This window comes from Tursiops truncatus, chromosome 3 (assembly GCF_011762595.2).
Source record: "Tursiops truncatus isolate mTurTru1 chromosome 3, mTurTru1.mat.Y, whole genome shotgun sequence".
NCBI classification, from domain to species: domain Eukaryota; kingdom Metazoa; phylum Chordata; class Mammalia; order Artiodactyla; family Delphinidae; genus Tursiops; species Tursiops truncatus.
The window spans coordinates 156,663,136-156,735,224 of record NC_047036.1 but is presented as its reverse complement, the minus strand read 5'-3'; the positions used below and the strand labels follow the sequence as shown (position 1 = coordinate 156,735,224).

Here is a 72,089-nt window from a genome sequence, read left to right as displayed (position 1 = left end):
TCTTTATTGGAGTATAATTGCTTTACAATGGTGTGTTAGTTTCTGCTTTATAACACCTGTAGGTTTTTAAACATAGAGGAAATCCATAACCCATTGAATGAGAATCTTCAGAGACAGGACATGGGCATCGGATCTGGATTTTTGGGCTCCCATCATCCGTTTATTTTATTTTATTTATTTTTTTGCCTATGTACAATATTTGTCACATCCTCTTGAATCTTTAAATGTTTTTGTTTGAAAATTTTGAATATTCCATAATCTTCACCTACTTTTCATAAGGTGTTTATCTGTTAATGTTTATTCGATCTTGTTCTTCTCCTGGTTGTCTTCTTGTTTCTCTTTTTTTTTTTGGCGTGGGGGGGGCTCGCCTCATGGCTTGCAGGATCTTAGTTCCCTGACAGGGAATGGGACCCCAGGGCCCCAGCAGTGAAAGCACCAAGTTCTAACCACTGGACCACCAGGGAAGTCCCAAGACTTCTGTTTTAAATGACTTTTTTCCCACTCTAATTCATTCTTGCGATCAGTTTCATGTTTGAACATTAAACCAACCTTGCATTACTAGAATAAAGCTACTTTGATTGTGATATATGATTGTTTTACATACCATGGATACAGTTTGTGCTTCTGTTTACACATTTTGCATGCATGTTCAAAAGAGAAACTGGCCTGTGATTCTATTCTTGTAATATTCTTTTTAGTTTTGATCTGAAGCTTATGTTGGCCTTATAAATATTTGAGCAATATATACTTTTCTGTCTCCTGGAAGATTTTTATGTAAGATTACCAATATTTCTTCCCTAAATATTTGGAAGAATTTACTTGGAAAGCCATTTATCCCTGGAAATCATTTTCTGTAAAGGTACTTAATTATACAAACAACTTTTGCAGTAGATATAGGTTTTTGAGATATGTTTTCTTTCTTGGGTTAGTCTTGTTAGCTTGCATTTTTAAAGAATTTGTCATTTTCGATGAATTTTCAAATTTATAAATATAAAATTATCATAATTTAAACAGCTTTATTGGGATGGAATTTACATACCATAATTTCAACACTTTAATGTATACAATTCAGTGGTTCTGAGTGTAACCACTAAAAGACTTGGGTAAGCATCACAACAATCCAATTTTAGATTTCTGTCCCCCACAAAAAACCCATTACACATTAACAAGCTTTTTTCAATCTCCTCAACCCTCTCAGCCCTAGGCAACCACTCATCTACTTCCTGTCTCTACAGATTTGCTATTCTGGGCATTTCATATAAATGGGACCATACAATATGTGATTTTTGTGAGTGGCTGCTTTTACTTTACATAATGCTTTCATGGTTCATCCATGTTGTAACATGGATCAATAGATCGTTCCTTTCTATAGCTGAATGCTATTCTATTGTATGGATATTCCACATTTTGTTTATTCATTTATCCAGTTGTCATTTGAATTATTTCCACCTTTTGTTTTTAGAAATATGCTTCTATGAACATTCACGTACAAGCTTTTGTGCAGACATAAGTTTTTATTTCTCTTAGGTATATATTAGTAGTGGAACTGCTGGGTCATAGGGTAACTCTATGTTTAACACTTGCAGGAACTCTCAAGCTGTTTTGTAAATGGCCGCACCATTTTACATTCCCACCAGCAATGTATGTGCGTTTCAATCTCTTCTCTTACAGCCTAGCATGTCATCTATGCTGGAAACGTTTCACATGTAGTTGAGCAGGATGAGTATTTTACTCTTTGGTTGAGTGTTCTGTAAACATTTATTAGGTCTTGTTAATTCATAGTCTTGTCCAAGTCTTCTATATCGTTGTTGATCTTCTGCCTAACTGTTCTATCCATTATTGACTGTGGAGTACTGAAGCCTCTACCCAATGTTGTGCAATTATCTATTTTTTCCTTCAATCTTCATGGATTTTGGTATTTTCTTCTTCGTGTATTTTGGTTTTACCTTATTCAGGGCAAATAGGGTAAAGATTTTTGTATCTTCCCTTTCTTTATCATAAAATGTCCCTTTTCATATCTAGTAACTTTTTTGTTTGTTTTAAAGTCTATTTTTTCTGGTATTAGTATAGCCACTTCAGCAATGCTTACGGTTGCTATTTGCATGATGTATATTTTTTCATCCTTTTACTTTGTACACATTAGACTTTTGAATCCAAGGAGTGTCTCCTATAGAAAACATTTTTTAATACCCAGTTCGACAATATATGCCTTTTGATTATACTGTTTAATTCATTAACATTTAGTTTTATTATTGATATGGTAGGATTTATTTATGTCTATCATTCTACCTTTGGTTTTCTACATGTCTCATGTTTTTGCTTTTTTGTTATTGTTCCTCCATTTTCCTTTTATAGTAAGTAGATATTTTCTACTGTAACATGTAATTCCTTTAATGATTTTTAACCACATTGTTTGAGTAATGGCTGCACTAGGGCTTATGTAATACATCTCAGAATCTCTTCAGATTTTTACTAGGTTCATTCCAGATAGAAACAGAAACTGTACGTTTATAGAGCTGTATGCCTTCCCCTCTTTTTTGTTTTTATTACATTTATATATGTTACATACTTAACAACATATTATTATAATAATTACTTCTCACAAGCTTATTTTTTCAAAGAGCTTAGAGAAGAAAGTTGAGCAAATAAATATTTTTGAGTTTGTCGGGTTAATCTATTTACCATTTCTGGTTCTCTTCCTTTCTTCCTGCGGATTCAGCTTATGATCTACTGTCATTTTTATTCTAACACAGCTTTGTTCTCACTGCCTTTGTTGTGCCATATCATCAAATATATGATTTTTTTATGTTATATAGAGAACAATCCAAATATAGTCATATTGTTTAGACACTTACTTTTTAAATTAGTTAAGAGAAGAAAGGAGAAGAAATTTGAAATTACAGTATCTTTTATAATTCTCTCCACAACTGCTCTAGTCAGCATTCTTTGTTTTGTTTGTATGGCTTGAGTTACTGTCTGCTATCATTTGAAGAACTTCCACTAGTATTGCTTGTGAAGCCCGTCTGCTAACAATGAACTCACTCAGTTTCTGTTTCTGTTTCTGAGTTATGGTGAAGTATTGATGATAAGTTGTGGAGTGGTGGGAAAAACTAAAATGTGATGTGCCGTATGATGTATGTTTCACTGAAGTGTCTTGGTCAAATTCTAATGATTTATGATAGAAATCACATAAAGCAAGCATCACAATTCTCCAGGAATGTTCTGTAGAATGCTAATGTTAATGATGAATATGTGATCCCAAATCTTTCACTTGTATTGCCCTTATCTCATTAATTCTTCTCCCAACAATGCCATAACTAGAGTTGAGTTCTAAAGTGTACCTTCCTCTTTTCCAATAGAAATGGTCCCACAATTTCAAAAAGTTCTCAAAGGTGAAAAAGTGCACACGGCGTTTATCACGTTTGCAAATGCCAATGAAAATGCTAAGGTAACACTGTCCAAAATGCAATATTCTTCTGTGAGGGCACCCAACTTTAAACAAATACACATATTCTAAATACAGCTTAGATCTGTGACATGTTTTGGCCAATGAAGTGTGAGCAGACATGATGGCCTTCAATGAGCAGCAGAGGCCTTAAATGGGCTTGTGCACTTGGGCTCACCTCTTATGTTTCAGTGAACTTTGTGAGAAGACAGGGCCTGGGAGCTGCGGCCTCACAGTTGGGCTCCAGAGGAAGATGTGTGTTACACATCTTCTGGTCTGTTGAATGACTTTGCCTGGTACACACCAAAGCGGTTAGGAAATGGATATATCCCAGCTTCATTTCGTTTCCATTCAAACAGGGCTCAGGAAAAAAAAATTTTTTCCAATAGGTGTATCATATATAGTGGAAAGAGCACCGGTGTCAAGGCAGCTTAGGGTTTGAATTCCAGGGCTTATGCTCTCTGTGGCCTGGACAGGTTTCTTTTGCACAATCCCCACACTTGTAAAATGACATTAAAAACCACTCTTTCTGTGGGTTCTTAGAATTAATGAAGCAGGTTATGTGTGTAAAGTATCCTGGCACTTGAATGAGTTGTCAGAACCAAGGGCTGCTGGAGACGATGCTTCTGCCCTAGGTAATCGTCCCTTCTACTGGGCAGCAAGTAAACACAAGCACAGGAGTCAGTGCTCTGGAAGAAGTGAGTTCTGCTGCTACAGAGCACAGAATCTCTTTTTTCTTTGATTTAATTTTATTCTATATTGGAGGATAGTTGATTTACAATATTGTGTTACTTTCAGGTGTACAGTAAAGTGATTCAGTTATACATATATCCATTCCTTTTCAGATTCTTTTCCCGTACAGTTTGTTACAGGATATGGAGTAGAGGTCCCTGTGCTATGCAGTAGGTCCTTGTTGATTATTTTATATATAGTCGTGTGTATATGTTAATGCTAAACTCCTAATGTATCCCTCCCCACCATCTTTCCCCTTTTCAGAGCACAGAAACTTGGAAGGGAAAGTTCAGGGTAGGATTCTTGGAGGAAGTGCCATCCTTTCTAAGGATGTGTAGAAGCTCCTGGGGTGGCAGGAGAGAGCAGTGTGTGTTGAAGTTTGAGAAATGTAAGAAAATATGGCAAAACTAATGTACAGGACTGGAACTCAGGGTTTGGGAAAGAAATGAGAGTCGATACTGAAAACTTAGTGGGGCCCAACAGAAAGGCGCCTTGTTTGTCCTGTCAGAAGTTTGGATGTTTATCCTGAAGGCTGCGGGAAACACCAAAGAACAGTGAAATGGAATTCTGGTTTAGAGGCTCACTTGGACCTCCATGTGGAAGGCAGTTGATTGGGTGCAGGGTGAATTGTAATCTAAGGGTCCCACTTAAGTTATAAAAGGTGGGACTGGGTTTTGCAGATCTGAGAGAGAATGGGTGAGGCTGGTGACCAGTTAGAAAAGGGAGGGCAGCAAGCGTGGGTGACAGTTTACAGCTGCATCTTTTTGAGAGATACAGAGCACAGTAGAAAGGGATTGGGGGTGGCGAGAGGATCTTCCTTCATCTTCAGTGCTTTAGAGGGGCCTGGTAGACAGGTCTGGGCCCAAGGTACAGATGTGGGCTTTTGGGAGGACAGGTGTTTGAAGGCATGGTAGAGACTTAGGTTATCCACAAGAATATCCAAAGAATCATAGGTCTGAGAGTTTTTTTAAGTGGGTATATTTGAGGATGTTTATAAGCTGAGAGAAAGTAGCCAACAGAGGAAGGGTGTAAAGATCTAGGAGAGGAAGTGATTGTTCATTTGTTTTTGAAAAGCTGAACACTTGTCGTGTGCCTGGCCCGTTTCTAGGATCTGGGGTTCACACCATCTGTTATCTCTTCTGCAAGGACAGTTCAATTCATGCCCTGGTGAACAGAACTCACATTATTCTTTGCATCCCATTCAGGTGTAAGAACTGTTTTGTACCTCTGAAGGGAAGCAAGCTCTATCCTTTGGTCACCTGCTGATGATAATAGCATTGGCTGAGACCTGACCGTTTACAACGAAGGCACTTCTGTAGGTAATAAGTTCCAGGAGGGCCCGAACTGAGTATGTCTGTTTCAGCATTTAGCATGGTTTAGCATCTGAGAGGCCGGTACATTATTGGCATATAGTAGACTTAAAAATGAATATTTGTGGATTGTCTGAATGAGTGGATGTGTGTGATTCACCTCCTATTTGCAGGTCCTATGCCCTGCAATGGATTTTCAGTGTCAGGTTGTGAAAGTATTTATGACGGGGATTGGCATTGTTCCCTATCTAATGGATAAAGATTACACATGAAAGGACTTTACACTGACATCCTAAAAGCCTCATAGGAATTACTTAACAAAAAAATAAAATTGGATTCTGTATAATTTTTAATTTGTAAGCTGGCCAGAACACTGGTATTTCAGCCAGTCCTCTGGTAGTTCCGATGACGTCCCCATGATCACCCAGGCATAATCAGAATGGCTTTAGGATTTGAGAGCCAAAATGTTCCTCAGCATTTACGGCTTTGCTCGTCCATTTAAGAAAATGGACTATTGAAAAAATAGCTTCAGACACAATATGGCATTTTATGATTTAGCATGAAATCTGAGAAATATAGAGGTTATCTGAAGCCTGCAATGGTAAAGTTTCCTCTGCTATTGAAGTTATTGTCTTTAAACAAAGGTTCTACATTACTAATGCTATATACATATATTTTATGATATTCAGGTTAATTTCCAATTCTAAGGAAGTAATTGGTTGGTTGGTATGAGAGATTATGTGGCTTCCAAAGGTGAAAAGTATTATTTTGTTGTAATTTCCAGCTACCTAAGGATGGGAGAGGCCCTGGACACTGCAGTCAGTATATTATGTGGAGCAGGTTATACTGTGGTTTATTTTTGAAGTTTTACATGTTTATTTTCTTTTTTGCGGTACGCGGGCCTCTCACTTTTGCGGCCTCTCCCTTTGAGGAACACAGGCTCCGGACGCACAGCTCAGCGGCCATGGCTCACGGGCCTAGCCACTCCGCGGCATGTGGGATCTTCCCGGACTGGGGCACGAACCCGTGTCCCCTGCATCGGCAGGCAGACTCTCAACCACTGCGCCACAAGGGAAGCCCACATGTTTATTTTCTATGCAAGTTTGTGTGCTCCTTTTTGAGTTTTGGTAGATAAGTGTTTTGTAACTTTGGAATACTTGGAGTTTATACATATATATATATATATATATATGAAACTTATATATATATATATATATATATATTAATGTAGTAGTTAAAGCCGTGGAGAGTGTATTAGTCTACCTAGGTTCAAATTCTGGCTTTACCCTATGACTTCCCTGTGGATTCCTCTGCTCACCTATTCAAAAGGAGGATAATAAGACTGCTGTGGTGAGTTACGTACTAAGTGCTATTTAAGCATTTGCTATAATGATTATGTATACTTGAAGGCAAGGAACTTGCCCCGTGATTGTCTCTGTATTCCTAGTGCTTAAGAATTCCTAGTGCTTTCCTAGTGCATTGTCTTAGGATAGAGATAGCTCAGTATAGTTCTTCTCACTATAAAGTACTGTTACGTTGAAAGTCTTTGCTTGTGTACTAATAATCTATGACATATCTGCTGAGGAAAGGAAAGGAATAGTTTTAAAACTGCAATGGATAACAAAAGATTGTATGATGTAATGCCTTTATTATGTAATTATAAAACTAACAAATGATCGTGGTAGAAAATTTGAAAACTCCTAGACAAAAGAGAGGTTAACAAAATTTGGAGTAACTTTCAGAGTGTAGAGTTGTCCATGAATATTAGTGCTTTCATATTTTCCAGGACTTTAAGTAGACTCTGCTTCTTAAGAGTCTATTCATGATATTTTACTTTAATGATGTTTTCATCATGGGTACACACACACACAGAAATCTGTCAAAAAAAAAAGGCATGTAAATCACTGATGTTTCAGATAGCCACATGAAATAAAGTGAGAAAGGTCAACAAGCTGAAAGAATGTGGAGTAGCATCTCCTTAATTGCTTACATAACTCTGATAATTACCTCTTTGTGGATAAAGTAATTAATGGGGAATCTAATTCAAGAAAAATGTATGAACTTCAAGCCTTCTCAAAGCCAAGTATTTCTTTCCACAAAAGGTTACTTTCCACGGCCGTGCTTCCTTATTACCAGACAGGGAAAGAGTATTGTATGGCAAAGGATCTTCCTGAAGGAGGGTGCTTCCCACACTGATTGTCATAAATGACTTCGGAATTACTGTTGCTGTATTACCAAAATCTTAAACTAGGGTATTTTTAACAAATGCGGTCCTTAGTTAATTTTTAGAGCTACAAACTGTCAGATGGCTCTGAAATAACAATTATCTGGCTATTCTTCAGGGTGATCACAATATGGTAATGACCTTGAGGTATCACTAAAAAGCAGGAAGGTGTGAGTCTTCCTTTGGTGCCAGAGTGAAATGCAAGTTGGAGTTGGAGTTGGAAAAGAGGCCCACAACCAAGTGATAGAGAAGGAAATGTGAGGTCATTGGTGAAAAACCAGGTTGAAGTTAAGGGGAAGAGGCATGAGGAAATGGTCAACTGTTACAGTATTACAAAGATCATCAAGAAGCATATCCATGAATGTAGTTTGTATTGCAATCTGCTGAAAAAGAGACAAATATCCTGGCCTGGCCTTCATGGAGATTATATTTTATTGATTCTGATAATAGATTATTGTTGAAAAGGGCCTCCTATAAATTATAACCATGCAAAGGCAGCAAGATAATTTATTTTTCTTTATGTATGTGTTTCTCATTTCTACTCACTTCTCTCTTAGGGGAGGAGAAAATCACACACACAAAAAATGTCAAGTCTCAGCTATTCCTTTTCAAAATAATTTTTTTCCAAATTCCAGTGGAGGCAATAGGTTAACTGTTAAGATTTGTAAGGCTCAAAAAGCTAGATTTTTACAAAGTGTAGCCAAATTTCATTCCATAAATAATAGCTTTGGAAAGAATATGTGGTGATGCAAAGTTGGAAAAAGCTGGCTTTTCTTCCGTGAATGGCTTCACTGTCTTGGGAGAAGAGGCAGAGAAGAAATCAAAGTAATTAAACATGGGGTGAGTTTTCCTGATAGGGGACTCTAGTGCTTTAAAATAGACTAGATAATCCTAGGGATAATCTGAGGGTAGAACAGACCAATGCCTCATTTCCAGTCTGGTACCCTGGAAGAAAACAGTGTATTTCCTTTGAGGTCTTGAGAGGTTTTTCTTCTGTTTTGTTTTGGTTTTGGTTCATTTTGTAATCAACCTTATTAAGGTATCATTTACATACAATAAAATGCAGACATTTTTAGTCAAGGGTTCAGTGACTTTTAATTAATGTATACATTTGTTTAACTACCACCCCCATAAAGATAGATAACAATCCTAAAACCCTAGAAAGTTTCCTCCTAGGCTTTTGCAAAAGTATCCCCATCTCCCACCCCAAGGCAACCACGGATCTGCTTTTTATTTTTAGAGATGACTTTTGCCCAGTTTAGAATTTCATGTAAGTTGAATAATACAGTAGGTGCCCTTCTGATCTGGCTTCACTTGCTCAGCATATGGTTTTTGAGATTCATTCATGTTGGGATGTTTTAAACCAGGACTTTAGCCTGGGTGGCTGATGTTGTCTGAGGGCACCTATAGGTACATCTGAGTCTCTGGCATTGTCACTGTCTGTTCTTGGCTCCGTATTTTCAACTTTACTAAAAAGCACAAGGTTGAAGTAAGGAAGATCATTGTCAGTATAATGGAGGTGAAGTGGGTTCTGTTATATAATATTCTCAGCATAAATTGACCTGCTTGGAATCATTGTGTTGATAATCGACAAGGATTCTCTTCCTCCAAAAGCCTTGATACTATAAGACTTCTAAAGGACACTGTGCTAGGACCCTTCTTTTAGTTTTCATTTTTTGGGAAACATTTCTGGAAAATTCAAATGCTCGCAACCTGAAAGAAGCAATTATTCACCTGAAGGCTAACTCTGCTAAAGTTGAGTTGTCCGACCTTTACATGCTGATAGAACCCAAATAGCCTTGCAAAACAATGCTCTCTTATTGGATATAAGCATATAGATTGTTTAAGGTGGACGTGTATATGCATTAAAGTGAAGAAACAAAGAATCTTTGAGTTTCCCTTGCTGGTTTTTTTTTATTTTTCATTTAAGTTTCTATAGCGTATGCTAATAGTTCAGGGAAACCTCAGTTTAGTTTTAGCTCCACTCTACATAAATGTTGAAGTATTCCATACCCACCTTTTTTCTACCTTCCTTCTTGTCTTCCATCTTTCTTTTCTAACTTCTTATAATCCATTATACTTAATCCTGCATTTGCTGAGGTGGCAATTAGTGTAGGAAAATACTGTGAAATTTTGCTGTTCAGAATGCATGTTGACCAAATTCTATATTGAGAAAAGGTCTGAATTTACCCAGAGTAACCCTTTCTCAGCGTCTTTGAATAAACGCCATAGAAAGTGGGCTATATATAATATCCTGACAGGTATGTAGAACTCATAGCAATTGCCCTAAAGAGCTTACCTAGCGTAGATGCATATGAATGCATTTAATGATTGTTTTATTGGCAGCAGCGCCAACATACACAGTCTGTTTTGTTTTATATCATTCTCATTACCTGCTGTTTACCACTGTATACATTGCTAATGGCGTGGTTTCTATGGCTTGTGAATTTCACGGCCAAATAATATGTAATTTATTGCACACTTCAGTGTAGACGATGGAGACTCCATAACTTTTCGTGTGCTCTTTGCCCCTTTGGAATGTATTACACTGAGATCAGGCAATGTTATAAATTTATTTGAAATGTGCATGATAGCTAAACATCAGTTAGGACTGATGGGCAATATTTCTTCTTCCAGCAACATAACAGTTTTTAAAGACTAAGCCACTGAACGTGGAGTCACTGAACATGGGACTCAGTTCACTGGGATCCTTCTTAGAAAAATAAAGGACAACTTGGATTGGATATGTGTGGCTTATTCAAGTAGTAACTAATCAGCTACATCTTGGTGAACTTAATTTGTCACAATCGTTTGGTATTTTATTAACTCTCTTCCCCTTCTTCCCCCGACTCTCACGAGAACGGATCATGAGTATCTTGAAACATATTAAGTCATCTTCCATCCCTGTTAATCTAACTACAAAAGCACACTTTCCTTATCCAATGTAACTTACTGTCTTTTAGAGTGGCTGGGGTTTTAATTCTCTACAAAATTTAAACCAGCAAAGAGAAACATTTTCAAGAGCCACCACATTTTAGCGCTTTAGAAAGAAAACTTTAGAATTAAGGGCAACTATATCATTTTATAGCTAAAGCACCTGAGGCCTAAAGTAGGAAGGTAACCATCAAGGTCAGGGAAGGGGTTGAAGATCAGGTTTCAAGCTGAGGAAGAGTCTACAGGGACTCAATCTGAGCAGGTCGGAAACTGAAAGGAAACCACAAATGTTCTGGGAAGGCTGGCATCTGGCCTCAAGTGTGGGATTCAGACAGGGAGTGGGCCTGGGGGAACTGCGCTTCTGCAGTAGGCAGAGAAGTCCACCTCCCCTCCGGAAAGTGCCACTGACATCAGGGAGTTGAGGGGAAAGAGCAATGAATTCCAGTCCACCTGAGAAAGCAGGCCAGACTGATTAACTCTGAATTTAGGCTTATTTCAGATACTTCTTGAGAAAGAACTTGCACAAGAGCAAGTCCCACGCAGCCTCTTTTAAATCCATGCCCAGTATTTTCTGGTAGAGCTGCTTAAACCCTCCAAGTGACTCCAGTATTTTAGTTTCACTCTGTATTTAATTCCGACAGTTCTATGATTGATTATTTAATGGGAAAATAAATAGGGTCACAAAAGAGTGTGAATGTATTTTACAGGATGAGGATGGGTGGAGTGGAGCAGTCTGGAACAGGACACCAATAAAAAGGGATCTTGGTAAAGAAGAACGTGTATTTGAAATGAAGAGGAATTCACAAGGAAATTAGTGCCTGACACCACGCCCTTCTCTCTGCATGTTTAGAAGCTAGTTTCTAATTTTATTTTCATAGGAGATGTCCCTGTGATGAATTGTCTTTTACCTCCACACTATTTATCACATGGACATATTGTGAAGTTTGTGTGAGAGAAAGCAAGTATTAGAAATTGTTTTGCAAGGAGCTATAATCACTTCCTGGAACAATATAGGGTAGAAGGAAAAGGAAAGGAAGGTGGAAACAAAGGAGAAAGACAGCTAATGATGCTGGAGTCTCTCGCTGGGATTTGTGGTATCTCGTTTTGAAACTAAGTACAGAAAGTCAGAACTTGACTGATTGTTTCTTGATCACGGTTTGTTTTCATTTTTGTTTTTCTCTTGCTCTCTCATCAGTTATTCCAGCCAGTGCCATGTCATTTTCAGTTTCAGTAAGCATGCCTGCCTTGTTTCCATTTGCATTATTCATGCAAACGTTGATTGAACTGATGACCCCGAGTTATCACGGGAAACATTAGATACACCAGTGGATACATTTCTTAATTTTAGAAAAAAATTACCGAGTGAAGGTTAAAATAACTCCTCTTCAATTTGTCAGTTAAAAAAACTTCTCCTAACATACAATACCTCATTGCCTAACAATGCCAGATAAATGAAGAATTCCTATGTATTCATGAATGCAGGCTAGTCTGTATATCTTTTGGCAGGTATGACCGTTACCGAGGGTAATGGCCTTGTTTGCTGGCCATGTCCTGTCTCCTAGAAAGTTGTACTTTCTGTTGTCTTTCAGTTGGTCCATTGGATATCAGAGGTGAATTTATAAAACTATACTTCCCTTTACACTTACTTTGTTTTGTTTTGTTTTGTTTTACTTGAAGTATAGTTGATTGACAATGTTGTGTTTCAGGTGTACCGCCAAGAGATTCAGATATATATATTTCTTTTTCAGATCTATTTCCTTTATAGGTTATTACAAGGTATTGAATATAGTTGCCTGTGCTATACAGCAGGACCTCGTAGTTTATCTACTTTATACATAGTATACACTTACTTTGTGTGATCCACGCTGGTCAGACCACATAATTATTTTCACATCTGATATAATTTTTTCAGGTCCAACCTCAAATCTTTGATGAGAAGATATTTTAAAATAAGTTTAGCATGTGTGTGCTCTAAATCCAACAGTAGTTATTAGAGATATGATTTTGCACTAGGTATTCCTCTCTTTTTTGTTCTTGGCCAACCCATTGAAAATTAGTTTTTATTTTCTGGTTGGTTTGCTAGATGTTTATGACTATAATAAACGTGTTAAATTTTCTCTTATATCTTAAAGCACAATCTGAATTAGCAATGGATATTGTGCTATACATAGGGGCTGTGATATAAATATAGTTTCTAACTTCAAAAACATATAGCCTAGAAGGGAACACAGACACATATGCAGCAATTATGACAACTGCATTTGTTTACTAAGTGAAATAGTACTGAGATGGATAAAGTGCTAGCAAGCCTTGAACAGGCAAATCAGCTTCAAAAATAGATGCGCAGTTCTTTAAAAATATTTTTAACATTTTTCTGGCTACATGTAGAATATAACTTAGCATAAAAACGGTATGGGTTTGAGGATATGGGGAGGAGGAGGGTTAAGCTGTGACAAAGTGAGAGAGTGGCATGGACATATATACACTACCAAACATAAAATAGCTAGCTAGTGGGAAGCAGCCGCTTAGCACAGGGAGATCAGCTTGGTGCTTTGTGACCACCTGGATGGGTGGGATAGGGAGGGTGGGAGGGAGACAAAAGAGGGAGGGGTTATGGGGATGTATGTATATGTATAGCTGATTCACTTTGTTATATAGCAGAAACTAACACACCATTGTAAAGCAATTATACTCCAATAAGGACATTTAAAATAAATAAATAAGTAAAAGAAGACTGACTCATGCAATTAAAAAAAAAAAAATTCTCTTGTCCTGCATTCAAGAGAAGGGATGAAGTAAAAGGATGAGGAAGAACAAGAAGAGGAAATGTGAGTGTGGAGAGGGTAGGAGGAAGAGCAGAAGGCAAATAAGTGTATGTGCTTCCCTTGCCATCCCTGACTTTTTTTTTTTTTTTTTTTTTGCGCTTCAGGAAACCCAAAAGCCAGAGAAGAGCACGGAGGTGGTCACCACTGCATGTGAACAAAAAGGTGGAGAGAAGAGAATGGTGGTAATCTGCGCAGGCAACTGGAGGGTGACCTGAGTGCATCTCACCAGGGAAGAATCCCGGTTCCGTAGAACCCCTGAAGATGCCAGGCTCTTATGTTTAGATGGGGGGCCGAAGGCATCTGTGGGGTCACCACATACATCACTCCTGGAGGTGTTGTTCACATTGTGTTCTTTGTAAAGAGTGTCCCTGGTGAGATTCAACATCTCCCTCTGCAGGACCCAGCCTTGCCCTCCCAACCCGCCGAGGTCAGCAGGCAACATCCCCAGTAAATCACCAGGTGTGGTGAGATATCTGAAGTGGCCCTGGTACCCCCCAGTTCAGGCGTCCTGGGGAAAGGGTGAGGAGGACAGAGGCACCGGGGCTTCTTCTCACGCAAGCAGACAGCTCACCTGGCCCAGCGCTGCTGCATCCCTGTGGGCACGCGGTAGCCCTGGCATCCGGTAGGGGACACTGCAGGATCCACACCTGGCTGGGATTTGCCCACCCCCTGGGGACCCCTCAGCCTCGTGGAGCCCCACTGAAGGGCCTGGGTCACCTCATGGCACCATTTCTCAACCTGAGGTTCTATAGATTTTCCATAGATGTGTAAAAATTGAATACAACACACACACAAAATGAAGGCAATTCAAAGCAATGCTAATTTAGGATGAGTTAAAGGGCCAGGATTCCAAGTTAATTATGACCTTAAAATTAGATAACAAATACATCTGGTTTTATTACACGCTGAAAAGCAGTGTCTTCTACAAACTTTTCATGTTGGGATACAGCAAAGCTATAGAATTTATGATTCTATGACCACAGCATCAGGATATTTTTAAATTAAAAAGCACAGGCAAGTTTGGCTGGGGTGTTAAAGAAAGAAAAATGATTCTTAGGGGAAAAGGGAACATTGCGGTTCTCTGCCCACTTCCACTGTGCTGGTCTCATGATGGGCCGTGTTGCGTGTGGGCTGGAGGGACAGGGTCACTACTCCCACCTGTGTCATCAGACCTCCCACTCACAGCGCCCAGGTGGGAGGGACCCACACTTTTCACCCTGGAGCCCCAGAGCCTCCCCTTTCCTCTGCATCACTTTCACTGTTCAGGGGACCAGTCACTTGAACGCCGCCCGGCCAAATGCCCAGGTTAAATCGCCCCTGTAGGACAGGTCTCTCTGCTACCAGAACACACTTGGCAAAGAGCAGCAAAGAGGCCCCAGTGCCCTGGGGATGTGAGCCCTGGGGATGTCAGGGCCCAAAGTCACTTGCAGGGTCTGAGTAGCCCCCCTGGGTCCCACACACCGACCCCAGGGAGCCCACCTCCCACTGACTCCAGTCCCTGCCTTTGTGTGGCAGGTTCTGGTCTGACACCTGTGAGGACTGTGACCTGGAGGCCTCAGCCTGAGACTCAGAGTGGATGGAGCTTGTGCAGTTTCTGGCAGCTTAAATGAGACACGAGGCCAAGGAAGGAGGGCCGCCTCTCTGCTCCCCTCCGCTCCTGAGTCAGCTAGTGAGTGCCGGTTACTTCCTGTCGGAGCTGTACAGATTTAGCATAAATTTTAGATACATGCCTTACTTTTAACAGTGAAAGGCTGTTACATCAAGCAAAATTGATCTCCTCCTCGGTTTTTTCTTTTTAAACATTTCTATGTAAGATAACACACAAGTATAGAAAAGCACCCTCCGCAAAGGGAGGGCTCAGTGAATTACAGTGGGCGCTCCACTCTGGGGAGCAGTAGTTTTTCCCTCTGTGAAAGCCCAGATGCTTCTGAGAAGCTCCTCTCAGCTTCCTTACTCTGGCCCGACCTCCACAGCGGAAATCCCAAAGGGACTGGATTCTCCCAGCCCTCCAGCACCCTCCACTACTTTCTGATTGTGCTGCCACACTCATTTTGAGTTATTTGTGTGTAAATCACTGCACTTGGAATATACGTGGAGTAACTGATTTCATTCTTATAACCGAATAAGTTAGCACTTATTCTTCTCCCCTTCTACAGGGGGCAGCCAGGGTGCTGGGGACGTCCTGTATATTGAACTGGGTGTTGGTAACAGATGTGTTTATATTTACAAGAAACCATAAAGCTCTACGCTTAAGATCTGTGCCCTGTACAATACACCAAGGAAACTTCAATTAGAAAGAGATGCCAAAAAAATTTCCCCACAAAACAAACTTCAGGGCCCGGTGGCTTCCTCTGATTTCTACCAAACATTTAAGACAGAAACGATGCCCGTCTCCTACACACTCTTCCAGAGAACAGATACAGAGGGAACACACCCACACTGCTTTCATCGGACCAGGAGAATACTGATGTCATACCAGTAGCAGATATTACAGGACAGGAGAAATTACAGGCTAAAGACTTCTGAATGTCGATGTCAAAATCCAAAAGCAAATATTAGCAGTCTAAATCTAGAGTTTTTCAGAAAGGAAGGAAACTGGGATTTCGTGGCGGTATTTCCAGTGGTTGATGTGAACAGGATCACTGGGTGTTTGGGCGCTGCCTGGAAACGTGGAGAGAAGGGACAATGCCATGGGGTTAGTGGAATGAACATTTGGTGACAGAGATTAGGAGGGCCTGGGTCATCCTCAGAGACAGTCCTGGGATGGGGTCTCTAGGCTGTGGCTATGGAGGGGTCCCTCTAGAAGGGCATGGGCCTCTCTCCTGTGCCACTGCAGGGTCTAGGGATGGATGAGGAGTTTGTAGGGGCTGGATTTTGATGAGGAAGGATGAGCAGGGAAGGTGCGCCCTCAGAGCCAGTGCAGCCACGGCCCCTCCCCAGCCAGGCCGTAGCCCAGGCTACTCCGACAGTTGCTCACATCAATAGTCAGGCGACAGTGGGGCACGCCAGCTTCACCCACTAAACCACCAAGCACAGCCCAGCAGGCCACTGTCCTCATTAATCAGCACTACCTGTGCATCCAGGGCTGGTTGTTGAAGACCAAGCTAATTTGTTAGAGACGTGCCATGTGGGCAACTGGCTTGGAGAGACCAGGGCTCTGAGCCACGTGGAGACAAGCCGACCACTGGTCAGACCACCAGGAGGCTCACCCAGTGTGTGAAGACGCTGAGGGAGGAGGGACGTAGATGGGACCCCCTGATCCTTCAAGGGACCTTCTTTCAGGGATATTTAAGAGCTGTGGGGTCAGGGATCAACATGTAAGGGAGGCAGCGGGTCAGGCATGGGCCCTCCTGTTGGCTCAGACCCCTCCTGTCCTTGGAGCAACCATGGGGCAGGCAGGAGGATTGGGGTCATGGAGGGAGGAGAGCCCTGGGCTCAGGGGTCCAGAGCACCATCTAGAGGATTCAGGGGTTCAGGGATTTCTGTCCCAGGGAACCAACTACATTCCTGTCCCACATCCATCTGTCATCAGCTTTGCGACTCCGGGAAAGTCACTTAAAATCTCAACATTTTCGTGCCATGTACCATAAAATATGGTTCACAGCACCTGCCATGAGTTCCCCACGGGGCTGATGTGGGGATCACAGGAGGTGATGACAGATATTCTTCACAAGCTCTAAAGCATCACACCCATAACCTTCCCCACTCCCCTGCCCTGTGGCATCCAGGTCCCCTCTCTGGAGGCAGCACTACCACATTTCTTGCTTATTCTTCCAGACATTTAATATTTGCACACTTAGGTAGCATTTATGAAGTAACCATCATTTTTCATCAGGGTCTACCTGATTTGCTGTATTAAGCTTCATCATGTAATACTAATAAGTGGGCCCTATTGACATTTCCATTATCACAGAACAAGGAACTGAGGACACAGGGTCTGCATAACTTTCCCAGGTTCATGTGGCTTCTGGTATGATTTGAATCCAGACCATCAGGCACCAGCCCCCACTCTGTCGGTCACTGTGCTGTGCTCCCTTTCTGTATTATCTCACTAAATAAAGTCATGTCCCCGTGCAGTCAGGCTGCTGGCTATTTTAAGGGCACACCACATTGCAACACCCTCTTCTCAGCCCAGCTTCGATTCACTTGACTCCCCTAGACTCCCCTAGGAGGCTGGTGAACAAAGAGAACAGACGTGTGACCTGGGAATGAATTGACACCTCTGCATGGTCTTCTCCCAGCAACTTATCATTAGTTCTCTCAGTTTTTGTTGTGTTTTCCTGGATCATGACTCGGGTACCAAGAAGAAAAGGAAGATTATAAAGGAGTCAAACACAGGATGCACAAGAATATCATCTGCGATCAAGATAATCTGCTGGCCATCTGCAGCGGTGGTTCAGGCACATCAGAATCAGCATCTGGCCAAACAACAGGGTAGGGACACAAATAGCACCCCCACTAACCACTCCATTGAAGGTACTGTGGAAATAATACCAGCAAGTAGATTCAGGAGCAATGGCTGTAGTTTGTACAGCAGAGCCTGGATCTGGTTGAGGGAGGATTGGGCAGGGAAGGTGCCCACTCAGAGCCGGTGCAGCCACTGCCCGCTCTTAGGCAGGCCTTAGTCCAAGCTGCTCAGATGATTGGTCAGTTTCTAGTCAGTGAGACCCTGGGGGCCTGTAAACCTCATCTGTTAAGCCACCAAAACACCAGCCCAGTAGACCCTGTTCCCAGCTAATGAATATTAACTGCTCATCATCCAGGTTTGATCAGTTGAAGATGATGCTAATTCTCTGTGCAACTGTCATGTGGGCAGTTGGTTTGGACTGTCCTGGGTTTTGAGTCAGTTAGGGAGTCAAGTAGACTACTGGTCATTCAGGGTGGTCACCTGACCACCAGGAAGTCTCACTGCAAATCAGCTGCTAGAATCAAGTGCTGAGGGGGAAGGGAGGGGAGATGCACACATATTTGGATACCCCGGTCCATCAGGGGGTCTGCATTTGGGGGAAAGACATTGTATTTGGGATCAGGGATTGAAACGTAGAGCCAGGAGGTAGGTCCAGATTTGAGCCATTCTCTTGGGCCAGGCACCTCCTCCGAGTACCAGCTGTCTCCCTGCAGCATCCTTGGGGCAGGAGGATGTGGGAAAGGGAGCGAGGAGAGCTCTTGGTTTGTGTATCCAGGGCATGATCTCATGTCCATGTGTTCAGGAATCTCTATCCCTCCCCTGCCTCAGACCCATCACTCATCAGTGTTGTGACTCTGGGCAAGTTACTCAATCTGTCTAAATTTCAGTGCCCTGAACCATAAAATATGGGTCACAGCCCCTACTCTGCCCACCCCACAGTGCATCACAAGAAATAATATTCTTTCCATGAGCTCTAAAACTTCTTACTCATGTCATCAATGTGAAAAAGTAGGCTCTATCCTCCTGTTTGTAGCCTCCTAGGTGCCCTTTCAGGAGACGACCTACTTATTCTTCCAGGCATTTAATACTTGAACATTTATGTAGGTAGCACTTATGAAGTACCCATCATTTTTCTTCAGGCTTTGTATTTACTAATTTTAGCCTCAGAACATAATACGAATAAGCAGGTCCTACTAATATTTCCATATCCCTGCCAGGGAACTGAGAAACAGAAGGACTAAGTAACTAACCTTCCTAGGTATACGTGGCGTTCAAATAGTCTTATCTATCTATCTATCTATCTATCTATATCTATATGTCACATTTTCTTTACCCATTCACCTGTTGGACACTTAGTTGTTTCCTAGTCTTGCTTTGCCTATTTTATTTTATTTTTTTACACACACTGCATGACATGCGGGCCTTAATTCCCTGACCAGGGATCAAACCCATGCCCCCTGCAGTAGAAGTGTGGAGTCTTAACCAATGGACCACCAGGGAAGTCCCCTGCTTTGCCTATTTTAGAATCAGATTATTTGTTTTTGTTTGTTTGTTTGTTTGTTGCTATGGAGTTGTTTGAATTCCTTATAGATTTTGGATATTAACCTCTTATCATACATGTGGTTTGCAAATATTTTTTCCCATTCCTAGGTTGCCTTTTCATTTTGTTGATTGTTTCTTTTGCTCTCCAGGAGCTTTTTAGTTTGATGTAGTCCCATTGGTTGCTTTTTGTTTTTGTTGCTTGTGGTTTTGTTGTCATACCCAAAAAATCATCACCAAGACCAATGTTAAGGAGCTTTCTCTTTATGTTCTCTTCTAGGAGTTTTACAGTTTCAGGTCTTACATTTAAGTCTTTAATCCATTTCAAGTTAATTTTTACAAATGGTGTAAGATAGGGGTCCACTTTCTTTGTTTTGCATGTGGGTATCCAGTTTTCCAACACCATTTACTGAAGAGACTATCTTTTCCCTGTTGAGTATTCTTGGATCCCTGTCAATTAGTTGCCTGTATGTGTGTGGATTTATTTCTCGGCTCTTGATTCTGTTGCATTGGTGTATGTGTCTGTTTTCATGCCAGTACCATACTATTTTGATTACTCTAGCTTTGTAGTATAATTTGAAATCAGGAAAAGTGTTGCCTCCAGCTTTGTTCTTCTTTCTCAGGATTGCTGTGGCTTTTGAAGTCTATTGCAGTTCCATACGAATTTTAGGATTGTTCTTCCTATTTATGTAAAAAATGTCATTGGAATTTTGATAGGGATTGCACAGGATATGTAGATTGTTTTAGGTTGTATGGACATATACTCTCTGAGTGAGATGTGCATGTAAATGATTTGCCTAAGACTTATTAAAGCAAAACAAAAAAAGTCAAAGAAACTGCTACATTAGAAAATACTAAACGTGTAGAGTATGGGCGGCTGGTGTGTGCTCAGGATGACCCAGCCCCCTCCAGGCCAGAGAGATGGGTGGGAAGCAGCAATTACAACAGACAAGGATGACCCTCCCTGTTTACCCCTCCCTCTGGGCCCATTTTATTCCGGGCTGGGCTGCATCGTTTAAACTCAAAACACACTTTTAATATAGGGCCCTTGTAGCCATCCTGTTGTGCTACTCTTCACAACCCATGAGCAGGGTCACAGGAAACTGTCAACAGGTCTGGCTTTCCATGTTACCACTCATACAAGCCAGTGCTTTTCCACACTTGATCTACAGATCACAGACACGTGAGGATTATGCAAAAGAACAAGAACAAAGCTTTATTATAAGTTTCACATCGAAACAGGGTCCACACGAGGCCCAGCCTGGGAGGAGGTGGACACTAATGGCCTCGCCCCAAAGTTATTGGCTCAGGCCAACTTCCTCCTCTTAAACCCCAAGGTAATGAATCGAGACCTGGAGGAGAATGACTTGCTCGATGGCCCAGTGGTTTTTTGTCCAGCCAAGCCCTGGGCAGGTGATGAGGGGGCCCTAAGAGCAAGGCTGCACATTGCTGTGCCCACTGCGGAGCTGAGGCTGATAGGAGTAGAGGCCGGAACCGACACACCCCTAAAGTCAGCCTTGGCTGGGCATGGGCTGCGCCCTCCGCTGGAAGTAGGGGGGCCCTGCCTGGGTGCGCCCCCACGGATGTGATGTAAGATGGGGGCAGTAGTGCCTCCAAACCTAGGCTTCTTATTAGGGCTGGGTCCCATGGTCACCATGGGGTGGCTCTGGTGAGGCGGGCCCCAGGAGTTCAGGCCCACGCTGCCCCCATTGCTGTGTGTGGTGCTCGGGGGCCCCCTCTTTCTTGCCATAACTCTGAGAGCTGCAAACATGCAGCTCAGATCTAGGGCAGCCGCTGTGCTCCCCAAACCCAGCTGTGTGCTGGCATGGGTGCCCACGGTGGAAGTTGTGGATGATGAAATTGAAGATGCTTGTGCGGGGCCGCCCAAAGCTGGGGGGCTTGGAGCAGAGGCAAAGGCTGGAGCTTTCCGTTTCCTGGGGAAGAGCTGGGGAGAGCTGCACAGGTCCTCGATGGCATAGGTCTCATCCCGCAGCGCACTGTTGATGCGCTGGAACGCTGCTTCCTTCTCCGAGTCTAGGTCTTCGGCGGTGACCCGGAAACCCGGCTCAGGGGCTGGGGGCAGCCTCAGAGGCTCCCCTCGCCTGTGCGGCAGCAGAGGAATCCTGCGTTTTCGGGGCCTGGGACTGTCAGATGTGCGGGAGCCCTTCCTCCAGGACCCTTTCTGCCCTCTTGCTGCCTCTGCATTTTTGTCAGGCTGGCTTTTCCTCTGGGAAACCACCGGAGCTGCAGATGGCGATGGAGGGCCCTCCTCGCCCCCTGTCTTCGCAGACTTCTGGGGCAGCCCTTGCGGTATGGCGGGACCCCTCCTTCTTTCCACTGGCAGGAAACCTCCGGTGGAGCTATATGAGCTCGTGATGGCGTTTCTTTGGGGGCAGGAGCTCATACAAGAGGTCTGCTGTTTCCTGGCGGATCTGTCCTCTGCCCACTTGGCGTGGAGGTCTCTCTGCAGAGGTCCAGGCCTGGGCACGAAGAAAGAGCCCCCCAGGGGCCTAAATGCAGATCGTGCGCCCCCGGTGTCATCGGGGCCGCTTCTCTGGTCTTCGTTCCTCCCTGTGACTGTGGGGACTTCCTCCTGCTCGGTCATCCCCTGCCCGCTCTCTCCCAGGGCCCTCAACACCGTCTTCTCTGTGCTGTAGTGGTAGTTCGGGACACAGCTGGGTGTCGTGGCCGGCACTGGCTGCCCCCGCGCCACACTGACAGTGACTGTGTGCACTGCGGACACTGAGCTGCGGGACGTCGTGGAGCTGCGAGCACCCATCTCTGCCTTCTTCCGATGGCCTCGCCTGAAGATGGAGATAAGGATCCCCATAAGGAGTGCAGCGTCTGCGGGATGGTAGAATGGGGTCTCAGAGACTCTGTGGCAAAGTGCAGATGCAGAGTCACTGGACACTTGTGGGCTGGCCTGCGAGTGGACAGCCGGCCATAGACAGCTGGGTGACCCGGGCCGGCCACGGGAAGTCGGTGGGCGCGGGGAGCAGGCTGGGGCAGCCGAGCCCTCCTGGCAGGTGCTGGTCCCCCAGTGCCCGGTGTGAGGGTGAGGGGCAGGGCCTACCTAAGTAACTGCTCCTAGAGAACTTGGGTGAGGTCGGTCCTTGGATAGAGAGCTGGGCTCCGAGCACTCTCCTTCAGCTGCCAACTCGGCCAAAAGCGGAGTGCGCTCTCTTTGGCCTGTTGCCTTTTTATACTCTGAAACCTGTGAGCGAACAATGGGCATGTGTTGGCGGGGCGCAAAAGTTTAGGGAGGGGTGGCGCATGCGCAGAGTACACGTCAGGCCCTGGGGCGCACAGGTGAGGATGCGCGCCCCTGGACCGTCTAGCGCTTCTGAATCTCCCCGGGGGTCTGAGGGCTGGAGGTGTTTGCCTTGAGGGTGATGAGCTTCTTGGCAGGACAGCTGGCCCTTCTCCCCTGGCCGTGCCCCAGTGCTGTCGGGGTAACTAACTGTACTGGACGGGATCCCCGCCCAGCAAAGTGGGGCAAGGTCGCTGGCTGTGCAGCTCCCACAAGAGGCGGCAGCTTTGGCAGCAGCGCCTCTGCGTCCTCCTGCCCTTTCCCCTGGCGGCACTGGAGGGGAGTCGCTAAGAACGGAAGTGCCCACACCATCCAGATCCTGCTGGGGTGACACCTGAAGTGGTGGCCAGGGCTGGCTGAGAGGGCCATACTTACCATATGACCCAAAAACCCACTCCTAGGCAATTAACCAAGAGAAAAACTTTTCACAAAACACATGTGAAGGTTTTAGCTATCTTGTCCACAATTCCTAAATATAGGACTATTGAGGTTATCCAATTTTCTTGAGTTTGTCATTTTTTAATTGTTCTTGGAATAACACTATGTATACATATTGTTTCACAGTCTAGAGTTAATATTTTACCAATTAAATAAAATTCAGAAGGCTTATATCCATATAGATTCTTTTACCTTCCACTCTTTGTTATAGCTGTCATATGTGTCACCTTTATATGACGTCAACGCCACCCTCTGAGACTGTGGTATCCTTTTTTCATACATATACAGGGAATTCCCTGGCGGTCCAGTGGTTAGGACTCAGCACTTTCACTGCTGGGGCCCCGGGTTCAGTCCCTGGTAGGGGAACTAAGATCCCACAGGCCACACAGGCGTGGCCAAAAAAAAAAAAAGTCATACATATACAAAATAATGTAAGAGGATAATTTTTCCAGATACTTGCCATTTTTGTTGCCCTTCCTTTGTTCCTGAAGTTGCAAGCTTACTTCTTTCTTGTGTCATTTCACTTCAGCCTGAAGAAGTTCCTTTCATGTAATACTGTTATAGCAAATTGTCTGGTGATGAATTCTCTTAGTTTTCTCTCATCTCCATCAGACTTCATTTTGGCTTTTGTTTGGCTTTCAGTCTTTAAGGATATCCTTGCTTTAAGGATATCATATCCTGGTTGGTCTTTTCCTTTAATACTTTAAAGATGTTATTCCATTCTTTTCTGGTCTCTGTTTTCTGATGAGAAATCACAGTCCTTCAAGTTGACATTCTGTGATGTATAACAGGTCGGTTATACAGGATTATTCTTCACCTTGGCTTTTTTATCAGGTTGTGTGTCAGGGTGAGGCTTTCTGAGCTTAGGTCTGTGTCTTGAAATCAGTGATGTTTTCAACTATTCTTTTCCTCATATATTTTCTTCTGCACCTTTCCTTCAGACCCTCCAACGGCACAAAAGTTAGAACTTGCAATATTGTTTCACATGTCTCTGAGACTTAATTTTTGTTCAGTCATTTATCCCCCTTCAGTTGTCACCCCAGCAGGATCTGGTTGGCTTGGGCACTTCTGGGTTTTTTTTTTTGTTTTTTTTTTTTGCACTTCTGTTCTTAGCGACTCTCTCCTCCAATGTTACCAGGTGGGAGGGCAGGCGGACGCACAGGCGCTGATGCCAAATCTGCCACCTCGGGCGTCGGCTGCTGAGCCAGGTACCCTGCTCTCCAGCTTTCCTGCTCTGGTGGCCGGGGACCCATCCTGTACAGTTAGAGCCGGCCGGGAGAGAAGGGGCAGCTGCCCTACCAAGAAGCTCATCACCCTCAAGGCAAACACCTCCAGCCCTCAGACCCCCGGGAGATTCAGAAGCGCCAGACGGTCCAGGGGCGCGCATCCTCACCTGTGCGCCCCAGGGCCTGACGTGTACTCTGCGCATGCGCCACCCCTCCCTAAACTTTTGCGCCCCGCCAACGCACGCCCATTGTTTGCTCACAGGTTTCAGAGTTGCATCCCAGCAACAGGCCAAAGAGAGCGCACTCCGCGTTTGGCCGAGTTGGCAGCTGAAGGAGAGTGCTCGGAGCCCAGCTCTCTATCCAAGGACCGACCTCACCCAAGTTCTCTAGGAGCAGTTACTTAGGTAGGCCCTGCCCCTCACCCCCGCCTCGGGCACTGGGGGACCAGCACCTGCCAGGAGAGTTCGGCTGCCCCAGCCCGCTCCCCGCGCCCACCGACTTCCCGTGGCCGGCCCGGGTCACCCAGCTGTCTATGGCCGGCTATCCACTCGCAGGCCAGCCCACAAGTGTCCAGTGACTCTGCATCTGCACTTTGCCACAGAGTCTCCGAGACCCCATTCTACCATCCCGCAGACGCTGCACTCCTTATGGGGATCCTTATCTCCATCTTCAGGCGAGGCCATTGGAAGAAGGCAGAGATGGGTGCACGCACCTCCACGGCATCCCGCAGCTCAGTGTCCGCAGTGCACACAGTCACTGTCAGTGTGGCGCGGGGGCAGCCAGTGCCGGCCACGACACCCAGCTGTGTCCCGAACTACAGCACAGAGAAGACGGTGTTGAGGGCCCTGGGAGAGAGCGGGCAGGGGATGACCGAGCAGGAGGAAGTCCCCACAGTCACAGGGAGGAACGAAGACCAGAGAAGCGGCCCCGATGACACCGGGGGCGCACGATCTGCATTTAGGCCCCTGGGGGGCTCTTTCTTCGTGCCCAGGCCTGGACGTCTGCAGAGAGACCTCCACGCCAAGTGGGCAGAGGACAGATCCGCCAGGAAACTGTAGACCACTTGTATGAGCTCCTGCCCCCAAAGAAACGCCATCACGAGCTCATAGAGCTCCACCCGAGGTTTCCCGCCAGTGAAGAGAAGGAGGGGTCCCGCCATACGGCAAGGGCTGCCCCAGAAGTCTGCGAAGACAGGGGGCGAGGAGGGCCCTCCGCCGCCCTCTGCAGCTCCGGTGGTTTCCCAGAGGAAAAGCCAGCCTGACAAAGATGCAGAGGCAGCAAGAGGGCAGAAATGGCCCTGGAGGAAGGGCTCCCGCACATCTGACAGTCCCAGGCCCCGAAAACGCAGGATTCCTCTGCTGCCGCAGCGGCAAGGGGAGCCTCTGAGGCTGCCCCCAGGCCCTGAGCTGGGTTTCCCTGTCGCCGCTGAAGACCTAGACTCCGAGAAGGAAGCAGCGTTCCGGCGCATCAACAGTGCGCTGCGGGGTGAGACCTAGGCCACTGGGGGCCTGGGCGCCATGCAGCCTTCCTGTCCCTTTCTGCTGCCTGCTGCAGGGGCTGCTTCTCCGCAGAAAATGTTTCATAGTTATTTCTATTTTAATATGATCATGGTACATTAAAATGTATTAGTGCTTGCCTGTGAACACTAAGGTCACTTGACTTGTAATTTTCTATATTGTTCTATATTTTTGTGACTAAAGGCATTACTTGGAGGAATTAAAAGAATATCTTGAAGCGATTTTGGCTTTTGATCTGCCACTAATTGCTATTTAACCTTAATTCAGGGGTCGGATTCTTTGACCCAAGGAAACAGAATAGTATAAAAAGAAAGAATGTGAGTGTCAGATGGTGGCAGTGATTAAGTATAGCAAGAGACGCCTTTGCAAAAGTTACCGTTGGTCCCAGAAGACTCTCACTTAGCTGTGTGACGCTGGGCAAGTCACTTCACCTAAATCTCTGAATTATAGGGCTGTGCTGATGATTTAAAAGTGACTGAGCACGGTGGACACTCGGAAATCCTGGGTTCTCAATAAAGCCACTGCCCTGCTCTTTGGTCCTTTGGAATTACTAGATTAGTAAAATTTATACTTGACAGTAATTTTAGCTTAAAGTTTATTTTGTCTATTTCATCTCAGCCTTTTGGCTAAGATCAAGTGTAGTATCTGTTCTTGTCAATTTAAATAGCAAGAGAAAAGAAAGGAAAATAACGGGCATGCCCCCACACTCTTCAGACAATAGGAGCCTCTTAACCTGTTCCTTTGTCCAGAGACACAGGCCATTTCTCAGTGAAGGCCTCTGCCATCACTGAGGTTGCAGGGGAGATGTGGTAACTGGGGAGAAAAAGACCAATGGGGATGACCCCCTCACTCCTCAACATCCAAGCCCCCCACTTTCTCACTTGTCTGGCTAGAAATAAAAGGTTGATCCCATGGTTTTAACTTTCAGCTGCTGCTGGACTTTGCGTGCCTTGCCTAAGCTGGGAGACAGAGGCAGGAAAAAAACCCACCATAATCACCCTGTTACGGGCTGTTATTCAACTGTGGACTTCCAGGCCCCATCTGCCTGTTAGCATTCACTTCTTAGAGTTTCAAGTGCATGCTGTTTGTCCTCTATCTTGCCCCATGCGGCTCTCAAGCCCTCGTAATATGACCTCATTTCTCGTGCCACATGTAAAGATTCTAACATTTTGCAGATACTGAATTAAAAATCTATTATTTACATTGACTTCACCATTTTCATTTTCCTGGTGTGTTCAGTAGAAAATTCAAAATTACATATGTGCCTGGCATTATGTATTTTTTGGTGAGCAGTGATCCAGAGGATGGAAATGTATGCCTCCTTCGACTCCTTAAACTTAACCCCACTCTGGGGCAATGTCCCAGCCAGGCAGAAACTGCAGTGTGTCTTGGAGAAGGTCTTTTGCATTGAGATAGTAGGATGCTCTTTTAGCTTCAAGAACTTGGATGTTGTGGAGTTTAACCTGGTATAAGTTCAAATTAGAGTGTTTTAATTTTAGGATGTTAAAGGTAATCCCCATGGTAAACACAAAGAAAATAGCTATAGAATAGTCCCAAAAGGAAGTGAGAAAGTAATTTAAATATTTTATTGTAAGAAATCAGCTAAACACACACAACGAAAGATAGGAATGCAGGAAATGAGGGGCAAAAAAGCTTTGGGCAGATGGAAAAGAAACAGCACAATAGCAGAAATAAGTCTTTTTTTTGTCAGCAATTACTTTAAATGTAAATGCATTAAACTCTCCAATCAAAATACAGAGATTGGCAGAATAGGTAAAAACATATGATCCAACTATATGCTGTCTACAAGAGACTTACTTGAGATCAAAAGACTCAAGCAGGTTGAAAGTTAAAGGATAGAAAAGGGAATTCCAAACTCAGTGAGAAAACTCAAATAGTAAACAAGAGAGCAGGAGTGTCTATACCAATATCAGACAAAATAGACTTTGAATTTAAAATGGATCAAAGAGTTAAATATAAGAGCTAAACTATACAAATTTCTGAAGAAAAAAAGGGATAAATCTTCATGGTCTTGGATTTGGCAATGAACTCTTAAATATGATAGCAAAAGCACAGGCAACGAAAGGAAAAAGAAATTGGACTTTATCAAAATTAAAATCCTTTGTGTTTCAAAGAACACCATCAAGAAAGACATAATACAACCTTCAGAATGAAGGAAAATGTTTGCAAGTCATATATCAGATAAAGCCTAGTATTCAGAATATGTAAAGAACACTGGCAACTCAACAATAAAATGTCAAATAACCAAATTTTAAGAATGAGAAAAAGAATCTGCATAGATACTGCTCCAAAGAAGAGAGACAAATTGCCAATAAGCACATGAAAACATGTCCAAAATTATTAGTCAAAATTATGCAAACTGAAACCACAGTGAGATACCGCTTCATACCCACTATTGTGCCATATAATTTTTTTAAAAACAAGGGTTGGCAATGATGTGGGGAAAGTGGCACTTTCAAGCATCGCTGGTGCAAATATGAAAAAGAAAATAGTTTGGCCGTTCCTCAAAAAGTTCAACACAGAGATACAATATGGCCCAGGAACTCCACTCCCAGGTATATGTCCAGGAGAAATAAAAAACGTATGTTCACACAAAACCTTGTACATGAGTGTTATATTGTCATATCATTATTCATAATAGCCAAAAAGTGGAAACAACCCAACTATTCGCCAACTGACGAATGGAAAACTAAAATGTGTTATATCCATACAATGACTATTATTCAGCCATTAAAAGGGTGAAGGACAGATACATGCTACAACCTGGATGCACCTTGAATACATTTTGCTTACTGCAAAAGTCACACACAGAAGTCCGCACATTGTATGGTTCTATTCATATGAAAGGTCCAGCATAGGAAAATCAATAAAGACAGAAAGACCCAGGGCTGGGGTGAAAGGGGAGGACAGAATGAGAATGACTGATACTAGGTATGAGGTTTCTCTTGGGGATGATGAAAATGTACTGGAATTAGAGATGTTCATTGCAAAACCTGAGTACACTAAAAGCAGCCAAATCACACAGTTAAAAAAAAATGTGAATTGATGGAATGTGAATTATATCTCAATCAAAGATAATATGACAACATTTTTATAGTCATTACTCTTGATCAGTTTCGTGATGGAATTCCCACAGTGACTTCAATGGAGTGGCTTGTATGGGATGATATTTGAGGCTCAACCCTTTGGGACTAGATGTTCATTTTGAGCTGTTGAATGACGGTGAGGGCCAGCCAGTATATTTTCTTCACGGAGGATCAATCCCCATATGTACCCTTGGTTTGAATCCTTGTCTTTTTCTCTTCATATTCCTGAAACAAGTTCCTAGGAAATACATTCACAATAGAGGTGTTGACATCTTCCTGGCAAAAGTCTTAACTTATTCACAGGTGAAACTTCAGAGCTCCTTATTACTAGCTGCCCGGGGAGTCCCCTGAATCAAAGTAGGGCTTATGAAGATGGACCTTGCATTTGAGTGTGCACTAAAAATACCCAACAGGCTGATCACATGGGGAAGATAACTTTATTTACATGAGACAAGTACAAAGTCAGCACAACACAACGAAGGATAGTATGGGTGCTGGTGCCTGATGGCCTGAAATCAAATCCTGTTTGAACGTCACGTGTACCTGGGAAGGTTAGTAACTTAGCCCTTCTGTTTCTCAGTTCCCTGGCCAGTGATATGGAAATATTAGTGGGACCTGCTTATTCGTATTATGTTCTGAGGCTAAAAATTAGTAAATACAAAGCCTGAAGAAAAATGATGGGTACTTCATAAGTGCTACCTACATAAATGTTCAAGTATTAAATGCCTGGAAGAATAAGTAGGTTGTCTCCAGAAAGGGCACCTAGGAGGCTACAAACAGGAGGATAGAGCCTACTTTTTCACATTGATGACATGAGTAAGACGTTTTAGAGCTCATGGAAAGAATATTATTTCTTGTGATGCACTGTGGGGTGGGCAGAATAGGGGCTGTGACCCATATTTTATGGTTCAGGGCACTGAAATTTAGACAGATTGAGTAACTTGCCCAGAGTCACAACACTGATGAGTGATGGGTCTGAGGCAGGGGAGGGATAGAGATTCCTGAACACATGGACATGAGATCATGCCCTGGATACACAAACCAAGAGCTCTCCTCACTCCCTTTCCCACATCCTCCTGCCCCAAGGATGCTGCAGGGAGACAGCTGGTACTCGGAGGAGGTGCCTGGCCCAAGAGAATGGCTCAAATCTGGACCCACCTCCTGGCTCTACGTTTCAATCCCTGACCCCAAATACAATGTCCTTCCCCCAAATGCAGATCCCCTGATGGACCGGGGTATCCAAATATGTGTGCATCTTCCCTCCCTTCCCCCTCAGCACTTGATTCTAGCAGCTGATTTGCAGTGAGACTTCCTGGTGGTCAGGTGACCACCCTGAATGACCAGTAGTCTACTTGACTCCCTGACTCAAAACCCAGGACATTCCAAACCAACTGCCCACATGACAGTTGCACAGAGAATTAGCATCATCTTCAACTGATCAAACCTGGATGATGAGCAGTTAATATTCATTAGCTGGGAACAGGGTCTACTGGGCTGGTGTTTTGGTGGCTTAACAGATGAAGTTTACAGGCCCCCAGGGTCTCACTGACTAGAAACTGACCAATCATCTGAGCAGCTTGGACTAAGGCCTGGCTAAGAGCGGGCAGTGGCTGCACAGGCTCTGAGTGGGCACCTTCCCTGCCCAATCCTCCCTCAGCCAGATCCAGGCTCTGCTGTACAAACTACAGCCGTTGCTCCTGAATCTACTTGCTGGTATTATTTCCACAGTACCTTCAATGGAGTGGTTAGTGGGGGTGCTATTTGTGTCCCTACCCTGTTGTTTGGCCAGATGCTGATTCTGATGTGCCTGAACCACCGCTGCGGATGGCCGGCAGATTATCTTGATCGCAGATGATATTCTTGTGCATCCTGTGTTTGATTCCTTTATAATCTTCCTTTTCTTCTTGGTACCCGAGTCATGATCCTGGAAAACACAACAAAAACTGAGAGAACTATTGATATGTTGCTGGGAGAAGACCATGCAGAGGTGTCAATTCATTCCCAGGTCACACGTCTGTTCTCTTTCTTCACCAGCCTCCTAGGGGAGTCTAGGGGAGTCAAGTGAATCGAAGCTGCGCTGAGAAGAGGGTGTTGCAATGTGGTGTGCACTGAAAATAGCCAGCAGGCTGACTGCACGGGGACATGACTTTATTTAGTGAGATAATACAGAAAGGGAGCACAGCACAGTGACCGACAGAGTGGGGGCTGGTGCCCGATGGTCTGGATTCAAACCATACCAGAAGCCACATGAACCTGGGAAAGTTATGCAGACCCTCTGTCCTCAGTTCCTTGTTCTGTGATAATGGAAATGTTAATAGGGCCCACTTATTAGTATTACATGATGAAGCTTAATACAGCAAATCAGGTAGACCCTGATGAAAAATGATGGTTACTTCATAAGTGCTACCTAAGTGTGCAAATATTAAATGTCTGGAAGAATAAGCAAGAAATGTGGTAGTGCTGCCTCCAGAGAGGGGACCTGGATGCCACAGGGCAGGGGAGTGGGGAAGGTTATGGGTGTGATGCTTTAGAGCTTGTGAAGAATATCTGTCATCATCTCCTGTGATCCCCACATCAGCCCCGTGGGGAACTCATGGCAGGTGCTGTGAACCATATTTTATGGTACATGGCACTAAAGTGTTGAGATTTTAAGTGACTTTCCCGGAGTCGCAAAGCTGATGACAGATGGATGTGGGACAGGAATGTAGTTGGTTCCCTGGGACAGAAATCCCTGAACCCCTGAATCCTCTAGATGGTGCTCTGGACTCCTGAGCCCAGGGCTCCCCTCCCTCCATGCCCCCAATCCTCCTGCCTGCCCCATGGTTGCTCCAAGGACAGGAGGGGTCTGAGCCAACAGGAGGGGCCAAGCCTGACCCACTGCCTCCCTTACATGTTGATCCCTGACCCCACAGCTCTTAAATATCCCTGAAAGAAGGTCCCTTGAAGGATCAGGGGGTCCCATCTACGTCCCTCCTCCCTCAGCGTCTTCACACACTGGGTGAGCCTCCTGGTGGTCTGACCAGTGGTCGGCTTGTCTCCACGTGGCTCAGAGCCCTGTTCTCTCCAAGCCAGTTGCCCACATGGCACATCTCAAACAAATTAGCTTGGTCTTCAACAACCAGCCCTGGATGCACAGGTAGTGCTGATTAATGAGGACAGTGGCCTGTTGGGCTGTGCTTGGTGGTTTAGTGCGTGAAGCTGGCGTGCCCCACTGTCGCCTATTGATGTGAGCAACTGTCTGAGTAGCCTGGGCTACGGCCTGGCTGGGGAGGGGCCGTGGCTGCACTGGCTCTGAGGGCGCACCTTCCCTGCTCATCCTTCCTCATCAAAATCCAGCCCCTACAAACTCCTCATCCATCCCTAGACCCTGCAGTGGCACAGGAGAGAGGCCCATGCCCTTCTAGAGGGACCCCTCCATAGCCACAGCCTAGAGACCCCATCCCAGGACTGTTTCTGAGGATGACCCAGGCCCTCCTAATCTCTGTCACCAAATGTTCATTCCACTAACCCGATGGCATTGTCCCTTCTCTCCACGTTCCCAGGCAGCACCCAAACACCCAGTGATCCTGTCCACATCAACCATTGGAAATACCGCCACGAAATCCGTTTCCTTCCTTTCTGAAAACCTCTAGATTTAGACTGCTAATATTTGCTTTTGGATTTTGACATCGACATTCAGAAGTCTTTAGCCTGTAATTTCTCCTGTCCTGTAATATCTGCTGCGGGTACGACATCAGTATTCTCCTGGTCCGATGAAAGCAGTGTGGGTGTGTTCCCTCTGTATCTGTTCTCTGGAAGAGTGTGTAGGTGACAGGCATCGTTTCTGTCTTAAATGTTTGGTAGAAATCAGAGGAAGCCACCGGGCCCTGAAGTTTGTTTTGTGGGGAAATTTTTTGGCATCTCTTTCTAATTGAAGTTTCCTTGGTGTATTGTACAGGGCACAGATCTTAAGCGTAGAGCTTTATGGTTTCTTGTAAATATAAACACATCTGCTACCAACACACAGTTCAATATACAGGATGTCCCCAGCACCCTGGCTGCCTCCTGTAGAAGGGGAGAAGAATAAGTGCTAACTTATTCGGTTATAAGAATGAAATCAGTTACTCCACGTATATTCCAAGTGCAGTGATTTACACACAAATAACTCAAAATGAGTGTGGCAGCACAATCAGAAAGTAGTGGAGGGTGCTGGAGGGCTGGGAGAATCCAGTCCCTTTGGGATTTCCGCTGTGGAGGTCGGGCCAGAGTAAGGAAGCTGAGAGGAGCTTCTCAGAAGCATCTGGGCTTTTACAGAGGGAAAAACTACTGCCCCCCAGAATGCAGTGCCCATTGTAATTCACTGAGCCCTCCCTTTGCGGAGGGTGCTTTTCTACACTTGTGTGTTATTTTACATAGAAGTGTTTAAAAAAAAAAAACCGAGGAGGAGATCAATTTTGCTTGATGTAACAGCCTTTCACTGTTAAAAATAAGACCTATATCTAAAATTTACGCTAAATCTGTACAGCTCCGACAGGAAGTAACCGGCACTCACTAGCTGACTCAGGAGCGGAGGGGGAGCAGAGAGGCGGCCCTCCTTCCTTGGCCTCGTGTCTCATTTAAGCTGCCAGACGCTGCGCAGGCTCCATCCCCTCTGAGTCTCAGGCTGAGGCCTCCAGGTCACAGTCGTCACAGGTGTCAGACCAGAACCTGCCACACAAAGGCAGGGACTGGAGTCAGTGGGGAGGTGGGCTCCCTGGGGTCGGTGTGTGGGACCCAGGGGGCTACTCAGACCCTGCAAGTCACTTTGGGCCCTGACATCCCCAGGGCTCACATCCCCAGGGCACTGGGGCCTGTTTGCTGCTCTTTGCCAAGTGTGTTCTGGTAGCAGAGAGACCTGTCCTACAGGGGCGATTTAACCTGGGCATTTGGCCGGGCGGCGTTCAAGTGACTGGTCTCCTGAACAGTGAAAGTGATGCAGAGGAAAGGGGAGGCTCTGGGGCTCCACGGTGAAAAGTGTGGGTCCCTCCCACCTGGGCGCTGTGAGGAGTGGGAGGTCTGATGACACAGGTGGGAGTAGTGACCCTGTCCCTCCAGCCCACACGCAACACGGCCCATCATGACACCAGCACAGTGGAAGTGGGCAGAGAACCGCAATGTTCCCTTTTCCCCTAATAATCATTTTTCTTTCTTTAACACCCCAGCCAAACTTGCCTGTGCTTTTTAATTTAAGAATATCCTGATGCTGTGGTCATAGAATCATAAATTTTATAGCTTTGCTATATCCCAACATGAAAACTTTATAGAAGACACTGCTTTTCAGCGTGTAATAAAACCAGATGTATTTGTTATTTAATTATAAGGTCATAATTATTTTGGAAACCTGGGCTTTTAACTCATCCTAAATTAGCATTGCTTTGAATTGCCTTCATTTTGTGTGTGTGTTGTATTCAATTTTTACACATCTATGGAAAATCTATAGAACCTCAGGTTGAGAAATGGTGCCATGAGGTGACCCAGGCCCTTCAGTGGGGCTCCACAGAGGCTGCGGGGTCCCCAGGGGGTGGGCAAATCCCAGCCAGGTGTGGATCCTGCAGTGTCCCCTACCGGATGCCAGGGCTACCGTGTGCCCACAGGGATGCAGCAGCGCTGGGCCAGGTGAGCTGTCTGCTTGCGTGAGAAGAAGCCCCGGTGCCTCTGTCCTCCTCACCCTTTCCCCAGGACGCCTGAACTGGGGGGTACCAGGGCCACTTCAGATATCTCACCACACCTGGTGATTTACTGGGGATGTTGCCTGCTGACCTCGGCGGGTTGGGAGGGCAAGGCTGGGTCCTGCAGAGGGAGATGTTGAACCTCACCAGGGACACTCTTTACAAAGAACACAATGTGAACACCACCTCCAGGAGTGATGTATGTGGTGACCCCAGAGACGCCTTCGGCCCCCCATCTAAACATAAGAGCCTGGCATATTCAGGGCTTCTATGGAACAGGGACCGTTCCCTGGCGAGATGCACTCAGGTCATCCTCCAGTTGCCTGCCCAGATTACCATCATTCTCTTCTCTCCACCTTTTTGTTCACATGCAGTGGTGACCACCTCCGTGCTCTTCTCTGGCTTTTGGGTTTTCCTGAAGCGCAAAAAAAAAAAAAAAAAAAAAAAGTCAGGGATGGCAAGGGAAGCACATACACTTATTTGCCTTCTGCTCTTCCTCCTACCCTCTCCACACTCACATTTCCTCTTCTTGTTCTTCCTCATCCTTTTACTTCAGCCCTTCTCTTGAATCCAGGACAAGAGAATTTCTTTTTTTCTTTTAATTGGATGAGTCAGTCTTCTTTTACTTATTTATTTATTTTTAACGTCCTTATTGGAGTATAATTGCTTTACAATGGTGTGTTAGTTTCTGCTATATAACAAAGTGGATCAGCTATACATATACATACATCCCCATAACCCCTCCCTCTTTTGTCTCCCTCCCACCCTCCCTATCCCACCCATCCAGGTGGTCACAAAACACCAAGCTGATCTCCCTGTGCTAAGCGGCTGCTTCCCACTAGCTACCTATTTTACGTTTGGTAGTGTATATCTGTCCATGCCACTCTCTCACTTTGTCACAGCTTAACCTTCCCTCCCCATATCCTTAAACCCATACCGTTTTTATGCTAAGTTATATTCTACATGTAGCTGGAAAAATGTTAAGAATATTTTAAAGAACTGTGCATCTATTTCTGAAGCTGATTTGGCTGTTCAAGGCTTGCTAGCACTTTATCCATCTCAGTACTATTTCACTTAGTAAACAGATGCAGTTGCCATGATTGCTGCATATGTGTCTGTGTTCCCTTCTAGGCTATATGTTTTTGAAGTTAGAAACTATATTTATATCACAGCCCCTATGTATAGCACAATATCCATTGCTAATTCAGATTGTGCTTTTAAGATATAGAGACAAAATGTAACACTTTTATTATAGTCATAAACATCTAGCAAACCAACCAGAAAATAAAAACTAATTTTCAATTGGTTGGCCAAGAACAATAAAGAGAGGAATACCTAGTGCAAAATCATATCTCTAATAACTACTGTTGGATTTAGAGCACACACATGCTAAACTTATTTTAAAATATCTTCTCATCAAAGATTTGAGGTTGGACCTGAAAAAATTATATCAGAAGTGAAAATACTTATGTGGTCTGACCAGCGTGGATCACACAGAGTAAGTGTATACTATGTATAAAGTAGATAAACTACGAGGTCCTGCTGTATAGCACAGGCAACTATATTCAATACCTTGTAATAACCTATAAAGGAAACGGATCTGAAAAAGAAATATATATATCTGAATCTCTTGGCGGTACACCTGAAACACAACATTGTCAATCAACTATACTTCAAGTAAAACAAAACAAAACAAAACAAAGTAAGTGTAAAGGGAAGTATAGTTTTATAAATTCACCTCTGATATCCAATGGACCAACTGAAAGAAAACAGAAAGTACACCTTTCTAGGAGACAGGACATGGCCAGCAAACAAGGCCATTACCCTCGGTAACGGTCATACCTGCCAAAAAATACACAGACTAGCCTGCATTCATGAATACATAGGAATTCATTTATCTGGCATTGTTAGGCAATGAGGTATTGTATGTTAGGAGAAGTTTTTTTAAATGACAAATTGAAGAGGAGTTATTTTAACCTTCACTCGGTAATTTTTTTCTAAAATTAAGAAATGTATCCACTGGTGTAACTAATGTTTCCGTGATAACTCGGGGTCATCAGTTCAATCAACGTTTGCATGAATAATGCAAATGGAAACAAGACAGGCATGCTTACTGAAACTGAAAATGACATGGCACTGGCTGGAATAACTGATGAGACAGAAAGAGAAAAACAAAAATGAAAACAAACCGTGATCAAGAAACAATCAGTCAAGTTCTGACTTTCTGTACTTAGTTTCAAAACGAGATACCACAAATCCTAGTGAGAGACTCCAGCATCATTAGCTGTCTTTCTCCTTTGTTTCCACCTTCCTTTCCTTTTCCTTCTATGCTAGACTGTTCCAGGCAGTGCTTATAGCTGCTTGCAAGACAAATTCTAATACTTGCTTTCTCTCACACAAACTTCACAATATGTCCATGTGATAAATAGTGTGGAGGTAAAAGACAATTCATCACAGGCACATCTCCTATGAAAATAAAATTAGAAACTAGCTTCTAAACATGCAGAGAGAAGGGCGTGGTGTCAGGCACTAATTTCCTTGCGAATTCCTCTCCATTTCTAATAGACGTTCTTCTTTACCAAGATCCCTTTTTATTGGTGTCCTATTCCAGACTGCTCCACTCCGCCCATCCTCATCCTGTAAAATACATTCACACTCTTTTGTGACCCTACTTATTTGCCCATTAAATAATCAGTCATAGAATTGTCGGAATTAAATACACAGTGAAATTAAAATACTGGAGTCACTTGGAGGGTTTAAGCAGCTCCACCAGAAAATACTGGGCATGGATTTAAAAGAGGCTGCCTGGGACTTGCTCTTGTCCAAGTTCTTTCTCAAGAAGTATCTGAAATAAGCCTAAATTCAGAGTTAATCAGTCTGGCCTGCTTTCTCAGGTGGACTGGAATTCATTGCTCTTTCCCCTCAACTCCCTGATGTCAGTGGCACTTTCCGGAGGGGAGGTGGACTTCTCTGCCTACTGCAGAAGCTCAGTTCCCCCAGGACCCACTCCCCGTCTGAATCCCACACTGGAGGCCAGATGCCAGCCTTCCCAGAACATTCGTGGTTTCCTTTCAGTTTTTGACCTGCTCAGATTGAGTTCCTGTAGACTCTTTCTCAGCTTGAAACCTGATCTTCAACCCCTTCCCTGACCTCGATGGTTACCTTCCTACTTTAGGCCTGAGGTGCTTTAGCTATAAATTGATATAGTTGCCCTTCATTCTAAAGTCTTCTTTCTAAAGCTCTACAATGTGTGGCTCCTTGAAAATGTTTCTCTTTGCTGGTTTTAATTTTGTAGAGAATTAAAACCACAGCTACTCTAAAAGACAGTAAGTTGCATTGGATAAGGAAGGTGTGCTTTTGTAGTTAGATTAACAGGGATGGAAGACGACTTAGTATGTTTTAAGATACTCATGATCCGCTCTCGTGAGAGTTGGGGGAAGAAGGGGAAGAGAGTTAATAAAATACCAAACGATTGTGACAAATTAAGTTCACCAAGATGTAGCTGATTAGTTACTACTTGAATAAGCCACACAAATCCAATTCAAGTTGTCCTTTATTTTTCTAAGAAGGATCCCAGTGAACCGAGTCCCATGTTCAGTAACTCCACCTTCAATGGCTTAGTCTTTAAACATGGTTATGTTGCTGGAAGAAGAAATATTGCCCATCAGTCCTAACTGATGTTTAGCTATCATGTACATTTCAAATAAATTTATAACATTGCCTGATCTCAGTGTAATACATTCCAAAGGGGCAAAGAGCACACGAAAAGTTATGGAGTCTCCATCTTCTACACTGAAGTGTGCAATAAATTACATATTATTTGGCCGTGAAATTCACAAGCCATAGAAACCACGCCATTAGCAATGTATACAGTGGTAAACAGCAGGTAATGAGAATGATATAAAACAAAACAGACTGTGTATGTTGGCACTGCTGCCAATAAAACAATCATTAAATGCATTCATATGCATCTACGCTAGGTAAGCTCTTTAGGGCAATTGCTATGAGTTCTACATACCTGTCAGGATATTATATATAGCCCACTTTCTATGGCCTTTATTCAAAGACGCTGAGAAAGGGTTACTCTGGGTAAATTCAGACCTTTTCTCAATATAGAATTTGGTCAACATGCATTCTGAACAGCAAAATTTCACAGTGCTTTCAATTTTCCTACACTAATTGCCACCTCAGCAAATGCAGGATTAAGTATAATGGATTATAAGAAGTTAGAAAGGAAAGATGCAAGAAAAGAAGGAAGGTAGAAAAAAGGTGGGTATGGAGTACTTCAACATTTATATAGAGTGGACCTAAAACTAAACTGAGGTTTCCCTGAACTATTAGCATACGCTATAGAAACTTAAATGAAAAAATAAAAAAACCCAGCAAGGGAAACTCAAAGATTCTTTGTTTTTTCACTTTACTGCATATACACGTCCATCTTAAACAATCTATATGCTTATATCCAATAAGAGAGCATTGTTTTGCAAGGCTATTTGGGTTCTATCAGCATGTAAAGGTCGGACAACTCAACTTTAGCAGAGTTAGCCTTCAGGTGAATAATTGCTTCTTTCAGGTTGCGAGCAGTTGAATTTTCCAGAAATGTTTCCCAAAATATGAAAACTAAAAGAAGGGTCCTAGGACAGCGTCCTTTAGAAGGTTTATAGTATCAAGGCTTTTGGAGGAAGAGAATCCTTGTCGATTATCAACACAATGATTCCAAGCAGGTCAATTTTTGCTGAGAATATTATATAACAGAACCCACTTCACCTCCATTATACTGACAATGATCTTCCTTACTTCAACCTTGTGCTTCTTAGTAAAGTTGAAAATACGGAGCCAAGAACAGACAGTGACAATGCCAGAGACTCAGATGTACCTATAGGTGCCTTCAGACAACATCAGCCACCCAGGCTAAAGTCCTGGTTTAAAACATCCCAACATGAATGAATCTCAAAAACCATATGCTGAGCAAGTGAAGCCAGATCAGAAGGGCACCGACTGTATTATTCAACTTACATGAAATTCTAAACTCGGGCAAAAGTCATCTCTAAAGATAAAAAGCAGATCCGTGGTGGCCTTGGGGTGGGAGATGGGGATACTTTTGCAAAAGCCTAGGAGGAAACTTTCTAGGGTTTTAGGAATTGTTATCTATCTTTATGGGGGTGGTAGTTAAACAAATGTATACATTAATTAAAAGTCACTGAACCCTTGACTAAAAATGTCTGCATTTTATTGTATGTAAATGATACCTTAATAAGGTTGATTACAAAATGAACCAAAACCAAAACAAAGCAGAAGAAAAACCTCTCAAGACCTCAAAGGAAATACACTGTTTTCTTCCAGGGTACCAGATTGGAAATGAGGCATTGGTCTGTTCTACCCTCAGATTATCCCTAGGATTATCTAGTCTATTTTAAAGCACTAGAGTCCCCTATCAGGAAAACTCACCCCTATGTTTAATTACTTTGATTTCTTCTCTGCCTCTTCTCCCAAGACAGTGAAGCCATTCACGGAAGAAAAGCCAGCTTTTTCCAACTTTGCATCACCACATATTCTTTCCAAAGCTATTATTTATGGAATGAAATTTGGCTACACTTTGTAAAAATCTAGCTTTTTGAGCCTTACAAATCTTAACAGTTAACCTATTGCCTCCACTGGAATTTGGAAAAAAATTATTTTGAAAAGGAATAGCCTGAGACTTGACATTTTTTGTGTGTGTGATTTTCTCTTCCCCTAAGAGAGAAGTGAGTAGGAATGAGAAACACATACATAAAGAAAAATAAATTATCTTGCTGCCTTTGCATGGTTATAATTTATAGGAGGCCCTTTTCAACAATAATCTATTATCAGAATCAATAAAATATAATCTCCATGAAGGCCAGGCCAGGATATTTGTCTCTTTTTCAGCAGATTGCAATACAAACCACATTCATGGATATGCTTCTTGATGATCTTTGTAATACTGTAACAGTTGACCATTTCCTCATGCCTCTTCCCCTTAACTTCAACCTGGTTTTTCACCAATGACCTCACATTTCCTTCTCTATCACTTGGTTGTGGGCCTCTTTTCCAACTCCAACTCCAACTCGCATTTCACTCTGGCACCAAAGGAAGACTCACACCTTCCTGCTTTTTAGTGATACCTCAAGGTCATTACCATATTGTGATCACCCTGAATAGCCAGACAATTGTTATTTCAGAGCCATCTGACAGTTTGTAGCTCTAAAAATTAACTAAGGACCGCATTTGTCAAAAATATCCTAGTTTAAGATTTTGGTAATACAGCAACAGTAATTCCGAAGTCACTTATGACAATCAGTGTGGGAAGCACCCTCCTTCAGGAAGACCCTTTGCCATACAATACACTTTCCCTGTCTGGTAATAAGGAAGCACGGCCGTGGAAAGTAACCTTTTGTGGAAAGAAATACTTGGCTTTGAGAAGGCTTGAAGTTCATACACTTTTCTTGAATTAGATTCCCCATTAATTACTTTATCCACAAAGAGGTAATTATCAGAGTTATGTAAGCAATTAAGGAGATGCTACTCCACATTCTTTCAGCTTGTTGACCTTTCTCACTTTATTTCATGTGGCTATCTGAAACATCAGTGATTTACATGTCTTTTTTTTTTAACAGATTTCTGTGTGTGTGTGTCCCCATGATGAAAACATCATTAAAGTAAAATATCATGAATAGACTCTTAAGAAGCAGAGTCTACTTAAAGTCCTGGAAAATATGAAAGCACTAATATTCATGGACAACTCTACACTCTGAAAGTTACTCCAAATTTTGCCGACCTCTCTTTTGTCTAGGAGTTTTTCAAATTTTCTACCATGATCATTTGTTAGTTTTATAATTACATAATAAAGGCATTACATCATACAATCTTTTGTTATCCGTTGCAGTTTTAAAACTATTCCTTTCCTTGTCCTCAGCAGATATGTCATAGATTATTAGTACACGAGCAAAGACTTTCAACGTAACAGTACTTTATAGTGAGAAGAACTATACTGAGCTATCTCTATCCTAAGACAATGCACTAGGAAAGCACTAGGAATTCTTAAGCACTAGGAATACAGAGACGATCAAGGGGCAAGTTCCTTGCCTTCGAGTATACATAATCATTATAGCAAATGCTTAAATAGCACTTAGTACGTAACTCACCACAGCAGTCTTATTATCCTCCTTTTTAATAGGTGAGCAGAGGAAGCCACAGGGAAGTCATAGGGTAAAGCCAGAATTTGAACCTAGGTAGACTAGTACACTCTCCACGGCTTTAACTACTACATTAAATATATATATATAAGTTTCATATATATATATATATATATATATATGTATATAACTCCAAGTATTCCAAAGTTACAAAACACTTATCTACCAAAACTCAAAAAGGAGCACACAAACTTGCATAGAAAATAAACATGTGGGCTTCCCTTGTGGCGCAGTGGTTGAGAGTCTGCCTGCCGATGCAGGGGACACGGGTTCGTGCCCCAGTCCGGGAAGATCCCACATGCCGCGGAGTGGCTAGGCCCGTGAGCCATGGCCGCTGAGCCTGCGCGTCCGGAGCCTGTGCTCCTCAACGGGAGAGGCCGCAACAGTGAGAGGCCCGCATACCGCAAAGAAGAAAATAAACATGTAGAAGTTCATAAATAAACCACAATATAACCTGCTCCACATAATATACTGACTGCAGTGTCCTGGGCCTCTCCCATCCTTAGGTAGCCGGAAATTACAACAAAATAATACTTTTCACCTTTGGAAGCCACACCATCTCTCATACCAACCAACCAATTACTTCCTTAGAATTGGAAATTAACCTGAATATCATAAAATATATATATATAGCATTAGTGATGTAGAATCTTTGTTTAAAGACAATAACTTCAATAGCAGAGGGAACTTTACCATTGCAGGCTTCCGATAACCTCTATATTTCTCAGATTTCATGCTAAATCATAAAATGCCATATTGTGTCTGAAGCTATTTTTTCAATAGTCCATTTTCTTAATTGGACGAGCAAAGCCGTAAATACTGAGGAACATTTTGGCTCTCAAATCCTAAAGCCATTCTGATTATGCCTGGGTGATCATGGGGACGTCATCGGAACTACCAGAGGACTGGCTGAAATACCAGTGTTCTGGCCAGCTTACAAATTAGAAATTATACAGAATCCAATTTTATTTTTTTGTTAAGTAATTCCTATGAGGCTTTTAGGATGTCAGTGTAAAGTCCTTTCATGTGTAATCTTTATCCATTAGATAGGGGACAATGCCAATCCCCGTCATAAATACTTTCACAACCTGACACTGAAAATCCATTGCAGGGCATAGGACCTGCAAATAGGAGGTGAATCACACACATCTACTCATTCAGACAATCCACAAATATTCATTTTTAAGTCTACTATATGCCAATAATGTACCGGCCTCTCAGATGCTAAACCATGCTAAATGCTGAAACAGACATACTCAGTTCGGGCCCTCCTGGAACTTATTACCTACAGAAGTGCCTTCGTTGTAAATGGTCAGGTCTCAGCCAATGCTATTATCATCAGCAGGTGACCAAAGGATAGAGCTTGCTTCCCTTCAGAGGTACAAAACAGTTCTTACACCTGAATGGGATGCAAAGAATAATCTGACTTCTGTTCACCGGGGCATGAATTGAACTGTCCTTGCAGAAGAGATAACAGATGGTGTGAACCCCACATCCTAGAAACGGGCCAGGCACACGACAAGTGTTCAGCTTTTCAAAAACAAATGAACAATCACTTCCTCTCCTAGATCTTTACACCCTTCCTCTGTTGGCTACTTTCTCTCAGCTTATAAACATCCTCAAATATACTCACTTAAAAAAACTCTCAGACCTATGATTCTTTGGATATTCTTGTGGATAACCTAAGTCTCTACCATGCCTTCAAACACCTGTCCTCCCAAAAGCCCACATCTGTACCTTGGGCCCAGACCTGTCTACCAGGCCCCTCTAAAGCACTGAAGATGAAGGAAGATCCTCTCGCCACCCCCAATCCCTTTCTACTGTGCTCTGTATCTCTCAAAAAGATGCAGCTGTAAACTGTCACCCACGCTTGCTGCCCTCCCTTTTCTAACTGGTCACCAGGCCTCACCCATTCTCTCTCAGATCTGCAAAACCCGGTCCCACCTTTTATAACTTAAGTGGGACCCTTAGATTACAATTCACCCTGCACCCAATCAACTGCCTTCCACATGGAGGTCCAAGTGAGCCTCTAAACCAGAATTCCATTTCACTGTTCTTTGGTGTTTCCCGCAGCCTTCAGGATAAACATCCAAACTTCTGACAGGACAAACAAGGCGCCTTTCTGTTGGGCCCCACTAAGTTTTCAGTATCGACTCTCATTTCTTTCCCAAACCCTGAGTTCCAGTCCTGTACATTAGTTTTGCCATATTTTCTTACATTTCTCAAACTTCAACACACACTGCTCTCTCCTGCCACCCCAGGAGCTTCTACATATCCTTAGAAAGGATGGCACTTCCTCCAAGAATCCTACCCTGAACTTTCCCTTCCAAGTTTCTGTGCTCTGCAAAGGGGAAAGATGGCGGGGAGGGATACATTAGGAGTTTGGCATTAACATATACACACGACTATATATAAAATCATCAACAAGGACCTACTGCATAGCACAGGGACCTCTACTCCATATCCTGTAACAAACTGTACGGGAAAAGAATCTGAAAAGGAATGGATATATGTATAACTGAATCACTTTACTGTACACCTGAAAGTAACACAATATTGTAAATCAACTATCCTCCAATATAGAATAAAAATTAAATCAAAGAAAAAAGAGATTCTGTGCTCTGTAGCAGCAGAACTCACTTCTTCCAGAGCACTGACTCCTGTGCTTGTGTTTACTTGCTGCCCAGTAGAAGGGAAGATTACCTAGGGCAGAAGCATCGTCTCCAGCAGCCCTTGGTTCTGACAATCTCATTCAAGTGCCAGGATACTTTACACACATAACCTGCTTAATTAATTCTAAGAACCCACAGAAAGAGTGGTTTTTAATGTCATTTTACAAGTGTGGGGATTGTAGTGCAAAAGAAACCTGTCCAGGCCACAGAGAGCATAAGCCCTGGAATTCAAACCCTAAGCTGCCTTGACACCGGTGCTCTTTCCACTATATATGATACACCTATTGGAAAAAATTTTTTTTTCCTGAGCCCTGTTTGAATGGAAACGAAATGAAGCTGGGATATATCCATTTCCTAACCGCTTTGGTGTGTACCAGGCAAAGTCATTCAACAGACCAGGTAACATCTGTGCAACAATTAACGATGCTCCAAACTGTGCTAAGTGTTCTACTTTGTAGAGTCTAGAAGCATTAACACAGTGCATCCTTGTAACCGCCACAGAGGCTGGGTCCTGTGAAGCCCATGCTACAGATGAGAACACTGAGACCTTGAAGCCTTAAGGCACTCGGCCGGGGTCACCGAGCTGGCAGGAGTCCTAGGCCGCACGCCCCGTCCAGTGCACGTACACCCGGTCACTGGGCACCGGTTCTAGTGCCCACCCTCCACCGTTAACCATTTAAAACCCCGCTTCTCACCGCCCACACGAGGGCCCCTGGAAGCGGGAAGTACAAACCTGTCTCGACAAGCCGTGGCTGGAAGAAGCTCTGGATACAGATCAGGGGCAGAGGGTGCTCAGGAGCGGCGCCCAGTCTACCCGCGGAGGCAGAAGGCGTTAAGTCCAGCAGGCCCTCCCTCAGGGAAGCCCGCACGGAGGGCAGAGGCACCGAGTCCTGCAGCGCGCACAGGTCCTCAGAGCGCGAGAAGGAGTCGGCCGCGCTGTCCGGGCGCAGCTTCACCGAGTGTTCATGGCCTGAGCGCGGCCTCGGGGACGCTGGCTGCAGACAGGATGCCCACACCCGCCTGTGGGTCCCTGGCTCGCCTCCCGGCCCCTCGGGCGCCCACCGCCCAGGCGGCTGCGGCCCGAAGATATAGGGCCACGGGCCCAAGCTAGGCCGGGCCCTCCATGCCTCGCTCCGGAGCCCACGCGCGGCCTGGTGTTGGCGCGGGCATCAACGCCCTCCCGAGCCGCGCGGTTGCGGTTTAAGCCTCCCGGCGGGCCCGTGGGGGCGGGGCTCGAGGACTTCTGCGAGCTCGCCGTGCGTCCGCACGCAGACCCGCCTCCCTTGACGACGCGGCTTGAGGAGCAGCACGCAGACCCGCCTCCCCTGCCGACGCGGCCTGAGGAGCGGTGTCGGCAGCTTTGAGCCTATAGCAGCGCGAAAGGTAGGAGGTGTGGAGAATTTGGGGTTTCCAAAAAGCGTTTGCTGATTGATCCAAACAAAAGTGAGACTGGTTGTATCAGCACATTTTAAAAGTAGTTAAACTCCCGCTAAGTGTCTGTGCTCGCCCCGCCCAGGAGAGAGCTTGAACTCCGTGAGGGACACAGGAAAGGCTGAGTGAATGTCTGCCTGTGGTCCCTTACCTGGTGCACAGGTGTGTGAATTTCTGCGGAGAGCTCTTAATTTCTGTCGTTTCTGCTGACTTGACACGGTGGTTGGCAAACGGTGACGTGTTCCGTGCATTCAGGACATGATCGTGGTTCCTAGTAATCACTTTGTTTTGTACTGACACCTCCACAGAGAATTTACTACTGAATATCCACTTTGCAGAAGAGAAAGTGAGGCGTAGGAAGTGAAGTGACTGAGTAAGAGGAAGGACTCAGACAACTTGGTGTTAGTAAATTAACCCTGCAAGGAGGCCGTTAGCCTGCGGTGGCTCTAGCGATGCGGCCGCCCTACTTAAACCAACCCAAATCTAAGCCTGTCAGCGCCTCAGGGTGACGAACACCGCTGAGGACACCCAGTCACAAACCACCAACTAGGCGTTAAAGCCATAGCAAATCACTCGTTTCCTTGCTTTGCTTCTGCCCTTTTAAAATAAACATCTCTGCAGCTCCTGTGGCTGGAGTGCTCCTCACCTCTTCCGCTTTGTGCTGCGTGAATTGAATCTATTTTTGCGCACATAAAGTGTTAAAATTTTAAATATGCCTCAGTTTGTCTTCTAAGATTGGCCGTAGAAGTTGGATTTGTGTCCAGTTTCTAGAGCAAGTGGTCGTCCTCTGGTCAGGCCTTAGGCGTTACGTGTACAACGTTCCTCTTCTACCACCACCTTCTGGATGCCTCCACCCACTACCAGCTCCCACGCATCAGTTCCCCTAGATGTGGTCAGCAATGGCTTTTACATGCTAGCGTGCTCACATTATAACATCGCAGACACTCCTCCGTCCTCCAGCCAGTGTGTGAAGTGAAACATTACCATTCCTGTTGAAGAGTCTCTGGTGTGACCACTTTCCCAAACACAGCCACTCCCCAGCTGATCCCTGGGTAACCACTCTTCTGAACTTGGTCTCCATCACTGGCATGGATGTCTTTCTATGTAGGCTACATGTTTAAGTATTCTTAAACTGCATATCGTATTCTATTTTGTTTTCTCTTGTTACTTGCTTTATTTAGCGTTATCTTTGCTAGGTTCATCCATGCTGACACGTAAAGATCTGTCTAGATTCATGTACTTTCCTCGCTACGTAGGATTCCCATGTAGGGAAATCCAATAATTTATATGTGCATTTTCCTGTTGATGGACATTTAAATTGTTTCGAATTTTAAGTATGATTTCTTTTTTAAAAAAATTTTATATCCTTTTTAAAGGTTACTTTACATTTACAGTTATTACCAAATATTGGCTATATTCCCTGTGTTCTACAATACATCCTTGAGCCTGTCGTACACCCAGTAGTTTACATCTCTCACTTCCCCACCCCTGTATTGCCCCCTCCTCCCCCTCCGCACTGGCAACCATTAGTTTGTTCTCTATATCGGTGACTCTCCTTCTTTTTTGTTATATTCGTTCAATTGTTGTATGTTTTAGATTCCATTTATAGGTGATATCCTACAGTGTTTCAGAGTTCAAAAGACTCTCACGACAGAAGCCAAAAGGTAAGAGCCATTTTACATTGATAAAAAGCACTTTTAACTATGTAGAAGCAGAAAATGAAAAGAATAGAACTTTGCATTACATTTAATAAAAGCTTAGGGAGATCTCTGTGGTATATTAGTGAACTTATTTGTGGAAATTTAGCCATGTACATTGTGTTGGAGAGGCACCAAGAGTTCAAGAACTCTCACAATTTGAGTACACAATTGCCTTACTTGTAGGCATGGTGGCAGCCATTTACATAACAATGATTTGGAGGATGTTGTGTTAGTCAGCTCTTGCTGTGATAATGCTTTGGAACAAATCGACCCAAAACTCAGTTCCATAAACAAGAATTTATTTTTCTTGGACCTATTGGCTAGCTGCAGTGACCCTCTTTTAGACCTCTAGATGGCTGGTTTTGCTCCGTGTTTTGGGTCAGTTTGAGGTCTGTAACACACATCTTCCTCTGGAGCCCAACTGTGAGGCCGCAGCTCCCAGGCCCTGTCTTCTCACAAAGTTCACTGAAACATAAGAGGTGAGCCCAAGTGCACAAGCCCATTTAAGGCCTCTGCTGCTCATTGAAGGCCATCATGTCTGCTCACACTTCATTGGCCAAAACATGTCACAGATCTAAGCTGTATTTAGAATATGTGTATTTGTTTAAAGTTGGGTGCCCTCACAGAAGAATATTGCATTTTGGACAGTGTTACCTTAGCATTTTCATTGGCATTTGCAAACGTGATAAACGCCGTGTGCACTTTTTCACCTTTGAGAACTTTCTGAAATTGTGGGACCATTTCTATTGGAAAAGAGGAAGGTACACTTTAGAACTCAACTCTAGTTACTGGCATTGTTGGGAGAAGAATTAATGAGATAAGGGCAATACAAGTGAAAGATTTGGGATCACATATTCATCATTAACATTAGCATTCTACAGAACATTCCTGGAGAATTGTGATGCTTGCTTTATGTGATTTCTATCATAAATCATTAGAATTTGACCAAGACACTTCAGTGAAACATACATCATACAGCACATCACATTTTAGTTTTTCCCTACCACTCCACAACTTATCATCAATACTTCACCATAACTCAGAAACAGAAACAGAAACTGAGTGAGTTCATTGTTAGCAGACGGGCTTCACAAGCAATACTAGTGGAAGTTCTTCAAATGATAGCAGACAGTAACTCAAGCCATACAAACAAAACAAAGAATGCTGACTAGAGCAGTTGTGGAGAGAATTATAAAAGATACTGTAATTTCAAATTTCTTCTCCTTTCTTCTCTTAACTAATTTAAAAAGTAAGTGTCTAAACAATATGACTATATTTGGATTGTTCTCTATATAACATAAAAAAATCATATATTTGATGATATGGCACAACGAAGGCAGTGAGAACAAAGCTGTGTTAGAATAAAAATGACAGTAGATCATAAGCTGAATCCGCAGGAAGAAAGGAAGAGAACCAGAAATGGTAAATAGATTAACCCGACAAACTCAAAAATATTTATTTGCTCAACTTTCTTCTCTAAGCTCTTTGAAAAAATAAGCTTGTGAGAAGTAATTATTATAATAATATGTTGTTAAGTATGTAACATATATAAATGTAATAAAAACAAAAAAGAGGGGAAGGCATACAGCTCTATAAAAGTACAGTTTCTGTTTCTATCTGGAATGAACCTAGCAAAAATCTGAAGAGATTCTGAGATGTATTACATAAGCCCTAGTGCAGCCATTACTCAAACAATGTGGTTAAAAATCATTAAAGGAATTACATGTTACAGTAGAAAATATCTACTTACTATAAAAGGAAAATGGAGGAACAATAACAAAAAAGCAAAAACATGAGACATGTAGAAAACCAAAGGTAGAATGATAGACATAAATAAATCCTACCATATCAATAATAAAAACTAAATGTTAATGAATTAAACAGTATAATCAAAAGGCATATATTGTCGAACTGGGTATTAAAAAATGTTTTCTATAGGAGACACTCCTTGGATTCAAAAGTCTAATGTGTACAAAGTAAAAGGATGAAAAAATATACATCATGCAAATAGCAACCGTAAGCATTGCTGAAGTGGCTATACTAATACCAGAAAAAATAGACTTTAAAACAAACAAAAAAGTTACTAGATATGAAAAGGGACATTTTATGATAAAGAAAGGGAAGATACAAAAATCTTTACCCTATTTGCCCTGAATAAGGTAAAACCAAAATACACGAAGAAGAAAATACCAAAATCCATGAAGAATTGAAGGAAAAAATAGATAATTGCACAACATTGGGTAGAGGCTTCAGTACTCCACAGTCAATAATGGATAGAACAGTTAGGCAGAAGATCAACAACGATATAGAAGACTTGGACAAGACTATGAATTAACAAGACCTAATAAATGTTTACAGAACACTCAACCAAAGAGTAAAATACTCATCCTGCTCAACTACATGTGAAACGTTTTCCAGCATAGATGACATGCTAGGCTGTAAGAGAAGAGATTGAAACGCACATACATTGCTGGTGGGAATGTAAATGGTGCGGCCATTTTACAAAACAGCTTGAGAGTTCCTGCAAGTGTTAAACATAGAGTTACCCTATGACCCAGCAGTTCCACTACTAAATATATACCTAAGAGAAATAAAAACTTATGTCTGCACGAAAAGCTTGTACTGTGAATGTTCATAGAAGCATATTTCTAAAAACAAAAGGTGGAAATAATTCAAATGACAACTGGATAAATGAATAAACAAAATGTGGAATATCCATACAATAGAATAGCATTCAGCTATAGAAAGGAACGATCTATTGATCCATGTTACAACATGGATGAACCATGAAAGCATTATGTAAAGTAAAAGCAGCCACTCACAAAAGATCACATATTGTATGGTCCCATTTATATGAAATGCCCAGAATAGCAAATCTGTAGAGACAGGAAGTAGATGAGTGGTTGCCTAGGGCTGAGAGGGTTGAGGAGATTGAAAAAAGCTTGTTAATGTGTAATGGGTTTTTTGTGGGGGGACAGAAATCTAAAATTGGATTGTTGTGATGCTTACCCAAGTCTTTTAGTGGTTACACTCAGAACCACTGAATTGTATACATTAAAGTGTTGAAATTATGGTATGTAAATTACATCCCAATAAAGCTGTTTAAATTATGATAATTTTATATTTATAAATTTGAAAATTCATCGAAAATGACAAATTCTTTAAAAATGCAAGCTAACAAGACTAACCCAAGAAAGAAAACATATCTCAAAAACCTATATCTACTGCAAAAGTTGTTTGTATAATTAAGTACCTTTACAGAAAATGATTTCCAGGGATAAATGGCTTTCCAAGTAAATTCTTCCAAATATTTAGGGAAGAAATATTGGTAATCTTACATAAAAATCTTCCAGGAGACAGAAAAGTATATATTGCTCAAATATTTATAAGGCCAACATAAGCTTCAGATCAAAACTAAAAAGAATATTACAAGAATAGAATCACAGGCCAGTTTCTCTTTTGAACATGCATGCAAAATGTGTAAACAGAAGCACAAACTGTATCCATGGTATGTAAAACAATCATATATCACAATCAAAGTAGCTTTATTCTAGTAATGCAAGGTTGGTTTAATGTTCAAACATGAAACTGATCGCAAGAATGAATTAGAGTGGGAAAAAAAGTCATTTAAAACAGAAGTCTTGGGACTTCCCTGGTGGTCCAGTGGTTAGAACTTGGTGCTTTCACTGCTGGGGCCCTGGGGTCCAATTCCCTGTCAGGGAACTAAGATCCTGCAAGCCATGAGGCGAGGCCCCCCCCCCCGCCAAAAAAAAAAGGAAAACAAGAAGACAACCAGGAGAAGAACAAGATCGAATAAACATTAACAGATAACACCTTATGAAAAGTAGGTGAAGATTATGGAATATTCTAAAATTTTCAAACAAAAGAACATTTAAAGATTCAAGAGGATGTGACAAATATTGTACATAGGCAAAAAATAAATAAAATAAAATAAACGGATGATGGGAGCCCAAAATCCAGATCCAGATGCCCATGTCCTGTCTCTGAAGATTCTCATTCAATGGGTTATGGATTTCCTCTATGTTTAAAAACCTACAGGTGTTATAAAGCAGAAACTAACACACCATTGTAAAGCAATTATACTCCAATAAAGATGTTAAAACACAACCAAACAAACCTACAGGTGATTCTGATATGATGCACAGACAATGTAAAGCTTCTGCTTTACAGGAAATAATACCAGATTATTTTGTTATTTTATAGTTATAGTAACAGGTTGTACTATTGACTGGTAAGTCTGATGTCAAAATGCACTCCCCACTAGGGATATAAAAGGAAGTAATAGTCTCTACGGCTACTTGGTGGCAGCATGCATGTATTGCAAGGGCAATTATTGTAGGAATCCAAATGAGTGGAACATTTTAGAATTGGAAGACTACATACAGATCATCTAGTCAAGCTTCCAACTATGATAGTTGTGAAAACTAAGGCCCATATAAAAGAAATGATTTATCTCCAAAGAGCGTTAGTGAAAGAGTATGAAATTAAAAATATCTCTGAACTTTTAATTTAATGCTGTTTTTATTAATCTCATGTATTAGCTTAAACTTCAGTGTGACAGATTTGGGATTGAATTCTTGCTCAGATTTACTGATTGCGTGCCTTTTAGTAAGTTACTAAAACACTTTTTTAAAAAAAATAGATTTATTTATTTATTTATTTTGGCTGCGTTGGCTCTTCCTTGACATGCGCGGGCTTTCTCTAGTTGTTGGTGAGCGGGGGCTACTCTTTGTTACGGTGCGCGGGCTTCTCATTGTGGTGGCTTCTCTTTGTTGCTGAGCACGGGGTCTAGGTGTGTGGGCTTCAGTAGTTGTGGTTCACGGGCTCTAGAGTTCAGGCTCAGTAGTTGTGGCGCATGCTCTTAGTTGCTCCGTGGCATGTGGGAGCTTCCCGGACCAGGGCTCAAACCCGCGTCCCCTGCACTGACAGGCAGATTCTTAACCACTGCACCACCAGGGAAGCCCTACTAAAACACTTTTAACTTCGCTTTTCACATATGTAAAATGGTGAGCCTTGGCTGATATAGAATATGAGATAACCTAGCACTGTTCTTAACACATACACGTAGTTAACATTTTTTGGCTCTCATCCCTCTTAAACAGCCTCTATCCTCTTAACAATGAAAGTGTGTTTCAGCTAGCAAAGCACCCCAGAGCTGACCACATTCTGGCAAGAGATACAGGATTCTTTTTCTTGCTGGTGGTTCTTTATACCTGATATTTGAACTGCACTGAAACATGAACATCTCTTGTTTATACTATAATGATTAATCTGATATTTGATAGATGAATTTTAAAAAGTAATATGCAGGAAAAAAAGTAATATGCAGGAATTGAGCTGCCTTACTCTCAAGAAATATAATTCGATAGTGGTGGCTAAAACGATAAACAGTGTTTGCACAGGGAGTCCATATTGGATGTGAACTACCTGTACTCCCATTCGTCTATTAAGAATAAATAGAATCCTTTCAAAATCTGTTTTAAAGCGCAGTTATTTCCTTCTGACTCATTTAAGTTACCTGCAAGAAAAAGACAATCTCCTGAATCCTTGCTTAAAAGGCTTTTAATATAAAGCAGATAATTTTTTGCAACATTTCCCAAACTTTTCATTATCAAATTGGCTGAGGCTTCTCAACGATTATCATTTCACAACAATATCTCCCTTTTCACCTTTTTTAAAAGAGTTGGCCTCGTAGATGTGCCCTTCAAACAGAGCTTCACTCTCAACTTATTTTAAATTTTGTATTCAAACAGTATGAAGAAAACAGGATCAGGGAATTCAGCCATAAAAGTGAATGGATTACTGATACATGCTACATCATGGATGCAACTAAGTGAAAGAAGTCAGGCACGAAAGGCTCTATATTGTATGGTTCCATTTATATGAAATGTCCAGCAGTGGCAAATCCATACACACGGAAAATATTATACATTAGTGGTTTCCAGGGGTTTGGAAGAGAGGGAAATAGGGAATGACTCCTCAAAATGGGTGTATGTTTCCTCTTGGGGTGATGAAAATGTTTTGTAGTTGGACAGTGGTGATAGTTGCACAACATTGTGACAGTAGTAAATTCCACTGAATGGTACAGTGAATTGTAAAATGATCAAAATGGTGGATTTTGTGTTATGTTCATTTTACTACAATAAAAAGGAGAAAGAATTAGGGAAAGACTTAGAGTTTGGGAAACTAAGGTGAACTGGTCAAGAAAAAGACAGCTCTACTGTTGAGTGTTCTCTCAGCTCTCCCAGTGCATTAATCCTCAGCAAAAAGTAGCCTGAACTTGTCGATGATAGTCATTCAACACAGTCCAGGGAAAAGTAAATAAAATAAAACCCAACTCTTCTTCTTTAGCACATCTATGGAAGGTTAACTTGCTGCTCAGCCACGTGGACATTCATGAAATCGTTTCACTTTAGGTGTCCTCTACTTCAGTACTTTACTCACAGCTCATTCACACCTGTAGGCAACAGCATTCCTTAATTGGATGGAATCTGCAGTGCTGGTTGTGATCGGTCTCATGAAAAGAAAAGGGAAGGCGGAAAAAGCCTCCACATTGCCTTGGTGGTCTTGACGAAATGGATGCAGAAGACAGCTTGAGTGTCAAACTGGAAACTGTTATTTTCCTTTTCCTTTTCTTTTTATCTTTCCTATCAGGTCTTCTGCCCACTTCTCACCCCCTTCTCTCAAACAGGAAAGACACCAATTAGCTGCTTTTTTGTGTTTTTGGTAAAACACCTATTGTTTTGCGTTTCTTGTTGTTCGGTGAACATTATTGTTTTTACTGCCAAATGAGCTTCAGTGGTTGATGTAGGCGGTCTCTTGGGAACTTAACGTTTTCCAGTTTAAGTGGAAAAGCTTTTTTGTTTGAATTGGCTTTTACTGGGTGCTTCAAGGTTTGCTCTTGGCTCTTTGAAGGGGGACTAAATAGCACTGTGTTTCCTTTGAGGTTCCAATGAAGAAAGGATCCTATGTCCTGGGCACTTTTTGTTGATTTTGCTGTGTGTCCTCTCTAATAGCCAGATGCAGATTCTAGGAGAATGACATATAAATGAATATAAAGAATCTAATATTTTTACAATTTGCTTTGGCCATACTCCTGGTCTTATTCTACTTGTAGCAGATGGCTTTAAAGAGCATTAGCTATGTATATATTAAAAATAATATAAATATACCAATATTAAATATTATATTGATGTATAAATGTAATATACTAATATTTATATTAGTGTATAACAATTATGTATTATATTAATATATATTTTTGCCTAGCATATATTATAGACAAAATATATGAGTAATGAAATGTATTTCTATGGTTAATATGTTCATAATATTAATATGATATATCCTGTAATATTGATTATAAAACAATTATATCATAATATATAAATATATAATTATTATTATCTGATATAATACATTATAGTTAATATATTCTATATAGCACAATATATAATGTATTAGTATAATTGTATTATATAATATAAATATAATACATATATAAAACTATATATCTTTTGGTTATACATTACACATACGAGTATGTATAGCTATTTATAATTTTATTTACATAGGAATCTGGTCATCATAACAATTGATGTAAAAATATGCAATATTTTCAATCAAATGGGCCTTAACCTCACTACCTACACATAACTACTTTTAAAATCTTGAACCCTGTCTAACTCATGCTTCCATATCTCTCAACCTGCTTTTCTACACATGCACATAGACACACGTTTATACATGATATATATGTATACTACCAGTTTTCAGTTCAATGTATATAAATATATAATATATAATTATATTCCTGTGTATGTATACAAATATAAATCAAAGGTATGTGTATAGGTATGTATTTCATATGTTTATATAAATGTACAAATAATGTATGTGTATATAAATACATGACTGTATACATACATACACAGAAATATTTAAACAAAAGGGACCTAAATAAACATAGTTCTCCAAGAATAAAAGGTTATGTCTCACTCTTTCAATAACAGTTTATAGTTTTCTACTGTATGTGCTTCTATAATTGTTATGAACATTTCCCATTTTTGTTGAATGTTAAGTTGTTTTAATTTTTGGCCTTTTTTTGTTTTTTGTTTGTTTGTTTTTTTGGTACGTAGGCCTCTCACTGTTGTGGCCTCTCCCGTTGAAGAGCACAGGCTCCGGACGCACAGGCTCAGCGGCCATGGCTCACGGGCCCAGCCGCTCCACGGCATGTGGGATCTTCCTGGACCGGGGCACGAACCCGTGTCCCCTGCATCGGCAGGCGGACTCTCAACCACTGCGCCACCAGGTAAGCCCAGTTTTTTGCCATTATTAATGAAGTTCTGAAGAATACGGTGGGCAAGATTACTTGAAAAACTCTCCTAAAAGAAAAGGGTTAGGTATGCTAGGTTAAATGTACACAACTTATTTTTAAGTGCGTGGTTGATTTTGGAAGTGTGCAGTCGAAATGTCCAGGACCCATGAAGGAAGGGTGGTCCATGTGTGAGAGTGATAGCTCTATTAAGAGTGGATTGAAGATCTTGATAGCTTAGAACAGAAGCTGGAAATCCTGTTTTTATGGAGCCAAATGGCAAATATTTTAGGCTTTGTAGACCAAAGAGGCAAAATTGAGGATATTATTTAGGTACTTAGGTAACCATTTAAAATGCTACCAGTTAAAATGTGAAAATTATTCATAGCTCATAGGCCATAAAAAATAGGCAGCTGTCTGGATTTGGAATACAGGCCGTAGTTGAATGACACACCTGGTATAGAGACTTGTTTTTAAATGGCCATGACTACATGGGAGGCAGGAGGTAAGACTCCATCCCTACTAGATGGGAAGTTAGAACTAAAGCTATCTATCCCTGGCTTCACCTTTAATGAAAGGGTGTGCCAGGAGAAAAAAATATCTGCTGGCAAAGGGAGACTAAGAGCAAATTCTCTTGGCCTCTGCTCTGGGTAGGAAACAGGTAGGAAATCTTGAGAATTCTGAACCGCAGATCTGTGTTCACAGTGTTTGGGTTGCAAATTTATTTGCGGTCTTGCAAACAGAAGCTAAGAAATTAACTTACAATGCTCCCAAATCGGTGGTATTCCAAACACAAAACTAAACCCTTTCTGGAGAGGTAGACCTTCAACACAGGCCTATAGCGTTCCCACAGATAAAGTTTAGCTAAACGTGAGCTCATGATCTAAATTTACACAATAATGAAGAAATCAGCTACAAGTGGAGAGAATCAGCAAAAACAGTCAATAGCAGAATTAGATTCCCAAGGCCATCCATCAGATGTTGGAATAATCAGGTGCCAGGCAGAAAATATACATAAAACTAGAACTGAAACAAGGAGCAAGGATGTTTTAAAAGACTGGGTAGGATCTTTCAAACATTTTTAGAGTACATGTCATTGTTAAAGCTAAAAACTCGAAGGTCGTGTAATACAGCAGATTAATCGTGGAGAAGAGTGAAATTATGCTGTTTTTAAAAATATGGCAGGTCAGATTTCCTGCCTAATTATATAAGTTGATTTATCTTAAAAAATACACAGTATTTTAAAGATTTATTGGCTGTAAAATAAGTTAAGGGTATTTCAAAGGGCTTCTCTGCAAAGAGAAGTGAGAAGTAGCAAAACACAGAAAGTCGAGGGGAAAAAATGTCAATATATACATGGCTATAGGGTGAACTAAGCCTTAGGCCAGCAACTATGAGGAGGAGCTGACCCTTAGATACGTACAACTAAGCTGGAACCTTCAAAAAGTTCAACTATTTATAAGTCAAAAGATTTATTAAAATTAATAACCAAGTGTTTTAATTGACATCAGAAGAGTAAAACAATAAACCCTGAGAACATAGAAAAAGAGACAATAAAGATATGAGCAGAACTTAATAAAACAGAAAAAAGTATAAAATTGAGGTGATTTAGTAAGTCAAAAGAATATTCTTTGAAAAGATTTAAAAAAACAAACTTTGATTAAGCAAAACAAAAACGTAAGTAAACAATATACAGAAAGAATCAGGACAATGTTATAGCAGAGAGTACAAACAGAGAATATATGAAATGCCAGTAAATTTGAACATTTCTGTAAAGTGGACAATTTCCTAGCTCCTGAAGTTTACCAAAACTGACACAAGCGGAAATTTGTAGCTGGAGTTCTTACACCAGTAAAGGAATTAAGTCAATAGTTTACAATCTTTCACCAAGAAAATACCAGACCGGGCCAAATCATTTGGGAGGTGAATTCTATCCAACTTCTGTTAAACAGATAACATCAATATTAACAAAGAAAAACTTCTAGGGAGTAGCAAAGGAAGAATGCTCCTTTATTCATCTTATGAAGTCTATATAATCCTAATACTGAAAATAGATTAGGACTGTAAGGAAAAAGAAATTTACAGGTCAAATTTACTTCTAAATATAAAAGGAAAAATTTTAAACTATGATATTAGCTACCCAAGTTCACTAGAGTAAGAAAAAGCACGAGCAAGTTAGGTCATCCAATGTAGTTTAATGTCAAGAATATATATCAATAGATTGAAATCACCACATTTTATTTCTTTCATCTGTCTCTTTAAAAAATTGGTAAGTACTTATATTGATCTCTCTTGTACTAGGCACTGTGCCAAGTCACTTACATATTTACTCCTTTAAACCTTCTATCATCCCTGGGGGAAAGTTCTATTTTGCTTCCATTTCTTAGCTAAGACTCTAACCCCCAGGAAACTAAAGCAACATTTGTAAGTTTTTGTGGTTGGTCAGTGACGGGACCAGTACAGGAACATCCAAAGTCTGTGCTTGGAAACAGTGCCCCATGTTGACACTCACATTACAGATGAAAGGAAAGGAACCATGCACTTACATATAGATTAAATCTCACATTACAGGTTAAAGGAAAGGAACCATGCACTTACATTATAGATTAATACCCACATAACAGGTTAAAGGAAAAAGAAACATGTGCTTCTCTCAAAAGTCGTAAAGAAGGCATATCCATTTCTAAATATATTTCCCAATTTCTTTTGCTTGTTTTCTGACCTTTGTAGTGCATTTTGCCATGAGGAAAATTTTAATTCTTATATAATTAAATGTATCCTTTTTTCTTTGTATCTTAGAAAGGTATTCCTCATGAATAATTTATTTCAAGTCTCCCGGGTTTCTGATACTTTTATACTTTCATTATTTTTTAACTTTTAACTGGTTGCTGTATCTAGAATTTAGTAATCCTATGATAGCCATATTTTCCCACTTTTGTTGAATAATTTTTGCTACTGATCCAAAATGTGAATTTTATTTTAATCTCAATTCCCTTATGCTCTTGCATCTAATTTTAAGATGCTTCCTATTCCACTGGTTGTTTTGTCTATCTAAAACAAAATGCTACCTTAAAAATAATGTAATTATAATATAATAAATGTCATTAGTAAACAGAATACAATATATAATAAATAGCATAATATAAAATAAGAAAATATAATTTACCATATAACAAGGTCAAAGGAGAGCAAAAGTATACAATCACTTGAAATATCCCCCAAAAGATATTTTATAAAATTCAATATTCATTTGTAATTTAAAAGAAAGAGTAAAATAGGGATTGATGAATGCTTCCAAAATAAGAAGAAATTATATGTCTAAAAGAGAAAGAGGTAAGTGATAGACTTTAGTAACACTGGCAATAAATGCAGGACAAGATGAGGATGCCTGATGTAATGTTAAAGAAGAAGTATTATGTAACATTGTGTTTGCAGCACTGATGAGTTCAGTGAAAAGAGAATCTCATAGAAAAGAGTATCTCGTTCTTCTTAATGTATGTACACTTGTCCATTGCATGAACATAACAGCTTATTTAACCAATATGTTACTGATCTGCATCTGGATTTCTAGGTTTTCATGGAATTTTATTATGCACAGTTGTTTCAAACACTAGGACTTCCTCTTATGTTTATATCTTTTGAAAGAAACACTATCTCCACAGATGATTTATCTGTGCTGGCTGCTAGCTGACTTTGGGTACTTCTCAGTTCTTCCCTTTACCTTCCTAGTCAATATGAAAAGGGAAGGCAAGAAGGTCTCCTGTTTCGAGACTGTAAAGATAGGTCTTGGTGATAAAGTCTTGGTGGTAAAGGCTAAAAGTATTAACCCAGAACAAATGTTTTTCCAGCTGTAACTGTGTGTGATTCCCTTGGCTTGATTCCGTAGAGGATGTAAGACAAGACTGTAGAATCTGCCCTCAAAGAGCTTCCAGTAGGATGAGCTAAGTCAAGTATGGTGGCATATCTAATTCAAGACAAAATATCACGTCTCCTTTTCTCTCCTGGCAAAACTTGGTGGAGTGAATGTAGAAGTCACTGTATGCTTTAAATTAAAGCAACACAATAAATCGTGTATTGGAAGGTGATTATTCTGGTCTCTTTGTGGAGACGAATTGGAAGTTGTCTAGAAGAAGGAAAATTAGGTTAACCAAAGTTAAACTCATAAAAAATTGAGCATTAATTAAATATCTGTGGTCTATGTTTCTCTTTGATCATAACTTCTCCCAATTTATAGACCTCTTTGATACCTGATTAATCCTTGTCAAAGATGCAGTTAACTGATTATTACTGTGTATTAGGTTTTGCCTGGGCCCTGAAGAAACTATCCTAAATCACCAGCTATGATTGTCACTTGATTTCCTCACAGAGAACAATCAGAACTCCTTGTCTTAAGTGGCTTGGGATGTGAAACTAGTTAGTCTCTTAGATACTGTTAGAGGACCCTACAGAGCCCATTGGTGAAAGTTTGGAAAACACTGGGCTTCTTAAAATTGATTCTTGTAGTGCTTCAGGAAAGATCACTGAACCAAAAGGATAACGGTGTTTCTGGTTCTGTTGTTAGTGTTCTCCATGGAAACATTGCTGAAGCTTCTGGACTCAATTTCCTTCCCCATGTGTGAATGTCACTGAAAATATCCAACTCCATTCTATCCCCATGTAACTTCAGAAACTAAGCAAAATGAAGACTCAAAATTCATTTCAAATAATGAAATGAATATATAACGTAGAATGGAACTGGGAAAATACCTGGTTTAAATTCTGGAAAGTACCAACTATACAATTCTGGATAAGTTGCTTCATCTTGCTTAGTCTGATTTAACGCCCATCTCACAGGATGTTATGATGATTAATTTAATATCTTTGTATAACGTACAGTGTTATGTAATTTCTTCTTGTTTTTCTTGAGTAAATTCATATCCTTAAGCAACTCACTGTAAACAATAGTTACTTACTTGCTTAAATTACTCTTATCTTCTATTATCAGCTGAATTGTGTCCTGCTCAAGTTAATATGTGGAAGTCTTAACCCCCAATACCTGTTAATATGACTGTATTTGGAGATAAGGCCCTTAAATAGGTAACTGAGGTCAAATGAGGTCAAATGGGTGGGCTTTAATCCAATATGACTGGTGTCCTTATAAAAAGAAAATATTAGGACACAGACATGCACAGAGAGAAGACCATGTGAAGACAAAAGGAAAACATGGCATCTACAAAGCAAGAAGAGATACTTGAGAAGAAATCAATCCTGCTGACACCTTATGTCAGATTTCTAGCCTCTAGACCTGTGAGTGAGTAAATTTCTGTTGTTTAACCTCCTCAGTCTCTGGTACTTTGTCATGGCAGCTCTAGGAAACTAATACAACTTTTTATGGCCTCCTTGTCTCATGTTGAAAGTTCAATATTTGGCATCATAGCTAGGAAACAAAAATATCATCTACATTCCTTGTTGTAGTCTTTCTTCCCCATTCTCATTGCTAGTAATTTCCATATTTGGGTCTGTTTGCTGTGCCTTGTAAACAGAGCGTTACGCTCATTTCTGGTCTTACTGCTAATATACAGTAAATGTGCAGATACTGAATAGATTTTGGAGAAGTGCAGCATATAGTTGGCACATGTGTGTATGTGTGTGTATTCATATAATTTATACTTTTTCTCTATTTTCTTCCTTTGGTGAGCTAAGATTCTCTGCTTTTGTGACTAGTACTCCTGAATACTAATCCCTGAATTTAATTCACCAAAAATTGCCAAAAATAATAATAATATGGGGAAAGAGAGAGTGATAGAGGGAGAAGAACAAACAATCAGGCAAGGGCAGTACTGTGAATTATTAGGGTCTTATTAATAAGATTATGTTAGTCTAGCGGAAATGACCGTAAGTATCATCAGTGAGCCCAGTTGGTCTTTACTGACTGCTAGACACATCCCTGAGTTCTGTTCTTAGTCTCCAACTGTGTGATTACTACTGTCTGGAAGTATTATTTGAACAACTAAAGTCACTTAATGGAAAAGGAATATGTCTTTAAAGAATCAACAGTAAGTTTTCTATCTGATTACAAAGGAATGTTGACTGTCTGGAAACCTCAGTCATATCTGTAAGCAGGAAAGCATTGGCTATTAAAAGTGGATGATATAAAGAGATGAGCAGAAACTTTGGCGATAGGTATACCTGGATTTAATTCTCACTCCTACCGCTTAGCAGCTGGATAGCCTTAGGCAAGTTTCATACCTCCCTGAAATTCACTTAATTCAGTCTGTAAAATGGCATAATAACTTATTATAGCATCCTTTTAGGAATTTTAAATCAGTTATTGAAATAAAAGTACACAATATATAGACAAGTATGGATTCCTCAATAGGTGTTTGACTTTTCATTTCTCCATTATCCCACCCGCATCAAATAAAGAAAAATACTTTTTAAAATTTACGAATATTTCATTGTTCTAAAGTTAAAGCCATAAAAATAGAAATAATCAAATGGCCTACTATTATACCATTAGAAGAAAAAAAAAGTGTTCATGAGAGTTCCATATTAGAATACAAATTTTCCTTAGGCACCTGTTTATGTATGCTATTCTGCTCTTTACAATAAATAATTAAATGTAAAAGACTTAATTCCTCACTTTTTAGACCTTATTAGTTTACAAATTACATATTGACCTATGCTACATTTTATACCGACCCATGCTAATGAATTCAGTGCAGAAAACAAAAAACACTGCACTCAAGCAAACCATATATATATATATATATATATATACTTAAATGCATTTATATCCTACCATGTCTCATAAAGCATTGTGGTAACTCACCGGAATACAGACAATCAAATATAATGGCAAAAGCACTTAATATAAACAGGGCCAAGGAAACATAGACAGAAGATGAAGAAAAGATGAGGGAAATGTGAACAGGAGGAAGTGTAGTTAATCGAGTTGTATGTTTTGACCTTAAGATTCTCTGTGTGGGGACTTCCCTGGTGGAACAGTGGTTGGGAATCCTCCTGCCAGTGCAGGGGACATGGGTTCGGGCCCTGGTCTGGGAAGATCCCACATGCCGCGGAACAACTAAGCCCGTGCGCCACAACTACTGAGCCTGTGCTCTAGGGCCACTGAGCCACAACTACTGAAGCCCGCGTGCCACAACTACTGAAACCCTAGCGCCTAGAGCCCGTGCTGCACAACGAGAGAAGCCAAGGCAATGAGGAGCCTGCACACCACAATGTAGAGTAGCCCCCACTCGCCCCAACTAGAGAAAGCCCATGTGCAGCAACAAAGACCCAACACAGCCAAAAATAAATAAATTTATTAAAAAAAAGATTCTCTGTGGATAAAACAACATGTAAATAATTGGTTACAAAGCCATATTATTTGAAGGTGCCAGACTGCACATTAACAGTCTGACACAAAGGGACAGCACAGGAAAACTATTCAAAGATAAAGATTTTTAAATCTTTGCAGTTTGAAACCTTTTAGAGCAAGTATAATGAGCTCGACACACATTTCAACACTCCACATGTTAATCACATGTTCAAAGCATGTCTCAAAGTCATTGGAAATAGTTGCTGTCTCTGTCTCTGATATGTAAAACAGACCTGTGATGTGTAAAACTCAGGAGGTATTGATATCCACTTTTTGGCATCTGAACAGGAAACAAAGTTGTTTCGCAGTGATAATAAAGAATGAAGTAAATGCACCAGTCAAATAAAAGACAAAGTACTGAGGGAATGTATTAACAAAACGAATCCAACTAAATTCTGGTGGCCTGGGGCCTACGATTGTACACACTGCATGGAAATACCCCAGCCTAAATACTGGCATAGGAGGAAGGGTACTGCTAGGCCCATCACAGTATAATCCTTTTAAATGTCCCTTTCAAGGTTGTCTCCACTCAACACTGAGTATAGGAAATCTTCCCATCAGGCAGAAACACTGGCTGCGCAATGATTGACCAAGAAATTAACACACTAATGAATAAATGATGCTAATTTATTTCTATCCCTGACAACGGGAAACAGCACACACTCTGTGTCAATGATATGTCCTCTTTCCCACTTTTCTAAATGGTCAAGTATGTTTTTCCCTTCATTGCTTTATATCATGTGTGGCAGGCATGATGGGAAATGGCTACCAATGGTTCTGTTATTGATTTCTGCCTTCATTTCACTGTGGCTAAAGAAGATACTTTGTATGATTTCAGTTTCTTAAAAATGTATTGGTACTTGTATTGTGGCGTAACATATGGTCTTTCCTGGAGAATGTTCCATGTGTACTTGAGAAAAATGTGTATTCTGCTGTTGTTGAGTGGAGTGATCTATATATGGCTGTTAGGTTTAGTTGGTTAAATGTGTTATTCAGTCCCCCTACCTCTCTACCGATCTTCTGTCTAGATGTGTTATCCATTATTGAAAGCAAGGTATTGATCTCCAACTATAATTGTAGAACTATCTATTTCTTCCTTCAATTCTGTCAATGTCTGCGTCACATATTTGGGGGATGTTTGGTACATATATGTTTATAGTTGTTATATCTTCTTGATAGATTGAACTTGTTATCAACATATAGTGGCCTCCTTTTCCTCTTGTGATAGTTTTTGATTTAAAGTTTATTTTGTGTGATATTAACGTAGCCATCCCAGATCTACCTTCCTTCCTTCCTTCCTTCCTTCCTTCCTTCCTTCCTTCCTTCCTTTTTCTCTCTCTCTCTTTCTTTCTTTTTGTTACTATTTGCATGGGATATTTTATTCTGTGCTTTAACTTTCAACCAACTTGTGTCTCTTGAAATCAAGTGAGTTTTGTGCGGACAGCATATACTTGGATTATGGATGTTTTTAAGGTCCATTCTGCCAATATTTATCTTTTTATTGGAGAGCTTAATCCACTTTTTCAAAAATTACTGATGAGGAAGAACTTAATTCTGTCTGTTTCCTGGCTGTTTTCTGTATGTCTTATGCATTTTTTGCCCCTCATTTACTCCATTACTGACTTCTTCTGTGCTTAGCCGATTTTGTTGTAGTGAACTCTTGATTCCTTTTTCATTTCTTTTTGCATATAGTCTATTGATATTTTCTTTGTGGTTATCAAGAAGATTACATTTACCCTTCTAAAGTTCAACCAATATCATTTGAATTGGAACCAACTTCAATAGCACACAGAAACTCTGTTCCTCTACAGTTCCATTCCTCCTCCTTACATTATTGTTGTCACAAATTACACCTTTATATTTTGTGAGCCCAATAACATGGATTTATGATTATTTTATGCATTTGTTTTTTCAATCATGTAAGAAATAAAAAGTAGAGTTACAAGCCAGTAGCGCAATACTGGCTTTAGTATCTGCCCATGTAGTTTATCTTTACTGGAGATTTCTATTTCTTTATACAGCTTCGAGTTGCTGTCTAGTGTCCTTTCATTTCAACCTGAAGGTTCAATTTAGCATTTGTCATAGGGCAGTGTTAGGAAGTTGTAAAACAAACGCCCTCAGCCTTTGTTCATCTGGGAATGTGTTAATTTCTCCCTAAGTTTTGAAACCAGTTTGGCCAAATATAGAATTCTTGGTGGACAATTTTTTTCTTTCAGCACTTTAAATATGTCTGGCTCTTGCTTCCGTGGTTTCAGATAGGAAATTAGCTATGAATCTTTTTGAGGATCCCTGCTTTGTAACAAATTTGTTTTTTCTTTCTCCTTTGGGAGTAAGGATTCTTTCTCTGTCTTTCGGCATCTGAGAGTTTGATTATACTGTTTCTTGTTGTGGCGTTCCTTGAGTTTCTCTTAGTCCTGAAATCAGGCAAAGATTTACAGCAACCAAACACATACTGAACCCGGGAAGAGGCAATTGGAAAATGGCAGGAAAGCTTTGTGGCATTTTTACTTGCCCTTGCCCCATCTACTGTTAGTGTAGTGATGGTCTTAAAGTGCTGGGGTCTTAATGCAGTGATAGTCTTAAAGTAGCAGCAGACCATTCCTAGTATGGGACCCTCAATCCTGCTTCAGGAGGGAGCAGAAGAGACCATACTCTCGGATTATTATGTGTATCTGTTCTAACCTGTCTGGGAGCTACCTGAAGGACTGACACAAGATGCTTATCCCTGTCTTAGCTAACCTGGAACACAGTCTGGAAAAGCAGTGGTCATTGCTCAAGAAAAGTGCAAGGTGAACTAACAAAGCACAGATGGCTGGGGCAGAAGACTGTGCATTGAAATACAATAGACCACATAAGATGCAGGAGCAAAAGTTGGGGGAGATTCTTTGGGAACTTAGAACATACAAAAAGTACACATGTGTCCAGAGAAATTAAGAAAGCCACATGCATACTCAAGATCAGATGCATGTTCTGAAAACACCAGAGGAGTCTCTAAGCTTTTACCATGGGCTGAGCCCTGAACTCAGTGCAGGTCAGCTAAATGTTGAAGGAGTGATCCAGCAATCTGCACAATGGGGAGAGGTGTGTGGTTTTGAGTGTGCATGTGGATGTGCTTGTGTATATTTGTTTTTGTTTGTCTTAGGTGCAGGAATTCAAGGACATCTCTGTCAAAACATTAGCTAAACATGAACTAAAGGAACAGAGACTTCAGTGCCTACATACGATAAGGAGTACACTCATTGCAAAACTAGTTTGGAAAGGTCCCTAAACAAACAGACTACTACAGCCTTCAACAATCCAAAGCCCAGAAAACTGTGGGAAAGTGGGAGAATCTGATTTCCATAGACACCACATTATAATATTTGAAAGCCAGATGTTCAACCAAAAAACTCACAAGGTATACAAAGACATGGTAAAGTATGGTCCATTTAAGAAAACAAATTAATTGGTGACACCATCCCTAAGGAAGCCCAGACTTTTCTCCATTGCATATTCTTGCCTCCTTTGTCATAGATTGATTGACCATAAGTGCATGGGTTTCTTTCTGGGCTCTCTATTCTGTTCCAGTGATGGATGTTTTTGTGCCGGTACCATACTGTTTTGATTACTGTAGGTTTGTAGCACAGTCTGAAGCCAGGGAGCATGATTCCTCCAGTTGTGTTCTTCTTTCTCAAGACTGTTTTAGCTATTCAGGATCTTTTGTGTTTCCATACAAACTAAAATTATTTGTTCTAGGTCTGTGGAAAATGCCCTTGATATGTTGATACAGACTGCATTGAATGCGTAGATTTCCTTGGGTATGATGGTCATTTTAACAATATTAATTCTTCCAATCCGTGACCACGGTATATCTTTCCAGCTGTTTGTGTCATCTTTCATTTCTTTTATGAGTGTCATATAGTTTCCTGGGTACAGGTCTTTTACCTCCTTAGGCAGGTTTATTCTTATGTATTTTATTCTTTTTTATGCGATTGTAAATGGGATTGTTTCCTTAATTTCTCTTTCTGATAGTTCACTGTGAGTGTATAGAAATACAAAATTCATATATAGAAATCTATTGTATCCTGCAAATTTACCAAGTTCATGTTTGCGCTCAAATAGTTTTTTGATGGTGTCTTTCAGATTTTCTATGTATCATGCCATCTGCAAACAGTGACAGTTCTACTTTTTCCTTTCCATTTTGGAGTCCTTTTATTTATTTATTTTTTCTTGTCTGATTGCTGTGGCTAGGACTTGCAAAACTCTGTTCAATAAAAGTGGTGAGAGTGGGCATCCTTGTCTTGTTCCTGATCTTAGGGGAAATGCTTTCAGCTTTTCACCATTGAGTATGTTAGCTATGGGCTTGTCATATATGGCCTTTATTATGTTGAGGTATGTTCCCTCTGTGCCCACTTTCTGGAGAGTTTTTACCATGAATGGATATTGCATTTTTTCAAAAGCTTTTTCTGCATCTATTGAGATGATCGTATGGTTTTTAGTCTTCAATTTGTTACTGTGATGATAAGAGACCTAAGACAGCTACAGAGGCTAAGTGTCCTTTCTTCCCTGAATGGGTAGGTATCCTTGTTCTGCCTTCTAATTGAGTTAGTATCTGAGTAAAGAACTGCCAGGTGTCATTTAGTTCACAGTACACTGCTGTGGCAATATAGAAATGAATTTGCCTAAGTCATTTGGCTTTTCTCAATTATAGTAAATGAATATACTGAATGAATACTTCAACTTAAGGAAATGTTCTTAAAAATATATTAATGTAGGCAACTTCAGTGGAGAACTGAAAACAAAACAAAACATTCAGGTAAAGGGCTGAAATAAAAGTACACTCAGTTGTATCCAGTTTCCTCTTGTAAATCTCTCTTTTTAATTTGAGTGGACAGTCACTTGAGAATATCTGACTTGGGGCTAAGGAAATCTAAGCCTTCTTGGCCACACTGTATTCTCTTATGTCATTTAATAAAGACACCAGTTGGGCTGCTGAAAAAAGAGTGGGAAAAATCAATCCCTCACATCCAAAGGGCGGCTCTTGAAAATATGTGTGTTGTTGTAGTTATTTAGCTCTTCTGGCCTCAGAAGTTCTAATCTTAACCTTAGCCCCTCATGGAGAGAGACTTTGTAAACCAGTTCCCACGTTACTCATTATGTGACCGTTGAAAAAGAGAAACCCAGCACTTTTCCTGTGCTTTCAACCAGTTATCTTCTTCAAAAATCTGTTTGGATTGTTATACCTTAATCTTGCCTGGCAAGGGACTTATGGGAAGGTTCTTATTGTTTGAAAGTTTGGTGCCAGTATCTGCAAAGAAAGAAGAAAGATGTGTTTATCAAACATCCCAATAGTGAAGGTGTGTGAAAGCAACTTTTGAAAAAGTTAATCTGTCAGAGTTTAGCCATATTATTACATTTTATTTTATTCATTGAAAATAAATAATTATCAATGAATCCTTTCTACATTTTCTAGTTTCCCAAAGTTCCCTGTATTCACATTCTAAGAGGAAAAATGGTATTTTAAGTCACTGCTCTCCACCTTATATTATTTATAATCACTCCTCGTGACCTCTTCCTTCCAAGAAACGTGATCCTGAGAAGTGTCCTTTGTTTTTCTTTGTGGAATAAGTGATGAGGATGCATCCTGGAGACCTGTGAGATGTTCAACTTGTGGCATAATGAAACTAGGATGGAGAGTTCTGGAAAGATCTGGAAAGGTGGCTGGTAGAGTGTGGCCAGATGTGGGAGAAGAGAGACATACAGAGAGAGGGAGAGGAAATTTTCAGAGGGAGAAAATGAAACAAATAATTAAATAAGTTTTGTTGTGTGGTGTGGGACGCAAGCCTTTCTCTCCCCCTTTCCTTCACAATGTCTTTGTTAAAGACTGTGTTTTTCATTAGTTTTACTGAGATAGGATTTGCCGTTTTGTTTGGATACTGAGAATGGACCCATGGGAACAGTTACATTTGGGTTATCTCTGACTATCTTTAACGAAGAACATAAATATTGGCCACACTATCTATGCACATGCTATCACCATGCCTTTTTTGTTCTCTGTTCATATATCTAAGTCCTCTTCTTTCTTTAAGGTCAATCTCAAATCTCATCTGAAATGTACATTTATTGATAGATTCAACCCATAATGAACTGTCCCTTCTTTGTCCTCCTTAGGCTCTGATTATTTATAAAAACTCATTTTTGAACTTAGAAACTGTCCAATATGATATATTAGTTATTTCACCAGCATATGTTATATCCTCAACACAATTATACGCTTTTGTGGGGCTGGGATCATACATTCTGTAATTTTTCTCAGTACTTACACTTACTTTGATAAAAAGCGCATTCATTCATCTAAACATCATTTATTGGGTGTTAATTAAATATCTCAACTCAGTAAATATTGTTTCAATGAATGCATGCATGAATGAGGGAGTATGCAATAGGTAGCCTAATGTACCGCCCAATGTGAGAAAACCAAAAACATAAACACAAAAGCAAGCCAAAAAGTGGACCAGGACTTTCTGTAAAATATCCTGCTTTTTGTTGGATGATGCCATGAAAATCAAGATGCTCCTGAACGGTCTTAATAGCTGACCAAGAATAGTAAACAATTGAAATTCTCTCAGGCTTCTTCAACCCTATCTCTGGACACGTTTATACCTCTCAGGAATGGTATTAAAAGAAGAGATTAATAAAGCTCTTATAGATGAGTTGATAAATCTCTAAATATTTAAGTCTTCATTGCCTGCTAGGTTTTCTCTATTTTGGGTTTCCAAAAGATTTCAATAAACCACAGGATAATTAAAAATTAGACATTATCTTTCTTACCTTGACGTTTTTTGATGGTAAACACCTTTTTATTGTCTCCATAGTGCTGCCCGATTTCCACCAGTACAGTACTTAAGTGAATTTTGCTCTGGATAGTCGACTATATAAGATGTAAACGAATTGTTTGTATATGTTTTAGAATTCTTCAAAAGGGCCTGGCCATGGAAATGCATTGAATATTACTTAAATAACTAAAGTAACTTCCTCAGAATTATTATTCTATTCTGGTTAGGATACTATCTGCTCTGGTTTGTTAAAATTTCGCTTTAGAGTGGTTTTAATTTTGTTTCTGATAGGGACCTAGGATTTATTGCCACGCCCATCCTGCATCTGTTTTTCTTTGAATTACTCTCCTTGCAGTTTCTGATTCATACAGGGCCTTACAGGTTAGTGACAACCTGGCCATCACAACGCTGGGAAGGACAGGCCTACTTTTCAGAGGTGTTGATGTTTTCCGTACCTGAAGGTTTTCAAGAGATATCAGTCTTCCTCACCACCTCCCTTGGCCCTCTTAATGGACTAAGCAGTTCCTCATGAAATTTCTGTAGGATATCTGTACCAACTTCTCAATATTGTTCCATCCTGAGTCTAAATTCCTGGCCTCAAGGTAATGTTAGATTCCTAGCTCCAGCCCCTATTTACATAAGGCCTATACTAAGGAACGGAACCCACAGACATCAGTCCGCTCTTCTTTCTCTGGATTTAATTTCTCTGTTACTTTCTGAAACATGCAGGTGTTCCTTTCTTTCTTTTAATCTCAGCTATGTGCTTTTAACTTTTTCAAAATTGACCCAGAATTTACATGTGTCTCCAGTAAGAGTACATTAAATTGAGCTTAGTCTGCTATTCTACTGGCATATTTGAGATCCAGATAATTTGCTACTTAACTGGATTCAATGACCTGTATATTTCAGGCATCTAAAACTCACCATGTTCCAAATTTCCCTCCTTATAGTTAGTAATTTTCTTGGGAATCTGGATGACATTAAATGGAATAAAGTTAGTGAGTGGCCCAGGAATGCCTGAAAGTTTGTTTGTCAGAGTGGCCAGGGAAAGTTAAGCAAGGAAGAAAAGCAAATGAAAAACAGAATCCCATTATTATGGCTGAGTTTACTCCCAGGATTCCATGCAGAGCTCTCTGTAGAGCTGGGTTGGGTTATAACTTATGCCAGAGCTCTACGTGGGGCTGACACCATTTCATGCCAAGCTCTCAGTTCTGGGCTAACGTCATCTCTGGTCCACTCTGTGGAGTGGAAACTTCGGAGGAATGGCCAATGTGTTCTGCGGCGTAGGAAGAGGGAAATTGTGAATGTGACTTTCTAAATTGTGGAGGAACTAACCACTGTAAATATGCCTTGAACTATGTTGTTTAATTTGACCAGTCAGATCAATGACATTCCCCTTGAATGAAATGCTGCTACATATATGAGCAGAAAAACAAAACTGGTGTAAGGAATAGATAGCTAGTGGAAAGCAGCCGCATAGCACAGGGAGATCCGCTCGGTGCTTTGTGACCACCTAGAGGGGTGGGATAGGGAGGGTGGGAGGGAGAGAGATGCAAGAGGGAAGAGATATGGGGACATATGTATAACTGATTTACTTTGTTATAAAGCAGAAACTAACACACCATTGTAAAGCAATTATACTCCAATAAAGATGTTAAAAAAAAAAAACTGGTATAAGGAGATGGAGAGACTGGGAGTCTTATTTTCCCACCAATTAACTTTGCCTCTGACCATGACCTTCCCTTTGAGTCTCCTAGACCTTGGGGATGATCACAACCCCTTGGGTTGGGTGACGGCAACCCCATCTTCACTAGAACCTCTATAGTTAACTTTTGATTTTTCCCACTCCGTCTATCCATC

The 72,089-nt window shown here is 41.3% G+C and overlaps 1 protein-coding gene, 1 long non-coding RNA gene and 1 pseudogene across 2 annotated transcripts in view; 1 reads left to right on the top strand and 2 right to left on the bottom strand.

The window, feature by feature from the left end:
* Positions 1–20,635: 20,635 nt before the first annotated feature.
* LOC141278235 (uncharacterized) lies at positions 20,636–22,580 on the bottom strand. The gene is made up of 2 exons (XM_073801933.1): positions 22,491–22,580; positions 20,636–22,261 (listed from the first exon to the last, which is right to left on the bottom strand). Exon 2 carries the CDS (start codon positions 22,245–22,247, stop codon positions 20,724–20,726), a length of 1,524 nt encoding a protein of 507 aa, XP_073658034.1. The 5' UTR covers positions 22,248–22,261; positions 22,491–22,580; the 3' UTR covers positions 20,636–20,723.
* A 3,934-nt stretch (positions 22,581–26,514) lies between these two features.
* On the top strand, positions 26,515–26,620 carry LOC117312040 (U2 spliceosomal RNA; annotated as a pseudogene).
* Positions 26,621–67,391: 40,771 nt separating this feature from the next.
* Positions 67,392–72,089, bottom strand: part of LOC117311681 (uncharacterized) — a 4,745-nt gene continuing 47 nt past the window's right edge. The window contains exons 1-2 of the long non-coding RNA XR_012331018.1: positions 70,225–72,089; positions 67,392–69,114 (exon numbers count right to left, since the gene is read on the bottom strand). The exon at positions 70,225–72,089 is cut by the window's right edge and continues 47 nt beyond it. This is a non-coding gene — a long non-coding RNA (uncharacterized lncRNA). The remainder of the gene's footprint in view (positions 69,115–70,224) is intronic.

Excerpts from the sequence above, each read along its gene's own strand:
- LOC141278235 (XM_073801933.1), bottom strand. The coding sequence starts at position 22,247 with ATGGGGATCCTTATCTCCATCTTCAGGCGAGGCCATCGGAAGAAGGCA.